This window comes from Coptis chinensis, chromosome 2, assembly GCF_015680905.1.
Source record: "Coptis chinensis isolate HL-2020 chromosome 2, ASM1568090v1, whole genome shotgun sequence".
Lineage (NCBI taxonomy): Eukaryota > Viridiplantae > Streptophyta > Magnoliopsida > Ranunculales > Ranunculaceae > Coptis > Coptis chinensis.
Window position 1 is genome coordinate 84897889 of NC_141457.1, and position 72089 is coordinate 84969977.

The 72089-nt window shown below is 39.1% G+C and overlaps 6 protein-coding genes and 1 long non-coding RNA gene across 7 annotated transcripts in view; 6 read left to right on the forward strand and 1 right to left on the reverse strand.

The window, feature by feature from the left end:
* PNSB5 (NAD(P)H dehydrogenase 18) overlaps window positions 1-1234 on the forward strand; it is a 1799-nt gene extending 565 nt beyond the window's left edge. The window contains exons 3-5 of the mRNA XM_086590296.1: window positions 577-639; window positions 726-784; window positions 935-1234. Coding sequence (XP_086446422.1) covers window positions 577-639; window positions 726-784; window positions 935-1165 — 353 coding nt within the window. The 3' untranslated portion in view covers window positions 1166-1234. The remainder of the gene's footprint in view (window positions 1-576; window positions 640-725; window positions 785-934) is intronic.
* Window positions 1235-3002: 1768 nt separating this feature from the next.
* On the forward strand, window positions 3003-3824 carry LOC147518459 (uncharacterized). The gene has a single exon (XM_086593923.1). The coding sequence runs from the start codon at window positions 3003-3005 to the stop codon at window positions 3822-3824; it is 822 nt and encodes a 273-aa protein (XP_086450049.1).
* A 17620-nt stretch (window positions 3825-21444) lies between these two features.
* LOC147518460 (thymocyte nuclear-like protein) lies at window positions 21445-22261 on the forward strand. The gene is made up of 2 exons (XM_086594771.1): window positions 21445-21699; window positions 21796-22261. Exons 1-2 carry the CDS (start codon window positions 21522-21524, stop codon window positions 22005-22007), a joined length of 390 nt encoding a protein of 129 aa, XP_086450897.1. The 5' UTR covers window positions 21445-21521; the 3' UTR covers window positions 22008-22261.
* A 249-nt stretch (window positions 22262-22510) lies between these two features.
* LOC147518461 (uncharacterized) lies at window positions 22511-24332 on the reverse strand. The gene is made up of 2 exons (XM_086594772.1): window positions 24249-24332; window positions 22511-23659 (listed from the first exon to the last, which is right to left on the reverse strand). The coding sequence occupies exon 2, from the start codon at window positions 23657-23659 to the stop codon at window positions 22679-22681; it is 981 nt and encodes a 326-aa protein (XP_086450898.1). The 5' UTR covers window positions 24249-24332; the 3' UTR covers window positions 22511-22678.
* Window positions 24333-24940: 608 nt separating this feature from the next.
* UNE12 (basic helix-loop-helix (bHLH) DNA-binding superfamily protein) lies at window positions 24941-30684 on the forward strand. Its single transcript, XM_086590297.1, has 7 exons — window positions 24941-25528; window positions 25602-25685; window positions 26376-26495; window positions 27327-27392; window positions 27871-27936; window positions 29098-29175; window positions 29511-30684. The coding sequence occupies exons 1-7, from the start codon at window positions 25193-25195 to the stop codon at window positions 29739-29741; spliced, it is 981 nt and encodes a 326-aa protein (XP_086446423.1). The 5' UTR covers window positions 24941-25192; the 3' UTR covers window positions 29742-30684.
* A 980-nt stretch (window positions 30685-31664) lies between these two features.
* Window positions 31665-33244, forward strand: LOC147518463 (uncharacterized). The gene is made up of 3 exons (XR_015211803.1): window positions 31665-31931; window positions 32122-32284; window positions 32604-33244. It is a non-coding gene; the product is annotated as an uncharacterized LOC147518463 (long non-coding RNA).
* A 10515-nt stretch (window positions 33245-43759) lies between these two features.
* Window positions 43760-44263, forward strand: LOC147518464 (cytochrome P450 76A1-like). The gene has a single exon (XM_086593925.1). It carries the CDS (start codon window positions 43760-43762, stop codon window positions 44261-44263), a length of 504 nt encoding a protein of 167 aa, XP_086450051.1.
* The last annotated feature ends 27826 nt before the right edge of the window (window positions 44264-72089 follow it).

Consider the following 72089-nt stretch of genomic DNA (forward strand, 5'->3'; position numbering starts at 1 on the left):
TTAGGAGATTTCTTGGTTCTGCAATTAAATTTAGGAGATACTCTATCCTTTTATATGGCCATTGGTAAACAAATTGAATAAACAAAAGACCTTCTCCTGCAAGTTTAAGCGAACATAACTTGTCATACTCTACTTTCTGGCCTAACCCTGCATCGCCACTTCTTTTGGGTGAAGTGTGATTATGTACAAATTTAAAAAACAAAAGGAGATCTGTCATAATATTAAATTTTACTCTAGATTCTCATTTTTGTACATAACCACAATACTGGGAAATGTGATAGAATCAATAGGATCCATCTTTTAAGAAATGCTTGCAAAAACTTCGAGGATTTGTTTTTGATTTGTTTTTATTTTTATATACATTTTCAGCTATTTCTATAGCTCTTACTGTACTCATGTATCTCACCACAGAAATCGTAGTTCCATAGTTCCATTATCATTGTTATTTACAGTTCAGGTTCTTGTAATGCATGCGATACTTTTGTCTGTTGAATGCACTGAATCTTAGACAACTTGATCTGACGAAGTTCTTTTCGGAACCATTAGCTGATGACATGCTTTTCTTGTACATTATAGCTTCGTTTTGGGAATCAGTAGCAGAAGAATATAATGCTGCAGAACCCCCTACTGGATTCCAGGGTATTGATTGCTACAAGTAGCATAGGTAATTTCAAAGACTCAAAATTACAGCAGGACTAATGTGTTGTTTGCATTTTTTTGTGCAGGGATTATTTCATGGCTCTTCCTACCGGCAGTAGTTGCTGGATTAAAATACGATGTTCCGGTAATAATCATATCATCGTTATTGATAATGTTGATTAGTTATCTGGCCCTGTAACTTTCCACTGGAGAAGGGACAATGCGCGCTCTTCTTGATTACACAAAAATATTATATTTCATCCGAAACAACTTTTGACACTTAATTACTTTTCAGGGGGAGTACTTGTACATTGGAGCAGCTCTATTTGTTGTGGTATTCTGCATTATCGAGATGGGTAAACCAGATAAACCTCATAACTTTGAACCGCAAATATACAACATGGAGAGGGGAGCTCGGGACAAGTTGATAGCGGACTACAATTCCATGGACATATGGGACTTCAATGAGAAATATGGGGAACTTTGGGACTTCACTATAGAGAGGGAAGGCCTTGAGAAACTGTAACCATTCTCATCATCAGTGAGACGCTAATGTACATAGCTATATTGTGCAATGATTTTTCTCTAAAGCTGATCTCTCTGTTGTTTTTTCTTCTCTAAATAGGCGTAACTTTTCGAAAGTCTAGCTAGCTAGGTCTCAACCCAGGATACAAGTCCTCTAGTAGTGCTTAGACTTCAGAAATTTGTGTCGCTTGTGGACTACCACAAGAATGCTATATCATCCCCTAGTGAGAGAGTGTTTACTATGAAAAAATTCATTTGAAACACTGCTAAAAGCAGAAGCAGTAAGGTTGGAGTTGTGCCCAACAATGCCCGAAAGATATTACTGTAGCCCGAATGACCCAAATAAACACTGCTATTAGCAGTGATAATAGTATATAATTGACCAAAAAATAAAATAAAAAATAGTAGTGTATATTAGTAGTAGCAGCCCACCTTGAGTGCAATCCTGGATCCGCCCCTGCCAATGAGGGTATCTCGAAATGGGATGGAGTGAAAAACAAGTAAGCTCGAAAATACATGAAGTCAGTGAAACTAGGTGATCTCTGTTTCTTTTACCACTCTGGTTCAAAATCACGTCGCATTGTCAGTGTTACAAAATAATGGACGAATGGTATTTTGACGTCTGGGTTTGATGACGATGATTTGTAAGAGGACGAGGAGTAATGGTGTTGGTTGATGACTGGATTGAGACCGTGATAATCTGTGCCATGGACCATGGTGATGAGGTATTTAACTATTTAAGATTATACAAGATTTGGTCTTATTTTGTGGAGTATATATTTTTGAGTGTTTATGGTTTTTGAATAAATTCCATGGTTAGCTAAAGAAGGTCAAAAATTATACTCACACTCCAAGTGTTAGGTACGTAACGATGTTATAACTTGAATAGTTGAAAGTGATGTATGGTGACTTCTCATATGCAAGGCTAAGATTATTGAGTATAAGTATTAACTCAACAGTAAACATTCGACCATTATTCTACAGTATCAGTATTTTATGTACTCGAAAATCGGTATCTATTTTGATTACCAAGAGCATTTTCAATATTCTAAACCATGATTGGAAGGCCTTCTGCCCTTCAGTAGACGCTTCTGAGGATGATCGCCGAACAAAATTGTTGTTGTGTGTGCTTTTTTGTTGAGTAAGTGTAATATTCTGTATGGTTGTTAAGCTGTATGTTTCTATCTGTTAAGAACTGTATGTCATAATTTTATATGAATGTGAATCCCTCTTCTTGTTTTACAGAGCATATTTTGTTAAAACTCTGAAAGGTCCTGTTCGACAGAAAATAGAGTGACTCCTCCAGTGAGGAATATCTACGCTTGATTGTGGGTCAACCCAAGTCTTTTTGATATTATCTTGCAAGTCTTCAAGTGTTTGAAACGGCAATGGATCAGACTTTGTAAGTCTACTAAACCAAGTAAGTAAGTAACCAACAAAATACGTTAATGGAGCCCTTTCATTGAATAATGGCCATATTTTGCTACTGTACCGCAAGTATGTTAATACAGAAGAGTACCTATACCAAGTAGCGTACTGGTGCTTTGGTTTATTAATATATCTGTACACTCCAACAAATCAGGAAAATACTTGATAAGAGTTGGACTCTGTACTCTTTCATTCAGTTCTAGTTAGATAAGTAGAGATAGTTAGATAAGTAGAGAGAATCTCTCAAGTCAGTTGTAATCTCCTATTCCTATTTAAATACCTCGAAATCAATAAAGTAAAGATATCTTTTAGGAACTTAACCTACGTGTTTTCACATGGTATCGGAGCAACAATTTTATTCAAGTTAAAACACTTTTTTTTTTTAGCTTCCTCCCTATTTACTTTGTTCAATGGATGCACCACCAACTCCTGGAACACCAGAGTCTAATGCAACTCAGGTTTCCTCAAATGGTCCTTTTTTTGTGCATCACTCAGACAATCCATCCACTGTGTTGGTTGCTCCTTCTTTATCAGGTGACAATTACAACACATGGATTCGTGCCATAACTATGGCCTTACGAGCGAAGAACAAATTTGGTTTTGTTAATGGTACGATTGACAAACCAACTGATGCTGCTGAAATTCTTCAATGGCAAAGATGTAATGATCTTGTTTCCTGCTGGATACTCAATTCTGTGAATCCTGAAATTCGTGGAAGCATTGCATACTCTGAATCTGCAAGAGAAATCTGGAAGGACCTTGCGGAACGTTACTCTCAATCAAATGCTCCATTAGTCTTTCAACTCAAGGAACATATTAAAGACACAAAGCAAGATGACCTGTCTATCTCTGCTTATTTTACCAAGCTCAAGTCCTTGTGGAATGAACTTGATTCTCTCGCTATAATTCAGCCATGTACTTGTGGTTATGACAAGCTTCTTGCAGTTCAAATCCTTGACGATCGAGCAATGAAATTTCTTCAAGGTCTCCATGATAGGTACAAACCACTTCGCAGCCAAATACTTCTCATGGAGCCCTTTCCTGCCATTACTAAGATTTACTCTCTTGTTCGTCAAGAAGAAAAACAGCAAGAGATACATTCTTTTTCATCTCCTATTCCGTATAAATGTGACTTGCGCAAAGCCCGCCAGATCGTGGAAACCATTTCAATCGTGGCAATCAAAAACCACGTTTTCATTGCGATCATTGTGGAAGAGATAACCACACTATAGATCGTTGTTTCAAGCTCCATGGCTATCCTCCAAAGAAATCTGATGTACACCAGAACACAACAAAGAACAAAGAACAAGAAATGGTCACAACTCCTAGCGTCACTAAGGAACAGTATAACAAATTACTTGCCATGCTTTCTTCAGGTAGTGCAGATTTCAATGCAAATCTAGCAGGTATTGCCCTTACCGTTCCCACCAATTCAGTGTGGATTATTGATACAGGAGCCTCTAATCACATGTGTTATAGTTTATCACTTTTTTCCTCTTACAAACCATGTCCACATCCTTTTTCCGTTGGTCTTCCTGATGGCTCAAATGCATTTGTAACTCATGTTGGTACTGTACAGTTGTCCCAATTCATTAAACTTGAAAATGTTTTCTTTATTTCATCTTTCAAGTTTAATCTTTTTATCGATCGACCAACTTACCAAATCAAATGATTGTGTATTAACATTTTTCCTCACGAATGTGTTTTCAGGACCAATCAACGAAGAAGAGGACGATTGGGAAGGGTAACATTCATGAAGGGTTGTATTATTTTCAAAGGCTTCAAAGAATGGCCGTCATCAAACCACCTACCATTGATTTATGGCATTGGCGCCTTGGCCATGTTTCTTATCCCACTCTCCATCGTCTAGTTAACAAGGTTCCATTTATTTCTTGTTCTGAAAATAAACCTTGTAATATTTGCTCTCAAGCAAAACAAGCTCGTTTATCTTTTCCTTTGAGTTCAATTAATACTACTAGACCTTTTGCTTTGATTCATTGCGATATATGGGGCCTCTTTTCTCAACCTTCATTAAATGGTTCTCGTTATTTTTTAACCATTGTAGATGATTTTAGCCGTTGCACTTGGCTCTATCTCATGCATTTTAAATCTGACACAAAACAAGTTTTGCAATATTTTTTTTCCATGGTTCACACTCAATTTCAGCATCACATACATCGTATTTTTTCTAACAACGGTGCTGAAATTTTTCCAACAATACAAGGTGTACGTTCCGATAATGGAACTGAATTTTTATCTAAAGATATGCAAAATTTTTTTTTAGACAATGGTGTCATTCACCAACGAAGTTGCGTTGGAACTCCCCAACAAAACGGGGTTGTAGAACGGAAACACCGTCATCTTCTTGAAGTAGCTAGAGCTCTTCGATTTCAGGCACATTTACCTTTAAAATTCTGGGGTGAATGTGTTCTCACAGCCACATACATAATTAACAAACTGCCAACTCCTCTTTTATCACACAAATCCCCACAAGAAATTTTGTTTGGTTCAAAACCTGATTATTCTCGCTTACGAGTTTTTGGCAGCTTATGTTTTATGCACAATAATAACATTCAACATAAATTTGATCAGAGGGCTAAACCTGGGGTGTTTCTTGGCTATCCACATGCACAAAAAGGTTATCGCATTTTTGATATTACAACTAATGCTATATCTACTTCTCGCCATGTTACTTTTCCTGAAGGTATTTTTCCCTTTCGTGACATACCCATATCACCAATACAATCCTCTCCTGTTTTACCATTATCCTTAGATGACAATCCTTCATATGATGATAGTCCAACAGATATTCCACGTTCCCTCCCAAGTAATTATGGAATCACAATTCCTTTACTCAATGAATCCCTGCCCCACACCTCCTTCACAAAATACACCACTTTGAAACTTCCAATACCAGTCCATCCTTGGTTACTCCACCAACAACTATACCATCTAATTCCACACAAACTTCTCCATCTACCAAGATACACCACCTCGATAAGACGAGAAAAAATTCGCCCTCCTCCTTATTTGGTTAAGCACTACATATGCTCTACAGCTAGTCATGAATGTTCCCCTTCTTCATCTAACTCCAGGTTGAAAGGTACACCATATCCTCTTAACCAATATACTTCTAATGTTAATTTTTCCACTGCACACAAGTCGTTTCTTTCCACTATTTGTTCTACAGATGAACCAAAATCATATTCCCAAGCTGTTAAAATACCTCAATGGAAGGATGCTATGACAAAGGAAATTGAAGCCCTGGAAAAGAACAACACATGGACACTTATATCTCTCCCTCCCAACAAACAGGCAATCCCTTGCAAATGGGTTTTCAGAAACAAGTATCGATCTGACGGTACTCTTGAGCGTCCTAAAGCACGATTAGTTGCTAAGGGCTTTACTCAGATTCATGGGCTAGATTACCATGATACTTTCGCACCAGTTGCCAAATTGGTCACCGTTCGTGTTTTACTATCTATTGCAGCTGTTAAACGTTGGTCTCTACACCAACTTGATGTTAACAATGCTTTTCTACAAGGTGATCTACATGAAGAGGTTTATATGACACTTCCACCGTTTTGCTTTCGAAGGGGACACTTTCGTGTTTGTAAGCTCAACAAATCAATTTATGGTTTGAAACAAGCTTCTCGCCAATGGTTTGCCAAGTTCTCTTCTACACTACTTGCTGCAAGCTTTTCTCAATCCAAGTCTGATTATTCTCTTTTCATTTATCATAAAGGCAGTTCTTCAATTTTTCTTCTCGTCTATGTGGACGATATTATTATCACTGGCAATGATGAATATGCTATTAAACAATTCAAACAATTTCTCGAAGCAAAGTTTTACATCAAAGACTTGGGGAAATTGAAATATTTCCTTGGCATTGAGGTAGCTCACTCACATAAGGGCCTTTTCATCTCTCAAAGGAAATATATTTTAGACATTCTCAAAGATACCGGTTTTCTTGGTGGACGGGTTGCTGATTTTCCTATGGAGCAGAAACTCAGATTATCTAAAGAGAGTGGTACATTGCTTCCTGACCCGACTACATATCGCCGCTTAGTGGGCGCCTTTATTTATCTAACGGTGACCCGGATATTAATTATTGAGGTTAACATTCTAAGCCGTTTATGCAATCCCCTCGACTACGATCTTGATGCGCCACCGAAAGTGATTCGCTATTTGAAAGGCTCTCTTGATAAAGGGATATTTTTATCCTCTTCTAGCAAACTTCAATTACGTGGTTACTGTGACTCTGATTGGGCAGGATGCCCAGATACTAGACGATCAACCACTGGTTATTGTACTTTTTTGGGATCTAATATTGTTTCGTGGAAAACTAAGAAACAAGTCACCATATCCCGTTCTTCTGCCGAAGCTGAGTATAGGGCTATGGCAACTCTCACTTGTGAATTACAGTGGTTACAATACTTGTTACGTGATTTTGGAATTTCTCATCCTTCTCCCATCAGTATGTTCTGTGATAACAAAGCTGCACTGCATATTGCCAACAACCCTGTTTTTCACGAGCGCACTAAACACATAGAACTTGATTGTCACTTCATTAGAGAGAAGATTCAGTCCAAGCTTTTAGCTCCTCAATTTATATCTTCCAGTGCTCAGCTCGCGGACGTTTTTACAAAACCATTGGGCAGAGATCAATTTGACAATTTGATTGGCAAGCTGTGCGTTCAGTCCTTGAACGCTCCACCTTGAGGGGGACTATTAATATATCTGTACACTCCAACAAATCAGGAAAATACTTGATAAGAGTTGGACTCTGTACTCTTTCATTCAGTTCTAGTTAGATAAGTAGAGATAGTTAGATAAGTAGAGAGAATCTCTCAAGTCAGTTGTAATCTCCTATTCCTATTTAAATACCTCGAAATCAATAAAGTAAAGATATCTTTTAGGAACTTAACCTACGTGTTTTCACATGGTTCTTCCCTGTTAAGACTTCATCAGTGCACTTGTACAAACAGACTTGTAAAAGTCTACTAACTGACCTGGCACTTTCCAGCAGCATAAATAGTGCATAAGCTTCTCGCCTATCACATAGCCAAGACAGTGAAACTGCAACCGAATTCACAAGTTCATGGCTTCATATCACTTGAAATTGCTGCTCCCTATTCTTGTCGTAATAGCTTTAGTGTTGATTTCCTCTTTCCATGTTAACGCTTCTTCCAGTTGTCCTAGTGAAGAAGCCAATGCACTTCTCAAATGGAAACACAGCCTCCAAGGTTCTGTACTATCTTCATGGATACTCCATCCCGGTCATGGTCAAGCTAATTCTTCCTTCCACTGCCGCAACTGGTTCGGCATTTCTTGCAACAAAGTGGGAAAGATTGTGGAGATTGACCTATGGAACATGAGTTTGGCAGGTACGCTCTATAGCTTCCCCTTCTCAAACCTTCCAAATATTTCCCATCTGAACCTTAGTTCCAATTCACTCTCTGGAACCATCCCAGTCCATATTGCTAATCTTTCCCAACTCATTTCCTTGATTTTTCATCCAATCACTTCTCAGGAGAAATACCGCAAGAAATGGGCCAATTAACAAATCTCCAAACCATATCTCTCTACCAAAACAGACTTTCTGGCTCCATTCCATCTAGTTTATGTGATTTAAAACACCTTGAACTACTAGAGATCTCTGAAAATCAAATTCATGGTTCTATTCCACTGGAAATAGGAAATTTGAGGTCTCTTATGGTCCTTGATCTTTCAGATAATTATCTCAATGGTTCAATCCCTTCTTCTATAGGTAATTTACAAAACTTAACCCATCTCGATTTCGGGTATAATAACCTTTCCGGTTCAATACCTCAAGAAGTAGCGAAAATGAAGCTGCCTACCCTTCTCCTATCTTCAAACAATTTATCTGGCTATTTACCAAAACAACTATGTGCTGGTGGATTACTTCAAATTTTCATTGCTCATTCCAATAATTTCATTGGTCCCATCCCAAAGAGCTTGAAAAACTGCAATGACTTGATAATCGTTCAACTCCAGGGAAACAAGCTCAGTGGAAACATCTCTGACTCGTTTGGCATATATCCAAAGCTTGCGTACATTGATTTCAGTGGCGAGCTTTTTTTTTTTTTTTGCTGGGTAAGTTAAATTGTATTAAAAAGAAAACAAAAAAAAGACAAAAAGTGTTTAGGGAGGCAACAGACTGCCTCTCTAAGGTCAGACTCAATCAAGCATCCATTACTTCCATTTATAACTATGGAGTAAGGTACATTTCACTGGAATCTATAGAAAGTTTGGAAAGACCCTTCCCATTTGTGAATCCACTCTGATCTGCCTTCACAAACAATTCTCTCATTCTCTGTAAGGGTTGTAGCAGTCTTTGCCAAGGTGTCAGCAGTGAGATTACCTTCCCTAAAGATAGTGGTTATCTTAAGTTGATGCGTGGCAGCTGTGCAGTTCGTCCATCTTGCTTGGAGTTGCCATGGCACGTTACCACCTGTAAAAGCTTTCGAGGCAGACTTTTCTCGTCCGTTTCTACCCAAAGCCCGAGCCATCCTCTAGATATGGCGGTTTCCACCCCTTCAAGGATAGCTAAACACTCGCCCGAAACTTGTTGCGGTCCCAATACTTTTCCACATTGTCACTTTGAAGTCTCCCATATTTCCCTCAGAAGAAACACCAATACCGCGAGAACTGGATTGCCCGCCGCACCATCTCGTATTCGGTTTGATTACATCGGGTTAGGGGGATCCAAATACATGTTTTGATCTTTGGTGCACCCTTTGCTCTAGGTTTGACATCCCAAAACTGCAGAATTGAGCATTCAAAACGAGAGTTGTAGCTATAGCTTCGGGCCAGATTTCGCGTGATCTTTACTTGAGTTCTAACATAGTACTTGCAATCTACTATATTAGGTCCCTTTTCTTCAAACAAAATCTTATTCCTTTGTTTCCATATGCTAGCCAGCACAGCCACTATACATGCATTCCACATTTGCTTCAGTCGAGGACTCCATTCTCTGTTCGTACTCATAGCATCTTCAAGGCTCATAACTAGATTCTTCTTGAAAATTGCAGAGATCCACTGCCACAACATTTGGGAGAAGGAACAGTGCCAGAAAAGATGGTCATTTGTCTCAGTTTCATTTGTACACAAGCTACAACGAGATGCCAAATGCACACCGACTTTTCGAACTCTTTCATCAGTAGCCACCCCTTTTTGCAAAATTTTCCATACCAAAGTAGCAGGTCTCGGGTGTATATGGCAATTCCAAATAAATTTTCTCCATGTAACCGAGGGTTTTTTCGTTCTGATCTCATCATATGCCGACTTTGTAGAAAAATTACCTTTCATGTCAGGGCACCAAACTACATAGTCATCAAAACTTGGATCGCATACGCGCAGTCAGATTCACTCCCCACATGAACACTATCCATCAGCTCTTGTAGAATATTAGGAATACTCTATCTGTTTTCTTCTAAAAGATCACACACTTTTGCTCGACATCCTTTCAGTTCTTGAGAGCTAATATTCAGTAATTGCTTGAGAGATTTGTTTCCTAGCTAATTGTTTCTCCACAAATCTGTGTTCTTTCCATCCGCAATCACCCATTGAGATCTTGGAACCACTTCTTCCAATGCCTCCTTGATGCCAGTCCAGATAGAGGTATGCTTGTGATATGTACTCAATTCACCGTCCTTGTTAAAGTATTTAGCTCTTATAAAAATACTCAAATCACTCTCACCATCAAGAACTTCCCATGCCATTTTCATGAGCATAGCTTTGTTCATGTCTTTAAGCCTTCTTATTCCAAGCCCGCCTTCAGCAAGTGGTTTACACACTTTGTCCCAACTCACAGTTACACCTTTTCTAGTATTAGGATCACCTGACCAAAGAAAATTTCTCATAGCTGTTTCGGCTTCCTTGATTACAGACCTAGGCCATTTGTATATGGCTATGTTGTAAATAGGAATGCTGCAAAGAACGGATTTAATTAAGATAACCCTTCCTTGGAAAGAAAGCATTTTACCCTTCCAACTGGTGAGTTTTCTCTTCATTCTATCCAGAACTGGAGTTACACATGACCTAGTTACCTTCCCCTGATGTAAAGGTATGCCAAGGTACCTCTCAGGTAAAACTCCTTCCACCATGTTCAACTCCTGTAAAACATTCTCTTTTCTCTCATCTGTGAAGCTACCAAAGAAGACCTTACTCTTTGTTTTGTTTATGTCAACCGAGGCCAACCGGGATATCTTTCTAGAACGAGTTAAGCTTTTCGATTCCTCTAATCCCACCATTTGCAAAAATGATGATGTCATCTGCAAAGAAAAGATGGCTAGGAGCTTCAACCTTTTGTATACAGGTCAGAGGCCTCAGATGCTTCATATTCCTCAAGTAATGTAAAGCCCTACTCAGTGTGTCTTCTGCAATTGCAAAGAGAAGTGGAGACAAAGGATCGCCCTGCTTTAATCCTCTTTTCATAGCAAAATATCCAACTGGGCCTCCATTCAGAAGAATTGAGATGTATGCAGAATTCACAATTGTTTTCATCCACTTGATCCAAGTTTCAGCAAAGCCGAGTTTTTCCATTACTTGAAAAAGGAAGCTCCAATTCATGGTGTCATAAGCCTGAGTGATATCAAGCTTAAGTGCAACAGACCCTCCATATTTTTTCCTTTTCATCTCATTCATTAATTCTGAGGCTAGACAAATGCTTGCTTGTGAGTTTCTCCCTGGTACAAACCCTGTCTGTTCTCTTGTGATGATCTTCTCAGCCATAACATTAAGTCTCAACTGAAGAAGTTGTGATTATTTTGAAAAGGAAGTTGCCCATACAGATAGGCCTGTACTGGCTAAGCTTCTTGGCTTCCTTATCCTTAGGTATCAAAGCAAGGAAGTTTGAGTTTAAACCTTTCGGTAAACTTCCTTGGATAAAGAAAGATTGTACAGCAGCACACACATCTTGTTTGATGATACCCCAACAGCTGAAATAAAAGTGTCCCTGGAATCCATCGGGTCCGGGAGAGCTATCTGCCTTCATGGAGAAGACGGTTGTCTGTATTTCATCATAACTGGGAGTCTTTGTGAGAAAATAATTATCTTCTTCATCAAGCAATTTAGGGACAATACTCAATAGCTCAGGGTCCTCAGTAATTTGTGTTTCCTGAAATTTTTCTTCGTAATAGCTAATGACATGCTCCTTAATCTGCTCTTGTTTTGTTATTATGGTCCCATCCTCTTTCATAATCTCTGTAATCATGGCGGCACCTTGTCGGATCTTACAAATATTATGGAAATAAGATGTATTTCTGTCACCTAATTCATCAAAATGAGTTCTACTTTTTTGTTTAAGTAGAGAAGCTCGATTTTCTCTAGCTGCGTCCAACTCCACCTCTTTCTGAACCATAGCTGTCAATGCATTCTCATCAGTACTGAAGGTCTGCCATATCCTGCATTCTTAGTAACTCAGCTTGTGCCTTTCTTATACTCAAATCCACATGCCCAAAAATCTCAGAGTTCCACTTCTTGAGCTCCACCTTAAGTCTTTGCAGCTTTCTCATTACTTTGATGATAGGTGGAAGAAGCCCATCAAAATCTTGATTCCAATTCTGCCTTACAAGATCAGAAAAGGTGGGGTGGGATACCCACATTTTATTAAACCTAAAAGGAATATTTTTAGGCTTAGGGACATTTGGATGCATCCCAATAAGAGGAGAGTGGTCAGATGCATATCTAGCCCCCACTATATATTTCCATCCAGCAAACTTCAGGTTCCAAGCTTCATTATAGAATACTCTATCCAATCTGCTAAGTACCCTTCTATTTCCCAATCGGTTGTTGCACCAAGTAAACTTCATGCCTTCCCAGTTGCTTTCAAAGAGCTCGACTTCATTGGCAAACACATTGAACTATTGCATGCCTACTAGGTGGTCTGATGCCTTTCTTCTCTTCATTTCTCAAAACAACATTGAAATCACCAATGATAGCTCATGGTAAAACAGTGTTTATTCCTTTAAGATCTCTCCAAAGCTCCCTTCTGAGAATAAGAGAGCAGTTTGCATGTACAAAAGACAAGATGCAATTATTGACCAAAAGGGTAATATGTTGTTCTGCCACCAACAACACATTCATGGAGATACCAACTCTACTAAACACCCAAAGGTTTCCCAATCTGCCTTGAGAGTCGTTGTGGATGATACAGTTCTCAAAATAATTCAAGCTAAAAGCATTAAGAAGGTTAGTTTGAGGCTTTACTAAGGGTTCCGCCAAACAAACTATATCTGGACTATGATAGTTGATCATATCTCTCAAACTATCTCGAGCATTCTCTTTCATTACCCCTCGAATATTCCAAAAGATGATCTTCATTATTGATTTGAGGAGGTAGTACCATGCGACTTTGTTAGAACTGATGCATTAGAAGCCTGACTTTGGGTTGGCCCCTTGTTATTCTTCTTTTGCATTTGCTGTTTCTGACCTTCTATTGCTTTTTAAGAGGCTTGGGAACCCGCCTCGACACCCTTTGTAATAGTCTGTGGGTCGATGCTCATTCTCATCCTCCTCCCCTACACTGTCAAGCAATGCGAAATTATTACTCACCTATAGGGGATTGTTAACCAGTTCAACAGTGTCGTTGTCCTTGATGCAACATACAACCTGTTCAACCAATGCTTCTACAACCTCCCTAATAGAGTCAACATCAGTAACAGTTCCTTGATTCACATTTTGCTTTTCATGATGCACATCTTCTTGAGTTTTCTTAGGCATCACCCCATCATCTTGTACCATTCCTTGTGCCACAACCTCGTGTGATTCCTCTTGCATCTCAACTTGTGTTTCATCTTGCATTTCAGCATTAGCATCTTGTTTTTGTCTCTCAGATGAGTGTCCCTCTTCACAACCTTCAATCGAGACCTCAGATGTCTCATTTTCCTTCCCAATCTCTTTTCCCATATTTCCTGCAGTGTTTTGCACTTGACCTGGTTCTGAGTTCGGTCCTGCCTCTATAATTCCCACTACGTGTTTATCTTTCCTCCTGTTTCTCCTTTTCTGGTTCCTAGATAGAACTTCAGTGTCCCCCTCCTTTCTCCCATTGGTTTCCTTCTCATTATTTTTCCTAAGTTCTTCTTTTAAAATTCTGCAGTCAGTAACCAAGTGACCCACCCTTTTACAATGGTTGCAAAATTTTGGCAGATGGCCTGTGTCAACTTTTTGCCAGAACTTAATACTTCTTCCTTCCACTTCAACCCAAATCTTTTCTGGTATTTGTTGCGTCAGGTCAACATCCACTAACACACTTGCATAATATCCGAGCTTTCTCTTAGCAGTGTTTTCGTCAGTGTGTATAGGGCGTCCAACAGCTCTCCCAAGGGAAAATAAAGTTTTCATTTCCCAATACTCTAAGCTCAGACCTGGAAACCTAATCCACACAAGAGCATTTGAGTGATTCTCTTTGCTTGTGGAGAAATTCGGGGTCCATTTGCTCAATCTCAACACTTGGTCATCAAAAACCCAAGTTCCTTGTGTCCAAACCCTTTGATAGTCAGTTTCATCAGTGAAATGAAACATGATGTATCCTCTGCCTAATGGAGTTGCCTACCATTCACACGTAGGCTTCCACAATTCTTTTATCTTAGCATTAATGTCATTCATAGTGAACTTAGACATATCTAATCTCCCTACCAAACTCAGTTTGCAGAATTCCAACTCTTTATCCACTTCATCAGCTTGAATGGAAATGGTGGGATACTCACCTTGACGTCCAGGAGTTGGAAGAGTTGCAGTATCGACATCTCTTCCATACGTCGTTTTGGTGGTGTTTGCATACGACTTCTTACCCATGTTTCGATTGTTCTGTGTAGAATCTACATCAATCACTTCAATGGAGTTCACTTCTTCATTTCCTCTATCCTCTGGTGGTGTAATGGTTGCGTCCAAAAAACCCCAGGGACAAAAGATTTGACCTTTAGGTTGTGAAGGGGTCACAAAATCTCCCCCCTCGTTTGCCATGTTAGTTGTCTTTTTTTCCGATCAAGTGGAGTGGGTTTCCCGCCGGTCAAGGTCGGTCAACCCATTTGAAAGGGAAGTTTTCCCTCCTTGTCGCCAATCTTATCCCCAAAATTTCTAAAAGAGGAATAAAATTAGCTAAAAGAGGTAAAAAAAAGTTTCAGGACAGAAATACCCTCAGTCTCACTAAATCGCTCTCACACTGACCTGGTCAAAAATAGTGGCGAGCTTTCAGATAATTGGGGCAAATGCAAAAGTCTAAGAAGTTTTAGGATCATTAACAACAAACCCACTAGTACCATATCCCGGGACATTGGAAGCTTGACTGAACTGAGAAATCTTGATCTCTCATCAAACCATCTAACTGGCGAGATTCCAATAAAGCTAGGGAACTTGCCTTCGTTGTCGAATCTTAACTTAAGTTATAACCACCTTCATGGCAATTTGCCTAGGGAAATTGGGAGCTCGAGTGATAAAGACCGTCATGGCGGCGACCCTTATTGGTATCGGAGCCAAGGTTCTACCTAGGGCTTCTTTTGTTGGTTTATTAATTGTTTTGTGGTATATGAAAGTTTGAGAAAGTATAGCAACGGATCCTCCATCGGGTACTATTTCTATGACGTCTAAGGAGAAATCACCTCCTACGACTTTGAATATTAACCATGCAAGGATTGATGTGGAGAAATTCGATGGATCTAACAATTTTAGTATGTGGCGTTGTGAAGTTATAGATGCACTATGCCAACAAGACTTGGATGATGTGTTAGACGAAAAACCATCTGATATAGAGGAGAGTGTTTAGGTTAAGAAAAATAGGCGAGCTTGTGGTATCATAAGATCGTGTTTGGCTAGGGATGTGAAGTACCTTGTTCTCAATGAGACTTCAGCCAAGGAAATCTGGAGAATCCTTGAAGAGAAGTACTTAGATAAGACAATAGAAGGTCGTGTCTTTATGAAATCAAAGTTGTTTGATATGAGAAAGAAAGAAGGTATTTCATTGTCCTAGCATATGAACGAGTTTAACAAGTTACTTACCGACTTGTTGAACATTGAAGAAGAAACGAAGGATGAAGACGAAGCTTTCCATTTGTTGAGATCTCTTCCCAAGGAGGAGTATGGGCATATAAAAACCACCATTATATTCGGGAAGAAAGCTTTGAACTATTCTGAGGTGCAGTCTGCGTTGACAAGTTGGGATATGATGAACAACAATGAAAAGGAGTCAAGAGAGTTAAATTTAACACCGCTTTTTGTGGTAAGAGGGAGGTCTAATGACCGCCCAAACTCTGGTGGTGGAAGAAGTAAATCTCGTTCCAAGTCGAGAGGGCGAAATCTAGCCCGTGATGAGTGTGTTTTTTGTCATGAGGTTGGACATTGGAAGAAGGACTGCAAGAAGTTAAAACACAAGCAGAAAAATACTGAGCAGAAACAGTCTAATGTCAACATTGCTTAAGGAGGTAATGATTATGATAGTTCAAATTTCTCTTTTCCTGTTACATCGAGTATTTGTTTCATTGATTCCAGTCATTGGATTTTGGATACGGGTGCTACCTATTATGTTTGTCCCATAAGGGAGTGGTTTACAAGTTTCAAGGAGCTTGAAAGTGGTGATGTGTTGATGGGGAATGATCAACCCTGTCGCATTATGGGGATGGGTAATATTCGTCTCAAGATGTATGATAAAACATTTAAGGAAATAAAAGATGTTCGATATGTTCCCGCTTTGAAGAAGAATCTTATCTCTGTTGGTACTTTAGAAGCTAAGGGCTACAAGGTAGTCATTGACAGTGGTGTTCTAAAGATAGTTTATGGAGCAATGGTTATCATGAAAGGCATACATCATAATAATTTGTACTATTTGAAGGGTGGTACAGTTAGTGGAGAAGTAGGCAAGCATCGAGTATTCGTGAGGCGGTTGCTAAGGAGGCCACCGCCAGATTATGGCATATCGTCTTGCACATGCGGTGAGAAGTCCATGCAAACGCGTTAATAAAGCAAGGATTGTTGAAAGGTGCTAAGACCTATAAGTTGGATTTTTGTGAGCATTGTGTTCTGGGCAAGCAGACAAGGGTAAAGTTTGGCACCGCTATCCACCGTACGCGTGGATTATGTTCATTCAAATGTTTGGGGTCCTTCTAGGAATGCATCTCTTGGAGGGAACAAATATTATTATGTGACCTTTGTTGATGATTACTCTAGGCGTTTGTGGGTATATACCATGAGAAACAAGGATGAAGTCCTAGATATCTTTGTGAAGTGGAAGAAGTTGATTGAAACTCAGACTGGCAGAAAGATCAAAAGACTCCGAACTGATAATGGTGGTGAATATACGAGTGATCCGTTCTTGCAAGTATGTCAGAATGAGGGAATAGAGAGGCACTTCACAGTGAAAGGTACGCCGCAACAGAATGGGGTAGCTGAGCGTATGAACCGTACTCTAATGGAGAAAGTGCGGTGTATGTTGTCCAATGCTGGATTGGGCAAAGCGTTTTGGGCTGAGGCTGTGAGTTATGCATGCTACCTTGTTAACAGGTTGCCTTCGGCTGCAATTGGTGATAAAACTCCTATGGAGGTTTGGTCTGGTAAACCTGCTCAGGATTATGATTCCCTTCGTGTGTTTGGGTGTCCTACTTACTTTCATGTCAAAGATGATAAGTTGGATCCTAGAGCAAAGAAAGCTATCTTTGTGGGTTTGAAAAGTGGAGTTAAAGGTTATAAGCTATGGGATCCGAAAGATAAGAAATTCATTTTGAGCAGAGATGTGACATTTGATGAGGCTTCTATGTTGAAGTCTGCTGACTCTCAGCAGGTGGAGAGTATGGCCAAAGAGGTATTGCAGCAGGTGGAGATTGATGCGTCTTTACCTAGTCCAGATGGTTCTGTATCTAGTAGATTGGCAACCATGGATAGGTAGTCAGTTAATGTTCCAGTTGAAGACACAGAAATAGTGATTACAGGTGATGGAACAAATGATGATGCAGAGGATATGGCTCCATTAGAGGAGCAGATGAATGTTGGTCCTTTGGCTCCGGTTCATGAGCCTATTGCAACTGGTAAATCTAAGAGAAATGTTCTCCCATTGTATTGGCTAAACGATTACGTTACCTATGCACTTCCTGTTATTGAAAGTCTTGATGAAGATGTTTCTTCCTCATATTATGGAGCAATCCAGGTGCTCCAAGTCGAAAAGGTGGAAGACGACTATGGATGAGGAGATGCAATCTCTTCATAAGAATGATACACGGGTGCTTGTAAAGTTACCCTAGGGTAAGAAGGTGATTGGCGGAAATGGGTGTTTGCATTGAAAGAAGGGTCTCTAAGTAAAAGTTACGTTACAAGGCAAGATGGGTAGCTAAAGGCTACGCTCAGAGGGAGGGGATTGACTATAATGAGGTGTTTTCTCCGGTTGTGAAGCACTCCTCCATATGCATCCTTTTGGCCTTCGTAGCTCAGTATGATTTGGAGCTAGCCCAGCTCGATGTAAAAACTGCTTTTTTACATGGTGATTTAGAAGAGGAGATCTATATGACTCAGCCAAGTGGGTTTAAAGTTGCAAGCAAAGAGGATTTGGTGTGTAAACTGAAAAAATCGCTATATGGTTTGAAACAGTCTCCCAGGCAGTGGTACAAGCGGTTTGATCGGTTTATGCTAGGGCTCAAGTACACAAGAAGTCACTACGATCATTGTGTCTATTTTCGCAAACTACATGATGGTTCTTTCATCTACTTGCTCTTGTATGTTGATGATATGCTTATAGCCTCAAGAAGCAAGACTGAGATTGATAACCTTAAACAGCTTTTGTCCTCAGAATTTGAGATGAAGGACTTAGGTGAAGCTAAGAAGATTCTTGGCATGGAGATTAAGAGAGATAGAGCAAAAGGCTTAGTTTGTTTGTCTCAAAAGACATTTGAAGAAGGTACTACAAAAGTTTGGTATTTATGGGAACACTAAGTCTGTGAGTACACCTCTTTCCCCTCATTTTAAACTTAGTGTTACTATGTCTCCTAGTTCCAATGAGGAGCGTGAGTACATGACTCATGTTCCATATGCAAGTGTTGTTGGTAGTTTGATGTATGCGATAGTGTGTACTAGGCCAGACATTTCACAAGTTGTTAGTGTTGTTAGTAGATATATGCATAACCCTGGGAAGAAACACTGGCAAGCTGTGAAATGGATTCTACAATACATTCTTAGTGCTGTAGATGTTGGTTTGATGTTTGAGAGGGATACTAGTAAGCTTTGTGTGGGTTATGTGGACTCTGACTATGCAGGTGATTTGGATAAGCGCCGGTCCACTACTGGGTATGTATTTACTTTAGCTGGTGCTCCGGTAAGTTGGAGGTCTATTTTGCAGTCATGATTGCATTGTTCTACGACAAAGGCGAATATATGGCGGTGACTGAGGCTATGAAAGAGGCTATTTGGTTGCAGGGTTTGTTAGATGACTTGGGTATTGTGCAGGGTCAGCTCGAGATTCACTGTGATAGCATGAGTGCTATATATTTGGCCAAGACTAAGTTCATCATCCCCGTACGAAGCACATTGATGTGCGTTTTCACTTTGTCAGAGAAATTTTAGAGGAGGGTGATATCTTACTCACTAAGATAGACACCAAGGAGAACCCAGCTGATATGTTAACCAAAGTGGTTTCTGGAATCAAGTTTCAACATTGTTTGAATTTGATTCATATCCTTCATTTGAGATGATTTGGCTCTTAAGGGCATTGGTGAACTACGATTCGGCTTGATCTTTTAATAAGGGTACGTAGGCAGACACTATGTGGTACAGTCGTGTTTGGTCCTTCGGGACATTTTGTTATTTGTTTGGTCCTTCGGACATTTGTGCTTTGAAGAGGGGATTTGCTATTCGGTTGATCGGCTCAGATTTGGATAAATCTTCACCGAGGTGGAGAATTGTTGGTATACGACTCAGATTTGGATAAACCACACAGTTAAGGTTTTGGTTTCTTATTCTAAATAAGATTATAATTTGATACCCACCTCTATAAATACGAGACCAGTTGGTTGGATTTGTAAGGTTCAATTTGTGAGAGAGAGTTTGTGAATTCTTTGGGATTCGTTTGTGAGTGATTGTACTCTATTTGTTTATATCTTGATTAGTAAAAATTTCCTCTTTTGCTTGGTGGATTAGGCTAACGCCAAACCACGTAAATCTCGTCTCCACTTCTATTGGTTATTCGCTTTGCATTGGTAAGTGTTTTAATTGATTTGTTTTTTGTCGATCTCTATCACCATATTCAATCTTTTTTGTCCAATTGTCACGCTTCCGCATTCGTTTACGTAACACAATAACACAATATGCATGTTTAGTTTTTGAAAAGCCTATTTACTATAATAAAATTGTATTTTTTTAAATGAAGCAAGCACTATATAGATTTTCTTTTACCTTAATCCTTTTAGGACTTTTATCTATATAGATCATGAGTTAACAGATTAGAATGTGCTGATTTTAGCAATGAGCGATAGCTTAGATTTTTTATGTGTGCTTGTCCTTGAAATTCATGCATACTTTTCATTGTTGAACGCATTTAATCTTTTATAACTGTCTCTGATTAGTTCTTGTTGGAACTCTTGACTGATGACAAGTTTTTCCTGTACATTATAGCGTCATTGTGGGCATCAGTAGCAGAAGAATATAACTGTGCAGGACCCCCTATTGAGTGCTACAAGTAATATTTGTATTATCAGATGCTCAGAATCACAGGCAGGGTCTATGTGTTGTTTTCACCCTGGTTAGTACTTCGTAGTGCTTAAACTTCAGGAACTTGTGTTACTCGTGGACAATACCACAAGAGGAGTTGAGGTAGTAACTAATAAGGGTGGAGTTCGTAATAGTGCTAGCAAGCCCCAAAATGCTAAGGGTTCTGTATTGGGCACTCATGAAATTGCATTGGGCAGCCTCCAGCTCAAGCCCAACAACTAAGTCCAACTAATAGTGATAGCAAGCTCCAATACCTTTTAACGCATACAAGAAGTTTTGTTTTGTAACCGCTTGTACCGGTATTATTTCTCTCGTGAGTTCGAGTTTCGCATCCAAGAAATTTGAGTTTGCATCTAAAGAAATTTCGGGTTTGGCTGCCCAATCTAACCACTTTAATACAAAATTTGAGTTCGAGTTTGGGGGGAAGATTGAGTTGATTAAATTTGATGATTTCAAACTCAATACAAAGTGTTTTTTGGATGACTTCAGCCCAAATATTACAAACATGATGACTTCATATCAAACTCAATACAAACTTGATGAGTTCGAGTTTGGGTGAAAGATTGGATTGATTAAACTTGAGTTCGAGTTTGCCCAAGTTTGATGAAGTCGTTTTGAGTTTGTGTTCGAGTTTGGGTTGATTAAGTGGAAGTTGATTTTTAAAATGAACTCGTGACAAACAAATCGAATTTTTTAAGTCCAAACGACCCAGTCATGTCGCCCAAAAGAGTCTCCAAATGACTCTACCATGTCGTCCTGGAGACTGCCCAAATCACTCCGCCATATCGTCTAGCTAAAATCCCAAGAGTTTTGTCTCAAACAATATGGCGAGACCGTTTTAGTGTTCATTAAAACGACATGGCGAGATCGTTTGAGTGTATACTCAAAGGACCCAGGGGTTTCAACATGGCGAGACAGGTTGAATTGGTTGTTGAGCATGGACTTTCATGGCAAACTTATAATTTTTTTTGTGGGGGTTGCCCAATACAATTTGACGAGTGCCCAATTAAACTACCAATGCTAATAATTTCACTAATGGAAAAATTGTTATATATCGGAACTATCAATATCGGATGCCTAATTTTCCATTATATCATTTATATGCCGATATTTTCTGATGCACCTGGAACGTTAGTGGTTAATTGGCGCCAAATCATCAAGTTTCCCGCCAAGATGTCCACTAATAATAGCACACACATAAACATAAACAAACACACAGAGAAATGAAGAAGGGAAAGAAAGAAGCAAAAAAAGTGGATAAGGAAGATGTTCAATACTGGTTACTTAAAACAGAACCAGGAGAATGGTCATGGGAAGATCAAGAAGCCAATGAGGGTATCTCAAATTGGGATGGAGTGAAAAACAAGCAAGCTCAAAAATACATGAAGTCAATGAAACTAGGTGACCTCTGTTTCTTTTACCACTCTGGTTCAAAATCACGTCGCATTGTTGGTGTTGTTTCTGTTACTAAAGAATGGTATTCTGATAAACATGAAGGTGCAGTTGATGTGAAAGCTGTTGGGGTTATGAGAAGACCAGTGGACTTGAAAGAAATGAAAGGGGAAGAGGAGTTGAAAGGGTTTGTTATGTTTAAGAAGCCTAGATTGTCTGTTGTTCCTGTTTCCAACAAGGTTTGGGACCGGCTTTGCGAGATTGGTGGTGGGTATAGGTTTGATGATGAAGATTTGAATGGAAACGAGGAGGCGTAGTATGCATAGGTAAATTAGGCAAGATTTTTGTTTAATTTTTGGAGTATGTTTTTGAGGTGTGAAGGTGTTTGAAGAAATTCGATAGTTGAGATGGGATAAAACTTGTACTCACACTTGGGTAGCGACTAGCGAAGTTAGAACTAAATGGGCATGAAACTGTAATCATGCATTTTTGCTAAAATCCATTTTGTATTGGTAAATTGATGGTTGCATCACTTATATATATATTTACTTAATTAGATTTTAAGGGACAATCATTAAGTGTACAATATAATTTGTAAGCAGCATGCTAGATAAACTTTAAAAAAAAAACGCACTTGGTTATAGATTTTCACCTTCCAGGAGCAATAAATATAGGGTTAACTAGTATTACCCCCACTAGATGAGCCAATTAGGATTTCCCTCCCTAGATGGGAAATTAGGGTTTCTCCCCTAAATACACAAAAAAAAAGTCAAATTCGGCAGGAGACCCTAATTTCTCATCTAGTGGGGGGGAAATCCTAATTGGCTCATCGAGTGGAAGGGGGGGTAATACTAGTTCACCCTTAAATATATAGCATAACAGAATGGCAACAAAAAATCTGAATCTGAATGAATCTAAAGCTAAAGCCTAACTTAATCCAAAACTATACAAATGCTGATAGAACTGAAATTAAAACTAAAACGATTGCCTAAAACCTACTCTTTTGATGATCTGAAAAATCCATATTCAGATGTTTGAATGGATGCATCTGATGTGAAGACCCTGGCATTAAACAAGGAACGTACTGCTGCGATGGCCCCATGGATTGGATGGGAGGCGGCATGTAGTATGAGGATTGTCCTTGATTTATCATTCCCATATCTTCATATGACCTTTGATCAGGAAAATAAGGATGCTTCATAGCATGAGGATAGTTTACCATCGGGCCTATACTGAAATTGTCAGAAGTATAGCTGTTCGTGGGTATCATTGGACTCATCTTTGAGCTCCCATCAAACATGAATGATGAATTGTTTGGGAAATTCATGGGCATCATAGGGTGATCGAGTTGTTTAACGTAAGAAATAGGTTGTGTATGCATGGCCGGCATGGTGTCCTTCCACATGCTCCCATGAAACGTGTTTGGAAGACAACACGGGCTCTGATTGGGCGGTGCATGCCCGTATTGAATCATGCCAAGTCCTTCCAGTGTCATCTGATCCGCACTCATCATCTCCATTTTAAAATCAATCTTCTGTATCTTAGAATCCAATGTTACAAGAAGTTGCTTCAATTGATCTTCACCCATCTCGTTGATCCGATCATCCCATGTGCTATGATTAGTCTCATTGTTCTTTTTGCGTAATTTGGTCAATTCATCTTCCATCTTCTTCTTTTGAACCTCAAAGAAATCAGTGAGGCCAAGACTACGCTTCCTCCTATCATCCTTGCCATGGTGTCGAAATTGGTTGATGATTCGATGCATCTCATCTTGATTTTCAGGCCATGTCTCTGGTTCAACTGGACGGTCACTTTGCTTTGGTCCATAGATGATCATGCATGCATCAACACCACATAATGTGGAGAATTCAAATATTTTCTTCTTCAAACCTTTCTTTCTCTTGATAAAGGTGGTATGCCTAGATTTCTCTTTGCTTATAAGTTGCATATTGAGTTTTGCTCGACCCATCTGCATGTTGTAAACTCCAAAAATTTAGCTACAGAACAAGTATTGTAAAACCATTCGCATAGTGATAAAATTACATGACTACTGAAGCAATTAGATGTGCAAAACCTTATTAGTTCTGCACTAATCAAACCGATCTAAGAAACCAGATGACTTACTTCAGTTACTTGGCTAGTTTTTATTATTTTAATCAATTTCCTTGGGCTTTAAAGTAAATCTCAAAACACGAACAGGACTACAGGTTAATTAGATAGAACATTATTAATGTTCATTGTCACACTATAAGCCTCCAAGAGAAATTGTACGTGTTTCGCTTCGAAAAATAAATTAAACGCTAGCTAATAGTTCCACCAGGCCAGAATATCGAGATCAGGACAGCAATACTAAAAATAAAATTAAAGAACGAGTCTGTTGATCGAGACATCTAACAAGGAAGAAAAAGATTAAGAAAACTAACCATGCATTATGCTAGATAGAAACACAAAAGTTTGTCAACTAATTAAGAAAACTCCACTCCAAAGAAAGAAACCCCGTTTGTTAAGTGCCATAATAAAAGCTTAGATAAAATAAGTTATCTGAATTAAGTATTTACCTTGTTTCAATGGAGTTTCTTGTCTCTTCTTCTTGAAGCAAAGCACAGGAAAGTAAGTGAGAATGCGTTTATGTAAATTTTCAGTAGAATCATTTATATATTACTTTTTTAAGACATGAGTATAATTAACAACTTCTAAAACCAATTATCGAAAATAAAGTCATATATGGAATGGTGTTGAAAGTTTCTAATTAATTTTCTAATCACTTAGATATTGAGTATCTTAATATATGATTATCATCTTACGTGGAAAGTTTCTCAAATCATAGCTAGCTAGCAAACCCATATCAGAACCCAAATCTATCTTACGATCCAATATTTAGAATCAATTGATTGGGGAACAAACTGGAATCACTTATTAAGTTTCTAAATTAGAATTGTGATCAAACTTAACGACATTGTGGCCAAAATGTGACTCCATGGTGTATGTATGACGATAATTGTTGTTGATTGATCTGCAAAATGTCACACTACTCAACTGGGGCAACGGGGCTGAAGGAGGGCATAGTTCCTCTCTTCATTTTTTGGTAAACGAAGAGGACCAGTGAACATTTGACAGGACAAACAAAAACACTAATAATTGCTCATCGATCTTATATTGAATTTTAAAGTACCTCCTATTATTTTTCTAAAAGACCTAAAGTCAACTAGTCAAGTTTGATAGAGGTGGTATGATGCAACTCAGTTTGAGAGTTGGCTGGTTGCAAATAAATAGAGACCACAACGAAAACCCAAAAAACCAAACCATCTTTTTCGTTCTTCTTTATCAACACTAGAAACCAAGCTCCTCTTTCAAAGCCTTTCTATCTCGAAACCCGATATTTCTCCGGTTTATCGGGCGTCGGATCTGTTACCAGTTTACCCGACAACCTCGCTTTTCTCTCTATTATGTAGAAACTAGCTCTTCACTCAAAACACTCTTTCTTCAATCTTCGCTAACAAAGATGGCAAGTAACCCTTCAGAAGGAGGATTAACAGATGATTTCCTTGATCAGATCTTATCTATTCCTTCTTATTCAGTTAACGATGCTAATTTGGCGGGAAATGATGGAACAACAAGTGCTTCTATGGTGTTACAGTTGAGTTCTTCTACTGCTGGTGGTGATGGTTCATATCACCATCACCATCACCATCATCATCATGGAGGAGGTAGTGTTTTTCCTTTGGGATTAAGTTTAGAACAAGGGAGTAGTGTTGGTGGTTTTATGAAATCAGATGAAGGTTCTGGAAGTGGTAAGCGGTTTTATGATGATGACTTAAGTAAAGCTTCTGTTAACAACGTAAGCCAACTAACTCATTTGTAGACACTTTTGCCCCTTTAGCTTTGAAGTGAAATTTTGGGTTTTTTTGCAGGAGAGAGACTCGGCGGTGCATTTAACGAGTTTGTTTCCAGCTTTTGGTCAATCGCTTCGACCCGCAGCGCCTCAGGCTCACCAGGTTCACTCTTTTTTTGTGTGTTTATGCTAGTGGACAAAAATGCTAATGTACAAAGGTTTGTCAGTGAAGGGTATATTCGTAAATAGATAGTTTAGTCAATAAAAATCATAGAGGGGGGAGTTGGTACTGTTACGCGGAAGATGGTGAGTAACAATCACATCTAACACAGTCAATTAGTCAGGTGTGTTCATGCGTAGGGCTGAACCTTTATACTTCGGATAAGTTAATAATATCAGAATTACAATGTCTTAAAATGGTTCAACTCTCTACTTCATTTTATCAGAATGTTGCTTCAAGAGCTGTGAATTGAAAACCTTATATGCAAAGGGACTGCAATAGTCATATTAACTATACAATGTTGACATGTTGTTGTTTTTTGGAATTTTCAATCATTGCATTGTTCCATATTGAGACTTGCGTTATTTATCAAGTTCAATAGCTCTGGTATGAGTTTTATTTGAAATCAAGACACCTAGTTCAGTGCAGCTCCTTTGTTTGGAATATAAAGGCTAGCAATGTTCTTGCTATTCAGAAACCAGAACATAGACCTAGAATTTCCGGCTTGAGTAAGTAAGCTCAGCCTTCTATCGTAATATGATATTGGTAGCTTGTGTTTCTTAGTTTTGTAATATTTAATGTTCTGTGTATGTTAATAATATGGCGATTGTTCTGTTCTTGTTGTCTTTGCAGCCTTTTCATGGGAACCCAACGCCTGGGGCTGTTGCGGTTGTACCACATCCACCTACCATTCGGCCCAGAGTTCGGGCCAGAAGAGGGCAAGCGACTGATCCCCACAGTATTGCTGAGCGGGTAAGCTAGAAATATTATCCACAATATATGATCCACCTGCCATCATTTTGTATTACGTGTACAATTAATTTATAGCTATCTGATCCAAGAGGTAGCCCTAGAAGGAAAAACACGTACTCATCTTGATTGAATTCATTAAGGCCTTGTTTGGTGGGATTGACTACTTATGTCCTGTTTCTCTCTATATATGATGTGTTCCACATTAATATGGTATGGACACTGCATAACATCTCAAACTGTTTTTCTGTTGCGATTCACACCTAGAAATGCTTTGCTTTTGCATGGGATGCTGTTGTACACTTGTACATGTTCTCTGCCCATTATGTGATTGCTATTTAAGCTGTGGGACCTGCTATATACGAAAACATGGACCAAACATGTGACGTGCTGTCTAAACAGGATAGGATGCCCTGCACGCTAAACAGGAAATAATGGATTTACTTAGCAAAATGCATTTCAGATTCCGCGACACAGCCCTGCCCCCTATGGTTTTTTCAGAAGTCTAATATATCTATGGGCACTGCTAATGCTCTGGTGTTTGAACAACAAAGGCTGCGGATGATGTAATGCATGCCTCATCTATAGCATTTAGTTGCCTGTGAGCTCACACTGTCGCATACGAACAAGCGTTGTCTCTGTTCTGTGATCTGCTGGTAGTATAATCTAAATTGATAAGCAGGACCTATTCATATACTAAAATTCAGATGAGTGAAAACATGCTTGTCAAAAGCTATCTGTGGCTACATCTAAGCCTGATACCTTGTTAGCCCCTTTCTTATTTTTTAGAAGTTCATTTCCATTAAAGTAGTTACATTTTTCATTTGGTTGCAGTTACGTAGAGAAAGAATAGCTGAAAGAATGAAGGCATTACAGGAACTGGTTCCTAGCTCCAACAAGGTCATTCCCTTCTCTCTGGATACTTGCTCGCTTCATGCTTTGTTCTACTGGTAACATCACTTTAATTATATGGAATCCGCCAATATCTATTGTTGGACTCGATCGTTTGAAACAGCATGGAAAAAATCTTACATTTTCGGATTAAGTTCTTCAGTTTACATTGAGTAGCTATTATTTTGTAAAATATTAATTCCAAAGTTACCACCTATATCCTGTGAGCTAAAAACTTGAAAGATTGCATGCTCCCTACACATTGCTCATGACAAGTAATGGGGAGTTAAGAGTGTTCAAATAGCCACACGTGACAGCGTTAGAAATTCTTAATCTGAAAGCCGTTTTTGTTGGATCTAATCTGTAGTTCTGGCAAATTTTATTTGAAGACAATTTCACTGTAAGAACTAAGGAGTGCTAGTATTGAGAAGTTAACGATTATATGTACATTATCTTATAGGTTCTCTCTTATATTTCTCATTCGCAGACTGATAGAGCTGCCATGCTTGATGAAATAGTTGATTATGTTAAATTCCTGAGGCTTCAAGTTAAGGTAAAAGATATATCTTTTATGCTTCAATTGTTATTGTTAGATAAATGGACTCATGAGCGTTCTCCGTATCCTTCTAAACTGGTGTATATAGAGGCATAGTTCCCACATAGCTGCTGTCACATTCCTTGTTTATTAATAAACTTAAAATAATAAAATTTCATCCATTAACATCACTTGAAAGTTGAAACCAGTATATTTTTTGTGTTAGGTTATAATAATGTTAATAGGTAACCCATAAAATTCTAGCTTCCATACCTTTGTTTCGTGCATAACATTGCTTTCGACAAGTTAGATCATCTTATTTCTTAATGCCAGACCAAAGTCCCATCAGAGCTTTCATATACTCAATTCATTCCTGGATATTTTATGTTGAAATCCTTTCTAGACGGGATAAAAACGATTTTTCCCTGTCTGACTTCCTTGGTATGTAATATATATACAAGTTATCTTTTGCTTCATTGCTTTATTGTACTGTTCAGCTTAGATTCCTGCTAAGGGGCATACTGGCATCACATTTTACTCTTGCTTTCTCATTAATGATTTCAGTTTTATTGATTTTCTTTTATTATTTTTTTCTAAAGGCAAAATTGTTTGAACCATTCAACTGTTTTGTTTTCTTCTGTAATCGTCAAATTGATGGTGGGTTTCTACTAATTATTCATCAACCAAGGAAGTGGTCTTGATAATTTGGAAACCTCTTACTGTAAGAACTATAGATACCATTTAATAATCCCTCATTCAAACTTTTACCACTTTGTTACTTGGTGGTATACATTTGATGTCTTATCTGAAATCTTTCTCTAAATAAGGTCCTACTTGAGTCAAATAAGCATTGTCATCATCATTATTATCATCATCATCATCCTTGCCTTTGTTCTTAATGGATGGTGTACATTTGATGTCTTGTTGGAATTCTTAAGTCAGATGGTCTTTCATCATTGAAGGTACTTGAACATTATCTCCATGTAAAATGTTGCTAGGTCATAGTATGACAGAGTCGACTCAAAAGCTTACATCTTAAGACATTTTTTTTTTTGGAAATATATAAGGTTCTGCTTGAATAGGAAAACATGGAAACTGAGATTATCAACAAAGTTTTCCGCTATTGAATATTGTCTCTTTACTGTTTACGTATTTGCTATTGATTTACGAACATCACAGGTTTTGAGCATGAGTAGACTGGGTGGAGCTGGTGCAGTAGCACAGCTTGTCGCTGACATTCCACTTTCGTCCGCTGAGGTAATGAAAAGGAAAAGGCCCTTTTTAAGTTGGACTCTCTTGTTTCATCACATACATTTTTGTAAATATATGATAGATTCATAGCATTCATGTGCATCTCTACTTCCACATTCATTTAGTTTGCAGATTTGTGTCATGTTGTTACATTTCCGTCTTGCATAGTACTCTTGTAAGAATTGCAGAGTGTATAGTTCTAAGTGCATATGATGTCTATTGCTTGATGATGCCTTTAAGTAGACATGCAAGCTATTATACGCATCACATATGTTTGTCTCCTACTTGTGTGCTCAGCAAGCTCTCTTATAATTAACCTTTTTCTTGCATATATTTTCAAGGGGGGAGCTAGTGAAGGTGGAAGCAACCATTTAGCATGGGAGAAGTGGTCTACAGACGGCACAGAACATGAAGTAGCAAAGCTCATGGAAGAAGATGTAGGAGCTGCCATGCAGTTCCTCCAATCCAAGGCACTCTGCATAATGCCCATATCACTTGCCTCTGCCATATACCACAACCACCAACCTGATGCCTCTACAATGATCAAACCCGAACCTAATGGCCCTTCTTAAACTCCAAAAGGTTCATAGTTTGTACGTGCCCGTCAAATGCTCCCACTTCCCACCTATGTCCCGTATTCCCCATTTGTTCCCCACACGTTAGTTTTTGGCCCTTATTCAGGATTGCTTCTAACTTTTAACCCCGCTTCAGCATTGCAATCAAAGTCAGATACCATAATATCCATTTTTGTTTTTTGTCAAACAGGGTCCATTGTGATGCCTATAACAAAAATATTACAGGTAATCCTGCGTGGCATCCCGAGTTTGAGTGTCTGGATAATAGTAGAGCCTCCTTTTGTCTGCTCAGTACCTTTTTTTCAGCTGTGGTGGGGGATAGTGCTGGATAGCCAAAACGCTTTGTGGTGGGACTCTCCTTTTCTTGGATAGTGGGTGGTGGGGCGTGTCAAAAGTGAGGGATGGGTACATCGGCATGATATATGGAAAAGGTAGTTTAAATGGATAGTAGTTGGTCGTTTTAAAAAAGTAGTATTAGAAGGTTGTAAGTCAATAGAAATTAGTTGTACTAGTCGGTTTTGTGCGTTTTGAGTGGGTTGTGTTTCTAAAAGTAACTTGATTTGCTCAAATATCTAAAGAGTCATTATTGGAAGATGAATCATTGCGGAGAGAGCGTGTGTATATGTGTCCGCTGTCTCCCTCAAGTCAACTTGCTGCTCAATTGGTAGTTGTCAACGTTCTGATTTCTAATGTTTTATCGGTGTAATGGCCAGTGGGTGTGTGGAAGTTCGTTGCCCATGTGGTATGTGCAAATCTGCCTAGCGCTGCTAGCACGTATGGGAAGTTGGGAGCAGGACCAGAATCCTCTTGAACAGCTTACTTTTGCCCTCCTGTTGTGTATTGAAAATAACAACACGGCGGTTTTAAAGTTTGTGTTCTAGATAGAATACCTACATTGCTATTAAATCTAATTCCGGACTGTTCTCAGTTCTTTACATAAGTTTGTTAGCATGATTCTGGCTTTTCAGCAGCAGCAACAATAATTTGTTAGATGGGAGATTGGTGCACGGTCTCGTTTAAAAATCTTAGTTGACCTTAGCCACCAAGGCACAAACCACGCCACCCTGTGATAGTTCTACACCTACTTGTATACTGCAAAATGCCAAAACAATGACCTAATACTGTAAACTTGCAAAGCCTAATGCCTGTTCTTGGAGACTCCTATTCCTATAGTTTTGTAAGTGTTTAAACCTCTGTTGTGGTACTACGGAGCCAATGAATTAACACTCTTCGCTCCCCATGCCTAACACTAAAATATTAGACAAAATTGTGCCAATCGATTGGTTGATGGTGTGTCTGTGACCTCTATACAATTCATTAGCCTGCTCTATATCTCCATTTTTTACATTAACAAAAACCAACCAAAAGAAGAGTGGATTAATTAATTTCGTTTTCTGCCCTTAGTGTTCTGCTAATTACCTACTGAGCTCAAATGAATTGTTTAGGATTTACAATGGCATTGATAATTTGAATGCCAAAGAATATAATGCACCGTTGATATAGGCCGTAGTGTACATCGACTCCATTAAACTTGTATATACTGACCATATTCGTGTGTACAAGCACTACGAATAAACCTTGAAACTAATTAGATTCATATATCTTCCATCGTTAATTTAATCTATAAAAGGACAAATTTCAAATATATAAATGTATTATGTAACATATCATATGATGCATTATGTACGTATAAATGTATAATAAGACCTGAGTTAGTTACAGGTAATGATGTATAGGAGAAGCAGAGATTTATTTGTTAATATTTACAAGTCAGTGGGTATAAAATTATGCCAACACCAAAGAATCAATCAGAAAGTGTTTACCAGCAAGGACACTCGAAGTGTGGCTTACTGTTCTAACTAGTGTGTTACCGTAGTATCCTTCTGTTAATTATTCTTTACCTTAACTCCTTAACCGCATATGGGAAGACCACCATATAGCTCATAAATGTTGGTTTCTTTACTCAGAAACTTAATAAATAGTAGCATTCTAAAGTTTTTTTGGGGCAGGGATGCGATGCATCGTTACTACTAAATTCGACCTCGACAAATGCAGCAGAGAAAGAAGCCAGACCAAACTTATCTTTCTGGTTATGATGTAAAAACAAGATTTGAGCAAGAATGTCCGGACACTGTCTCATGTGCTGATATTGTTGCTCTGGCAGCCCGAGACGCAGTTTCATATCAAGTAAGTTTTAGTTCGAAAACCTTGATTACATAGAAATTGCCTAATTAGGCCGTGGAGAATTCAAAGCTAACTGTAGAGTGTAGAAGGGTTATCTTTCTTTAAAAGTGTACATAAACATGCATGTACTATACCTGTTCGACTGTTCACTCACGTACTCAAACATGTGAATATGTGACATGCCATTTTGTAGTTCCAGAGACCAATATGGAGAGTCTTGAAAGGGAGGAGATGGAATAATATCAAGTGCATCTGAGGCCAACATCAATTTACCTTCACCATTTTCAAATTTCACCACCCTCAAACAACTCTTTTCGGGTAAAGGACTCAATGTCAAGACCTCGTAACTTTGTCAGGTAACAAGAAGATTAACCATAATATATATGCCCATTATATATGCATGATGAATTGCTATGAATTAATGATTGAACTTATTTAAGAGCTTCGCCTACTTGGCAACTTCTCATTTATCTGAGGAATGCACTACTCGATCCTTCGTGTATGAACGCAAAGACATATTTCAAGCATATAATTAAATGTACTGCCGTGCATGCCTGCTTGATTTAATTTCCATATATGCCCCCTATCATGAACAAATATATGAATGAATGAAGAGGTGCACATACCATTGGAGTGTCCACTGTGGCGTTATTGGACGCACGCTCAATTTTACAGGAAAAGGCGATGTAGATCCCTCTCTGGATCCAACTTACGCAGAATTCCTTAGGACTAAATGTTCCAGGACAACGCCAACGACTATACTAGAGATGGACCCTCAAAGCTCAACTCTTGCTTTTAATAGCCATTACTACAGGAATCTCAATGAAAACAGAGGTTTATTCCAATCCGATGCAGCTCTTCTTAATGATCCAACTTCAGCCGTGATCAGCAAACTGCTAGAAAATCCTCACATTTTCTTTGCTCAATTCGTACGGTCAATGCAAAATATGGGAGCAATGCAAGTACTAACTGGTGATGACGGCGAGATTAGAAAGCAACGCGGCGTGATAAATTCTAAGTTACAGTAATATTCTTGTTGGTTTTTACATTTACATGTTGAATAACTAAGCACTTGCTACGAAAGCTAGCAGTCCTTTACCTGCCAATGTTAACTGATGTACATCGCTCAGTAACTAAATTACATACCACCATTACACAAATGTTACAATTTCAGTTGAAAACTTGAAACACATTCATTTTCTGTCCAGCCCTGTTGATGATGTGCACGAATTATTGTAATATTGGAGAAATAGCTGGTAACCTTTTTTTGCACGCAAATAAGGAATTGTATTACGAATAAAAGAATGTGTTACTAAGGGGTCGTTTGTTTTTTGAGCCTCTGAATGCTGAATGCTAAATGACCCATCCTCTGAATGCTGAATGCTGATTGCTGAACTCTGGATTCTGAAAAACATGTTTGTTTTCTATCATAATGACCTGGCTCTGAATGCTGAATATAAATTATTTAGACAATTTTACCCCTGTTATCAATTTTGAATACAAACTTATAGTTTATAAAAACAAAATATCTGGATTTTTTTTGACAGAGTTTCCTTTGTTTATTCAACATTTTAAGCACCTGTTTGTATCTGATTTATTATTATTATTTTAACATATTCACTTTTAATTTAAAAGTAAACCGTAAATATAAAATATATAGTTTTTAGTAATTGTATACCAAATATTAATAGTGTCTATTTAAAAGTAAACCGTAAATATAAAATATATAGTTTTTAGTAATTGTATACCAAATATTAATAGTGCAAGTTCAATGCATTTTGTACGCTATAATATTGCAAAATGCAAACAAATCTAATCTCCCTTTTGATTTTGATTATATTGAATAGAAACCACATCCATTCTTTTGGAATAAAAGAAAATCACAATAAAAATATATTAATTAATTAACATTTTTTTAATATATATATATATATATATATATATATATATATATATATATATATATATATATATATATATATATATATATATATATATAAATAAGGCACCCTATATGTCCCTATGTAATATAATTAAAATTGGGGAAATTAGAGTAAAATATAAATGGGGGAGATTAGATTTTATGGTATTAATAGGTGGCCGATTATTGTACTTGGTATAGCTTGTAACCATGTTACTGCTTCACACCATAGTATTTCCTTTTGGAAAAAGAATAACTATCACATCGTCTTCAACCTCAGCTATAGAGATTTCACGGTTTTGCACAGAACAACCAACTCTCTTCCTATTCTCTCTCCTCTCTCTCTCCTCTTTCTTTATTTTCTCTTCTCTTTAATCTCTCTTCTTTATTTTTCTTGTTCCCACCAAAACCACGTAGTTATTTGTGCAACAAGAAAAAGTACAACTTGAATTTCCACAGGAGGAGATGGAAGGACAATAGTTGGAATTGGGTTTGAAGAATTCATTTTTCAGCATTCAGCGAGAGTTTGAGCGCGGAACGCTGAAGAGGATTGGAGCCTTTGAATGCTTAATTGAAAAAAAGAAAACAAACAAGAAAATGTCTCTGAATGCTGAAAACTTAAGTTTTCAGCGGCTCTGAATGCTGAAAACAAGAAAAACAAACAACTCCTAAGAGTTCATAAGATTACATTGCATCTGACTTAACATAATCTAAAATAGGATCGAAAGGGGCACTCCACTCTCGGAACAAAACATGGTCGAATGTCACTCCAAACAGCTTGTCCATTATCAAGAGTTGAGGCATGCCTTAAGCTTGTTGCAGCGTCAGCTCCAAAGTTAGCTTCGCGAAAGGTATGAGTTATTCTCCAGGAGCTAAGTTTTGAAGTGGCTATATTCCATCTTGCTCTGATCTTCCATGGCGTATTAAGTTCTCTCCCATAAGACTCTGAGCCACTACCGATGAATCACATTTTATCCATAATTTCGACCATCTGCTACGCACAACACGTTCTGCTGCCAAGATGATTGCTCAATACTTTGCTTCAAAGTTTGTTACTACTCCAAGCCCTTGTGTGAGAACACCTAGTATCTGATTTTTTTTATCCCTAAAGAGAACACTAGCACCTCCATTGCCTAGGTTGCCAATAGAGGAGCCGTCGGTGCTGGCTTTTATCTCCTTGTCTTCTGGCAAGATCCACTTGACCTCTTTGATTATAGGAGCTGCTGCAGACTTGCAAGTGACCCCCAATCTGTGAAGCAATGCTAGTTCATGTACAACCACGATGCTATTGTCACTTCCTTAAGAATATCTCTTCTCTATTGAAAGATCTCTCTTCAAAAAAACAAATTGTTTCTATTTTTCCACACCCGCACCGCACCGTGCAGTGATATATGCACCACACCGGCATTCCATAGTGTTTTAACAACCGGGCTTCTATTGTTAACTGCTAAATAGCTGGTAACTTGGTAACCTTTAAGAGTCGGGCTTCTATTTTTTACCGAAGCTCTACTACCACACCCCTAGTTCAATGATTGGGTTGCATATACATATACTCTTGCACCCTCAGACATTGAATCATAAATTATATATATGTCTTAATATTTGCTACCTTAGAGGTAGCTCTAAAAGAGCAATCATCAAAATGACAAAAATTAACAAGTACATTGTCCACTAAAGGTCTTAGCCTCCACTCCACTACAGTAGCGGACCCTTTCAAAGACTTGATCAATCATGTTGTAGTTCCTTCAACTATAACGCTACTTCTACCATGCTGCGTAGCCACCTGTAGTGCAAGTTCTGCTGCTAGGAGATGAGCTCCCATAGAAGTATGAGCCTTGACCATCTCTGTCACTGTTGCTATCCTCATGCTATTTTGGCCGTGTTAAAAGTGTTAGGAATATACAACTTAATTGTACTCACTCAGTTACTCTTTACCAATTACCAAACTATACAAACTTTTTGTCTTGTAAGTACCTTGTACTTCTTAATTAAATTTGAGCATAGTGTAGATACACTATGTCCTTAAAACAGATTTTTCCCTTCACGGTGCTTGAAGGTTGATGGGAAACTGTCTCCCAAGATAGAGCGGATTTCCTTCTATAGAAAGCTAGCACTTCAATTCTATAGAATCAACGAACACAACATAGTATTTGACTAAGAACAAAGGGAGAAGAGAAAGATCAGAACTTTGTGTGATCTGGTGTGTCTTTCTCTCCAAATTCATCCACTATTTATAGGTGAGTGGTGCCTCTTCGAAACAACACAGTGACTCTTGGGAAAAAGTAAGCAACTCTTTGAAAAATCACATGTTCGAAAAGACACCTCATTTCAGCATAAAATACTGTTTCGAACCAGTGCCTATTTCGAAAGGTCACACCTTTTCGGCATGATGTACTGTTTCGAACCAGTGCACATTTCGAAAGGTCGCATCTTTTCGGCATAATGCACTGTTTCGAACTAGTGCATCCTTTTTGAAAAAGTTTTTCTCACTTTACATACTGTTTCAAGAGAAACCCATTTCATCTTAAGTAGGGTAACTTAGGAGACAAATTACTCATTCATATCTCAATGCATTTGTGCAAAGCAAATCCATTTTTCTAACAAAAAGACAGTTGTAATTTTACTTAAAAAGTTAAAACAACCCAACCTAAATAATAATCAATCTTTTAAGGCCACTTTGTTCATCTGATGAAAAACAGCGCATCTACTTCCCAATGAAGCGATTGTGATACATTAATTTGTTTAGTTTCTTATCCGGGTTTTATTGATTTAGTTATGATGTTGAGGATTCTTTAGTGTCCAGGAATTTATTGATTGTATTGATCGTATTAGACATTCTTCATCATCATATTAATTAGATTTATTTTAACTTATTATACGTATAGTCATCACACCCCTATCTGATTGACTGTGCAAATCCTAGCTAGGAGTCAATTTTGCCTACGTCTCTGCCTGAGTTTAGCAAGTAGCAAGTACCCACATCTGATTGTTTGATGAAATTATTAAATAATCAACAGATCGGGAGAAAAAGTAACTCGTGAGAACACTTTTTTTTTTTAATCACTCACAAGGACCGGGTAGATGAAAAGTCAAGTATACTCTTGACGCGAAATTAAAAACGGTTCGGGTAGATGAAATGTCAAATATACCTCTAATGCGAAATAATAAATGGGCCGGCCTAACTGAAATGACCCAATGTATATAGTATGAACAATCATTGTTTATACCTATTTAATGTATGCACAATCATTATGCATATCTCATCATGACCTATGAACAATCACTATTCATATGAATTGAACAATATACCTATTTGGGTCATTGTTCATATCTCAAGATAATATATGATCAATAAGAACACCTATTAGAGTATAATTGATTGTTCATACTTTAACATGAGCTATGAACACTCATTGTTCATATGAACAATCTCAATATAATTTATGATCAGTAAGAACACCTATTGGAGTATGAACAATCACTGTTCATACCTCAATATAAGCTATGAACACTCATTGTTCATATGAACAATCATTGTTCATATCTATTTGATTGGGGTATGAACAATCAATGTTCATACCTCAACATATATTAGCTATGAACACTCATTGTTCATATGGACAATCATTGTTCTTACTGATCAGACATTATGTGATATATGAACTTTTATTGGAGTATGAACAATATGAACAATTATTGTTCATACAACAATTATTATTCATACCTATTTGGGGTATGAACAATCATTGTTCATATCTTAACATGAGCTATGAACACTCATTGTTCATATGAACAATCATTGCTCATACCTCAATATAATATATGATCAGTATGGTAAGAACACCTATATTATTGGAGTATGAACAATTATTGTTCATAGGTGATTGTTCATACCTCAATAATATGAGCTATAAACACTCATTGCTCATATTGTTCATACATATACCCCCATCCACCCATTTTTTTTTTTTTTATTTTTTAAGTGGAAATTTTATTGATGGTGATAATTTTATTTATTTTTTTTTTTGGTGGGGGTGTGGAGGTGTGGAGGTGGGGTTGAGACCCGAATTTCCCATCTAGTAGAGAGGGAATCCTAATTGGCTCATCTAGTAGTGAGGATAATACTAATGAACCCTAAATAATAGTATTGTTCTTTTATTCAGGAATCTTTAGATATATATTATAGCTATACCCTCTTGGCTCTATTTTTCAAGGCTTCATAGAGTTTCCAACTTTTTGTAAACACTAATACTAATTACGAAAAAAATAGAAATTCCAAATCCTTAGATATATATTATAGTTTTACCCTCACCAATCTATTTTTTGGAGCACTCAGATATATATTATAGCTATACCCTCTTGGCTATATTTTTCAAGGCTTCAAAGAGTCTCCAACTTTTTGTAAACACTAATACTAATTACGAAAAAATAGAAATTCCAAATCCTTAGATATATATTATAGTTATACCCTCACCAATTTATTTTTTGGAGCACTCGCACAGACTTTAGTTTTTTCTAAATCCCATCTAGAGTTTCACAGAGTCTCCAACTTTTTCTAAACAATATAGTTAATTACGGAAAAAAATAATAAAAATAAAAATAAAAATACTAAATTGCAAAAAACAATATTTTCAACCAAAAACGATTTTCTTAAAACCCTTACGCCACAAAGAATAGCTTCCACACTAATCTCAGATGAAGTTTAACATAACAAAGTTTCTTTCTAGAAAATGATAATGAAACTATGAAAGAACAAAAGAAAAAATGAATTGAGTTGCTTGAACATTTACTTTATGCATTTGTTAACCACACATGTGACTGGAAAAAAAGGAAAAAAAGTAAACTAATCATAAAATAAAATAGTGTACACCCAAAACAAATAAAATTGTATTGTATGCACTATATATATGGGCCTAACAAATAAAGTTGGATCAATTTGAGGTGTCATCCACTGTGGGATTTAGACATTTAGTCATAGTTAAGGATTTCAAAAACCACATGTCACAATAATTACAACATATTCTAATTAAATTTATGAATTTTATAATTCTCAATTTTAGCAGAGTAACGAGATTCAGTTAAAACGGACGTTGGCTTAAATAGATTATATAACTATTGATTTAGTTAAAATGGACGTTGGGCTTAAATAAATTATATACCAAACCAAACCAAAACAAATTACATGTGGAAAATTAAATTATACAAAAAATAACATCACAAAATATATAATAGCAAATTAAAAAAAAACAATAATAACAAATATTTTAAAATATATATAATACTGCATGAAACTAACGTCAAAGAACAATTAATGAGAAACATAAAACTAGATACAAATGCATCGAACTAATCTCAAATAATATTTAACTGAATATCAGAAATTGGATGCACATGCAAGCATTAAACTAATCTTAAAAATTAATTAATGGACAATCAGATTATTGATACAATTGCATTACACTAACCTCAAAGAATAATTAACGAGAAATCAAAACTTGAATGCAAATACATTGAACTAACACCAAAAAAAAATTATCGGAAAATCGGGAACTGGATGTAAATACATTGAACTAACCCTCAAAGATTAAATTAACGGAAAATCGGAAACTGGATGCAACTGTATTGAACTAACCTAAAAGAAATAACTATAAATTGGAAACATAATGCAAATGCGTGAAACTAATATTTAAAAATAATTAACGGGAAATCAGAAACTGGATTCAACTACATTAAACTAATTTCAAAAAATAAATTGGATGCAAATGCATTGAACTAACCTCAAGAAATAATTAATGGAAAATCGAAAACTAGATGCAAATTTATTGAACTAATCTCAAACAATAATTAACGGGAAATCAGAAACTAGATGCAAATGCAACCTCATCGAATAATAAACAAGAAATCAGAAACTGGATGCAAATGTATTAAACTAATCTCAAAAAATGATTAACTAGAAATCGAAAACTGGATGCAAATGCATTGAACTGTGCTTGAAGAATAATTAACAGGAAATTAGAAATTAGATGCAAATGCATTAAACTAACTGCAAAGAATAATTAACAATAAATCGAAAATTAGATGCAACTGCATTGAACTAACCTAAAAAAATAAATAACAGAAAATCAGAAATTGGATGCAAATGCATTGAACTAACCTCAAAATATAGTTGTGTTATATGTTATGAGAATGTCTCGATAAGTATAGTTTTGCATTTAAAATGATGTTTATCTTATCTTTCTTCGTATAATTGGGAACACCTTGCTATTCAAGTAGCTTCAATATGAACTTCGTCTTATTAGACAATCTCACAAAACATCAATCAATCTTCTATTATTAAACAACAAATGAAGTTGAAGGGTTTTATCAATGGTGAGTTATTTTTTTTTAATAGAGAGTACGTAGGGTTTTCATGTTATAAGAAATTTGGATGAGTGAGCAATACAATATTTGTATATAATAGTTATGCATATATAGTTACATATATTTTTTAGAATAATTAATATGACAGGACCCGTTCGTAGATAATTTTTGAAGATCTCACATAGTGAGTCAGGTATATAATTTAAAGAATAATTAATGGGAAATCAGGAACTGGATAATCTTTGATGATCTCATATAGTAAATCAAACATAATTTATTTTTATGTCATGTTTGCAAGGACACTATAGATGGATAAGTAGAAAGTTGGTATTACACACCACATTGGATAATTAAAAGAAAATTGAAAAGTGTATTCAAATACATTGAACTGAGCTCAAAGAGTAATAAACGGGAAATCGGAAACTTTATGTAAATGCAATAAACTAAACTCAAAAAGTAATTAACTAGAAATCGGAAACTGGATGCAACTGCATTAAACTAACGTCAGAAAATAATTAATGGGAAATTAGAAATTGGATGCAAATCCTTAAAAAATATTTAACGGAAAATCGGAAACGGTATGCAAAAATGCTACAAATAAACCTCAAATAATAATTAACGGTGAATCAAAAACTGGATGCAAATAATGCATTGAACTAACCTCAAAATATAATTAACATGAAATCAAAAACCAAATGCAAGTACATTGAACTAACCTCATAGAATAATTGACGGGAAATCAGAAACTGGATGCAAATGCATTGAAATATAAATAACCTCAAAGAATAGTTAACAGGAAATCAGAAACCGGGATAAAATTGCATCGAACTAACATCAAAGCATAAATAATCAGAAATCATAAACTAGATACAGATGTATTGAACTAACCTCAAAGAGTTATTAATGAGAAATCAGAAATTGGATACAAATGTAATAAACTAATCTAAAGACTAATTAACGAATATAGAAATATCAAAAAATGGATGCAAATGCACTGAACTAATCTCAATGAATAATTAACGGAAAATCATAAATTTGATACAACTGCATTGAACAAACCTCAAAAAATAATTAACAGGAAATCGAAAACTTGCTGCAAATGCATTAAACTAACCTCAAAAAACAATTAACGGAAAATTGAAAACTGGATGCAACTATATTGAACTAGCCTCAAAGAATAATTAACAGAAAATCAAAAACTGGATGCAATTGCATTAAACTAAAATCATATATTAAATAACAGGTTGGGAAATAAAAAATTGGATGCAATATCCTTGATGAATATTTAACGGAAAATCAGAAACTGGATGCAAATGCATTGAAATAACCTCAAAGAATAGTTTAATTGGAAATGGGAAACCGGATGTAACTACATCGAACTACTCTCAAAGCATAAATAACCGGAAATTGGAAGCTAGATGCGAACTAACTTCGAAAAATAATTAACGGGAAATCAGAAACTGGATGCAGATGTATTAAACTAACCTCAAAAAGTAATTAACGGGAAATTAGAACATTGATGCAAATGCAATTAACTAATCTCAAAGAGTAATTAATGAAACATTGAAAACTATATGGAACTGCATTGAATTAACCTTAATGAATAACTAACGGGAAATCGTAAACTTGGTGCAACTGCACTGAACTAACCTCAAAGAATAATTAACGGGAAATCAGAAACTTGATACAACTACATTGAATTAACCTCAAAGAATAATTAATGAGAAATTGGAAACTAGATCCAACTACATTGAACTAGCCTCAAAGAATAATTAACGTAAAATCGGAAACTTGATGCAAATGCATTAAAAACATAGTTGTATTATATATAGAGAGAATATAATATCTCGACAAGTATAGTTTTGCATTTTAAGTAGTGTTTATTATAATTATTTTATTATGATTGTGAATGGCTTGCTATTTAAGTAGCTTCAATATCATCTTCGCCACATTGGACATTCTCACAAAATTTCAATCAAACTTCTATTATTAAACATAACAAAAAAAATAAAATAAAATAAAAATCGATGGGTTTTACCAAGGTTTGGTGTTTTCTTTTGATAGAGAGTGGTGCAAAAAATTTGAACAAGTGATTAATATAATTTACATATCTCATAGCTATGAATAGTTGCTAATATTTTTTAAAATAATTTAATATAACGACACCAGTTCGTAGGACGGGTTCGAAAGCTAGTTCATGATTATAAGCCCAAACCTGATAATATACTAGCTGCCTCAAACTCAACTAAATACTAATAAGTCCATAGAAGAAAATATCTGAATTTCGCAAAATATTTGGTATTTTAGATATAAGGTACGAGATATACGAAAGATTTACGACGCTGATATATATATGTCCCAAAACTTTGGTAGTATTTAGGGCTAAATTTATGTCTGTTTTTCACCACTTCCAAATATTAGCCAGTTTTAGATTTTTGAAATATGAATGAGACAATATTTACCTTAGATTATGAAGTCAAAAATCTGGCTTGCTGGTTCTATGCATTGAGGGATTAACAATTGCGACCAAACTCCCAATAACAGGATAGTTTTCAGTTGAATGGCTACCTCTTCATGTAGAGAAATTAAGCCTTGGATAAGATAAAACAACGAAAAATGACTAAAAAGGGTATCAAATTTTACACCTTTTGACAGTTTGAGGACCAAACTTTTTTTTTTGACAGTTTGGAGACCAAACTGTTTGTTTTTTGCAATTTAGAAACTTCTGTCAAATTTCTCTAACACGGTTTCTAATTTTATATATATATATATATATATATATATATATATATATATATATATATATATATATATATATATATATATATATTTTTTTTTTTTTTTTGAAAAAATAAAAACATCTTGGCGATGTACCACTATAACTCACACGCACACACTTCTCACGTGATAGCAATAGGTCTTCTCCAAACTTTTGTTTCAGTGATTGAAAAAAAAAACTCAAAAACCAAATGTACACCTTCTTCCTCGCTAAAAACAGAGTATAGGTGTAGGGGAGTGATATTCTCTATCCAGCACGCGCTTAGCATGGTGGAACTAATGCACCGACCTATGATATCAGGTCGCATCCACGAGCCAACATCGCGCCACAAGACAGATCGCAACATCACGCGAACTACACCAGGCAAAGTGACCACGGACTCCTATCCATAAGCAATCATGATGAAGGAGTACTTGCACTAATCCCGACCGACGATCATCGATCCGCGACCGCATAAGCTACTTGCTTGCGATCGCCGCCACTCCTCATCATCACAGCGGACTTCTATGTAGATATTTCTCACGTGCTCCCATGATCCACACCCCACGTTGGTGACATCCTCTACACGTGGAGGTGAGGATACACTCGAATCTCTATAAATAAACCACTCCTATGAACTACGCCGGACTGATTCTACTCGACCCCGAACCGAGTAAGATCGTAGGCGATTTAAGCTCCAAAAGCCGAACTCGGTCTCACCCATCCATCCATATCAGTCCCCCAGAGACTGTGTGTAAGGGAATATCACATCACACCTTTACAATAGGTACAATGGAGTGGACATTGGCTTTCAATACATTCTTGTCAGGCATTTGCTTAGCAATTGTTTTCCTTCTTCTTGCTGGAATCATGAAAAAGTATAGTGTTTATTCTAGGCAACTGCCCCCAGGGCTCTTCGTTAACAGTCGAGTAAAAGGGACAACAAATATACGTGCAAAGTGTATGGACAACATGACAAAGTGGATATGGGATGAAGCTCAGGAGAAAGGTAGTGTAGAAATTGGCCAATTCGTCTCCCTTATGAGTTTCGATGCCATAGCCGATGTCATCCTTTCCAAAGACGTTGTAGTGGACCCAAAAACCGAAGTTGGATCAGAATTTGTTTCTTCCGTTACTCGACTTATACAATGGATTAGTAAGCCTAATGTGGCTGATTTCTTTCCCTTCTTTCAATGGTTCGATCCACAGCGTATAAAGAAGAATATTAAACTGATAATCGAGCATACAGTTGGCTTTGCTTATAGTTTTGTTGAAGAACGAATTCTAGACCAATAGACGGGTAAAATTAATGCCAAAAAAGATTTTTTGGATGCGATGCTGGACTTTCAAGGCAATCAAAAAAATGGAACCCACAATGTTGTCGGAAATATCACCCACGATTCCAACTGAAAAAGTGTTTTTGGGGGTTTTTTTTTTCGATCGCCGAAACAAAAGTTTGGAGAAGACATATTGCTATTACGTGAGAAGTGTGTGCGTGTGAGTTATAGTTGTACACGTCAGTATGTTTTTTATTTTGTTTTTTATTTTTGAAAAAAAAAATACAAATTAGAAACAGTGTTAAAGAAATTTGATAGAAGTTTCTAAATTACAAAAACCCAAACAGTCAAGAAAAAAAGTTTGGTCCCCAAACTGTCAAAAGGTGTAAAGTTTGATACGTCGTTTTTCGTAAAACAATATAGTGGTTATAACTTATAAGACCCACAAAGTATGGCCAAGATCAAGTTGACAAGCACATAAAAGTTCTTAGCTTATTTATGAGCACTGCTATTAATCCTTGATAGTTGATTCTACTACTACTGCTACTACCATACACTACTACTTTTTAATTTGGTCTCTCCATAGTCTTTGAACAGTATGAATAATGCATGCATGTTACTCTTTGTTCTTATTGTGGTTGGAGTGCTAGGACTTGCAATGGACGAGGACTAGTTATTAAGAACTTTTCTAAGAAGACTTGCCCGCTAGCTGAGAAAACTGTTAGGGACTGTTGGAGTTATCCCTCACATGAGGAGAGAAAACAGAGTTGGACAGAAACGGGCGAATTCGGCGTTGGAAATGCGAGGCCGCCGCTCGGATCAAGGCGCAGATGACTTCAGCTTCGGGGGTTCCAATAGAATAGAGGCGACCAGCGCCATAGAGGCGACCAGCGCTTCAAAACTTCCAGTGTCTTAAGCGCGACTTCAGGCTCACGTAGGGCTAAGGCCAGCGGCAGTCTATTTTTCGTGGGCTTGCTACAAGATTCGCGAAAGTTGGTTTTGGAGATAAAACCAAAAATCAAGGTTTTGGAAAACCTAACCAAACAGTCGGAAGGATTGGAATCCGGACTAAAACAAAAGAGAGTACCTTTACGAGAGATACAACCCAGAAAGAGATAAGAGTGATCTAGTAAGGTGAGAGACCTGTGGGAGAGATTGTAATCTTCCTTCCCATTTTATTAAGAACCGGCTCTTGTGGAAGTAGGCATCATTGGCGAACCACGGTAAATCTTTGTGTTGTGGTTTGCTTTTACCGCTTTACATTATTATCATTGTTAATAGTTGTTTAGCGAGCGAAGGCATGCATGTTATAGGTAGTTTGTGATATTTGAGATTTATCCGAGTTGAAGTGTGTTCATACAAGTTATCGTGTAGTGGGGAACCGATTGGTATTGGTGTAATCCCCAACAAGTGGTATCAAAGCCTTGGTTAGAATAGCCTGGGGTGTTATCCGAATCTTGGTCGGAAGGTGTTTGTTAAATTCCCGAGAGAAGATTTGAGGTTAAATAACTTGTAGAGATGGACCATTCCGTGAAACTTTCGTATGATGAGTCCGAATAGGAAGAACTACACCATCCGAAAGCCAAGATGGAAGACTTGCTATACCGCAAGGACTTGGCACTTCCCATTGAGAATGAGGGAGTAAAACCGAAAAAGAAAATGAGGCCGAAAGTGGAAAAAGCTTGACGAAAAGCGATTGGATACATTCGATAGTGGATTGACGACGATTGTCTTTCACCATGTGGCCTAAGAGACTACACCTTCGGGCCTATGGAAGAAACTCGAAGACCTTTATGAGAGGAAGTCGGGTGGAAACAAAGTGCTAGTCGTTAAGAAGTTTGCGCATTAACGAAGTACCAAGAAGGTTCTTCAATGTCCGAAAGCATCTTAATGAAGTACGAATATCATCAATCGATGCATTTGATGAAGATCAATTTGGGAGACGAAGTTGAGGCTTTGTTTCTATTAGGCTCTCTACCCGAAAGTTGGGAGACATTAGCGGTTTCTACATGGAGCAGCCAAGGATGGAATTGTTACCATGGAGATGGCTACCACGCCTTTGTTGAATGAGGAGACTAGAAGGAGTGCAAGAAGCAGCTCTTCTCACTCGCAGATCCTTTTTCACGAGAAACGGGGAGAGGTCAAAACAGAAAACCATCTCGTTCTAGAGGTGATGATGAAGTAAATCTAGGGGTGAAGCTAGAACTCCTAAGGCGGAGAGGCAATGTTACTATTGTGCCACAAAAGGCCACTTCAGATATGAGTGCGTAACAATCAAGAGGGATGAGAAGAATAACCGCGGTGCATGAAGACATGGGTGCAGGAACGGAAACACAAAGCAGAGATACTACCGCACTAGTCGGCGACCTAGTGGGAATTGTGTCGATTGTGGTGTGGCCGTCTTAGTACCTCATGTCGATACGAGTGGGTGATAGATCTGGGGAGCATCCTATCACGCCACACAAGATTGTGGGGATTCTTCACTACCTACAAACCTGTAGTGAATATGGTGAAGTGAGGATGGGTAACGAGTGCATGCCTCAAGATTATAGGCATTGGAGATGTTCATATAGAAACCAATGTCGGCTACACCTTGACACTCAAGGATGTAAGACATGTCCCCGACATACGGGTTAAGCCTAATTTCGGCGGGAAATTAGATGACGATGGCTTTGTAAACTCGTTTTGGTAACGGGTATGGAAACCGAAAGCAGAGGTTCCATTCAGCAGCCAGAGGAAAGAAAACTTGCTCTCTTTACAAAACACGCTAGTTTTTGTGTAAAGCGGTTTAACGCGCGTAAGAAGAAGCTTCATCTGAACTGTGGCACAAGAGACCGCGGTCACATGGGCATAAAAGGGATGGAAGTTCTTGCTAAGCAAAAGGCCATGCCGGACATTAGAGGTACACATTTAAATACATGTACTCATCGTTTGGTAGGAAAGCAAACAGTGGTGTCTTTCCAAAGATTCCCGCTCTCACGAAAGGACAATCGCCCCGAGCTAGTGCACACGCACTTATGTGGTCCTATGAGAGTGAAGTCCCACCGTGGAGTTTCAGACTTTTGACATTCATTGATGATCGCCAAGAAAGATATGGGCCTATAGTCCGAAGACCAAGGATGAAGTACTTGGCGTGTTTGAGAAATTCCACAAAGATGGTGGAAAGAGAGACGGGAAGTTGTTGAAATGTATTCGCCGGATAATGGGGGTGAGTACATTGGGCCATTTGAAGAGTATTGCCGAGTCATGGGATTCGTCATGAGCGCACCGTTCCCAAGACACCGCAACGAGAATGGAATAGAGAGAATGAACCGCACCATTGTAGAGAGGATGAGATGCATGCTATCTCACTCTAAGCTACCTAGAAGCTACCGGGTAGAAGCAATGCGCATACCGCCGTGCATGTGATCAACCCGTCGCCGCAAAGCCTCGAATAGTGATTATCCCAGAGAGTATGGTCGCAGAGATGTTGATTATGGATACTTGAGGGTATTTGGGTGTAGGGCATTTGTGCATATTCCGGCGATGAGAGATCCAAGCTTGATGACAAAGCCAAGCGGTGCATTTTTCGGGTTATGGAGATGAAAAGTTTGGTTACAAACTCTATGATCCGATTAACAAGAAGGTAATCCAAGTCGAGAGATGTGTGTTCTTAGAAGACCAAACCATAGCAGACTTTGAGGAGGGTGAGAAGTTACGTGCTTTCACCAATGATCTTGTTGATTCGAACCGTAAGTTCCTACCGTGGAACGTCGTATAAGGCATTGAGAATGCAGAGAACCATGAGTTTGAAGCTCATGATGAGAATCCTATTGCTCATGATGGGATAGAACCTATTGGTATAGAAGATGCAGATGATGATGATGAACCACCACCCAGAAAGCAAGAAGTGCAACCTCCCGAGGCACCGCCAGATGGGGCAAGGAGGTCCGACAGAGGGAGAATAGCTTCAACCAGTATCCACCACATAACGCACGCGCTATCATCGGATGGTGGAGAACCTATGTACTATCAAGAGGCACTTGAAGGTACAGACAAAGAAAAGTGGTTGAAGGCCATGCATGACGAGATGGATTCTTTGCATAAGAATCACACTTATGAAGTTAGTCGAGAAACCCACAGGGAGAAAAGTTCTCAAGAATAAGTGGATATACAAAGTCAAGCATGAGGAGAACAATCCTCACCCAAGGCATAAAGCTCGCCTTTGTTGTGAAGGGATTCGGTCAAAGAAAAGGGATTGACTTTGATGAGATTTTTCTCCGTAGTAAAGATGACTTCTATCCGGTGGTATTGGGTATGACCGCAAGTATGAACCTAGAGGTTGAGCAGACTAGATGTTAAGACGCCTTTTCTTCATGGAGACCTTTGAAGAAGATGTCTACATGGACCAACCGAGGGTTTGAGGTCAAAGGCAAGGAGCACCTAGTATGCAAGCTGATAAAGAGCTTGTATGGGTTGAAGCAAGCACCGAGACAGTGGTACATAAAGTTTGACTCCTTTATGGCGAAGCAAGGATACAAGAAGTCTGCTTCCGATCATTGTGTGTTTGTTCAGAGATTTCCAGATGGGGATTTCATTGTGCTATTGCTGTATGTGGATGATATGTTGATAGTTGGCCCAAACATCAACAAGATATCCAAGCTGAAGAAAGACTTGAGTAAGTCCTTTGAGATGAAGGATTTGGGTCAAGCAAAGCAGATACTTGGGATGCGGATCACCGTGATGAAAAGAGTGGGAAGTTGTGGCTTTCTCAAGAAAGCTACATCGAGAAAGTGTTGAAGAGATTCAACATGGATCGCCGGCCAATCGGTTGTCCCTTTGGTGGCCCGCATGACCAAAGAGATGTGTCCTAAGGGTGAGCATGAGCAGAGTCAGATGGAAAAGATTCCTTATGCATCCGCAGTGGGCAGTTTGATGTATGCCATGGTGTGTACTAGACCGGATATTGCTTTCGCCGTTGGGGTGGTAAGCAGATTGGCATCAACCGGGTAAAGAGCATTGGGAAGGTGTTAAGTGGATATTGAGATATCTCAAAGGCACTTCCAAATCATGTTTGTGCTTTGGTGGAAGTAAGCCCTTACTTGAAGGAAGGCTAATCGATGCGCATATGGCGTGATGTTGACTCGATGAAGTCCACCTCCGGTTATCCGGGTTACTTTTTGGGGAGCGGTTTCTTGGCAATCTAAGTTGCAAAAAGTGTGTTGCCCTCTCCACTACGAAGCCGAGTACATTGCAGCCATCGAAAGTGTTGCAAAGAGTTGCTATGGATGAAGAGGTTCTTCGACTAACTAGGGCTAAAGCGTAAAACAGTTTGTAGTTCTATGTGACGGTCGAGAGCGCCATCCACTTGAGCAAGAATCCGAAGTTTTCATTCTAGATCCAAGCACATACACGCGCGTTATCATTGGATTAGAGAAGTACTTCGAAGACAAGCATTTGTGTATCGAGAAGATCCATACCGACAAGAACGGGTCGGATATGATGACCAAAGTCTTACCGAAAAGGTAAGTTTGATGTTTTGTTGCGGCTATTGCCGGAATGGCGACACACTCCCGTTGATTTGGCAATTGCATGGAGGTATCCCCCCCTCACTATTCGAGGGGAGATTGTTGGAGTTATCCCTCACATGAGGAGGAGAGAAAACGAGTCGACGTAAACGGGCTTAATTCGGGTTGGAAATGCTAAATAGCGGCGCCTACATTTCGGCCAGAGAGCGACTTCACTCGCCGGGGTTCCATAGAGAATAGGGGTGACCCGCCATAGAGGGGCAATTCGGCTTCCGGTGTCTCCAGCGTCTTTAGCGACTTCGCCCATACGGGGCCAGCCTTCAGTCTATTTTTCGTGGGGCTTGCTACAAGATTCCGAAAGTTGGTTTTGGAGATAAAACCAAAAATCAAGGTTTTGGAAAACCTAACCAAACAAGTCAGAAGGATTGGAATCCAGACTAAAACAAAGAGAGAGTACCTTTACAGAGATACAACCCTGTAAAGAGATAAGAGTGATCTAGTAAGGTGAGAGACTGTAAGGAGAGATTGTAATCTTCCTTCCCATTTTATTAAGAACTGGCTCTTGTGGAAGTAGGCATCATTGGCCGAACCACGGTAAATCTTTGTGTTGTGGTTTGCTTTTACCGCTTTACATTATTATCCATTTGTTAATAGTTGTTTAGCGAGTTGGGCATGTTAGTATAGGTAGTTTGTGATATTTGAGATTTATCTGGAGTTGAAGTGTGTTCATACAAGTTATCTGTGTAGTGGGGAACCGATTGGTATTGGTGTAATCCCCAACAGGGACATCACTAGGAGTAGTGTTACAACAAATTCTACCCTTGGTGCTAAACTGTTAAGAGTGCACTACCATGACTGCTTTGTTATGGTATTATGAGATTTCTGACTCTTAATCTATATTACATGCATATTGTAATGGAGTGATATCCCCCCTTAGGAATATCAGGCGCGTACTCAGCACGGTGGAACTATCACGCCGACCTGCGGAACCAGATCGCACCCATAAGCAAGAGAACGTTCCAGAACAGTTCGCACAAGTACGCGAGCCATGCTATAACGTGACTCAGCTTGCCTTCTAGAAGCAATCATGAGCATAGGAGCACAGGCACGGATCACTGCCACCAGCTACTGACCACTGCCGCAAGCTACTTGCCCAGACTACTAAACTCCATCATCACAGCAGACCTATAGAGACAGGTCTCACACGCCTCTTTGATCTAGACCCCACGTTGGTGGCACCCTTTACACGTGGTGAGTGAGGATTCATTCTAAACATCTATAAATACCCCTCCCATGAACTACGCCAGACCTGATTCTTGCCTCCCTGGAAAAACCCAAAGCAAGATACGTAGGCAGTTCGCTCCTAAGTCGAACTCGATCCCCCTCATATATCCCTTTATCAGTTCCCATCCGACTGTATATGTAAAGGAAAGCTGAATCACGCCTTTACATTGGCGCCGTCTGTGGTCTCGATTACTTGAGACACCTTCTTCACACAAACCAAAAGAATCAAACACCAAAAACCACATATCTCAAGCCCACGAAGCATGGCAAGCCTCGAAGCTCAAGTTCAAGGCCTTCAGACACCGTTAGCGTAATTAATGAGAGCATTTCCTTGCTCCGGCAAGAAAATGCTGCTCTTTGGGCACAAGTTGACGCTCAACAACAGCCAGCTGGTAACGTTGCTGAGAACGGCATCAACGAAGTTAATCAACAAATTAATGAGTTGTCGCAACGGATCGACGTGAGCTAGCGACGAAAAAGACGATCCGGATCGCCGAGAAAATGCTCAAAACGCATCAAGCCTTCCCGTTCACCACAGAGGTACTAAGTAAATCCTCTCCTCAAGAATTCGTCCAGCCACATTTCCCAATGTATGATGGCAGCACATGCCCCGGCCAGCATATAGCCCGCTACATTAAAAGCCTGGCCCTTTACAGCTCCCCGGAGTTTGACCATCTTCACTGTCGGCTCTTCCCCGCCAGCCTCAAGGATGGCCCACTTGATTGGTTCTTTTCACTCGAGTCAGATTCGATCAAGACTTTCGAAAGAAAATTTCACCGACCGTTTTGCCACCAAGACGCGTGTAACAACAACGTAAAAAAGCAGATCTAGATTCACTCTTCCAGCTATCATTTGGAAAGAATGAAACTATACGCTAGTTCCTAGGTAGGTTCAAAGCCGAACTGTTATGCATGGAAATTGGCCTCAAAGAGTCTTTTGCCACACTGGCATTCTCCAACGCTTGTCGGGTGCGCAACACCGACCTCTCCAGGTCATTGATGAGGTTGCGCCCAGAAACCCTATCAGAGCTGTACGCTCGGGTCGACAAGTACATCAAACAACAAGAGGGTTTGCGACATCATGGTCTATCAGACGACCAAGAAGTGGCGGCAATTTCTGACGACACTCCACCTGCAAAAAAACGTCCCAGGTCACAAGCACCCAAATCAGGCAATCACCTCGATAACAACAGAGAGTTCGCTGTCCTGACACGCTCTCCCAGCTACATACTGGAAAAGATCAAGCGAGCCTCTTACTTCCAGACCTGGCGGCGGGTACTGCAGAACCGACCGACATGCCCCATCGGCGTTCCACAAAGCAAAATGTCACGAAACCGACACTTGCTGGGGGCTCAAACATTATCTCCAAGATCTCATCGAAGCAGGACAAATCAAGCAGTACACCAACATTGCTGACGGCGACTTGCGCCACAAACTTATGGCCTGACTAGTGCGGAACAGATCTCCACCCCGTAGGGAACGACAAGACGTCCAAGCTCGCTCCCGCAGCAGAGGATGCCCCGTCGACCGTCCCCAGCATGATCGTCGCCCACACTCGTCAAATCATACCAACGGCAGAACCATCCATATGATCACTTTCCCAGATGACTCTGTTACTTCTTCCAGAGAAAAGCGGAGGCGTGTTGGTGCTCTCCAAGAAGTCTACCATTTTTCTTCACAAGCAGCACACGCCCCGCGACATTCGGGTCGCCACTCAGGGGATATCACCTTCACAGAGGCCGACCTCACTAAGGTCTGCCTCCCTCATAACGATGCGCTCGTCGTCCACGTCAGGATCAGCGACTGTACAGTTAAGCGCGTCCTGATAGACCCTGGCAGCTCATGCGACATTTTGTTCTACCACACAATCCAAGAGATGAACCTACCCAAGTAAGTATTCATAGATCCTATCGCTCCTCTTTATGGGTTCAATGGCTCCAGAGCCGACCCAATGGGTGACATTATACTCCTAGTATCAGTAGGATCAAGAGAGGATAAATTCAGCTTCAACACGCGATTCAGCGTCTTGAACATTAAGTCGTCCTACAACGCCATCCTAGGACGGCGTTGGATTCATCAAATGCAGGCCGTACCTTCTACACTACATCAAGTACTCCATTTTCCAGGCCCCAGGGGCACGATGGAGCTTCGTAGCAACCAGTTTGAAGTCTATCACTGTAATCAAATCCACTCAGCACACAAGACTGCGAAGGCCCCAATCAGCGTAAGAGATAAGCCCACCAGCTACACTATGGCCAAAGACCTGGTCGCTGAAGTCAAAAGCAACGCACCAACGCAGAGCGCTGGAGGCTCTAACAAGAAGACCTATCTATCTGAACAGACTCCGAAAAGTGCCAAGACAGCCACTCACTCACTCGTTGAGACACCAGGGCTCGCCCCTGTAACCAGCGTTCCACCTGTGCAGACCACAGAGGTCGCCTCGTCAACTCCATCACCACTGAAACAGCTTGGGCAGCATGATCCAGCTTCTATTGTCATAACCACAGACGTCATCCTAGACTTTGTGGTCGTAGCCACAGAAAACGCTCCAACTCCTGCAGCAAGTCCAATCACTCATCCGACCAATAGTGTAGCCACAGAGATCAAACCACCAGAGGACGCTCTCCCAACACAAGCTATGGCACCATCCGACGAGAGGCAGCTAGTGAATCTAGGAACAGAAGATGACCCTAAGTTCGTCTATATTGGGGCTAACCTCGACCCCATACTCAAAACCCAGCTTGTAAACTTTTTGTCCATGAATAAAGATGTTTTCGCTTTGTCGTACATTGATGTGCCAGGAATAGATCCCAACGTTGCCTGCCATAGGCTGAACGTCAACCCTAATGCCAAACCAATGCAACAGCGACCGAGGAGACTATCACTATGGTTCCAAAAAGCGATCAACGATGAGGTCGATAAACTCAAGCAAGTCGGGTTCATCCGGAAGGTCGACTACCCAGATTGGATCGCTAACATAGTGGCGGTTCCCAAAAAAAATGGCACAGTTCGCCTCTGCATTGACTTCACCAATGTCAACCAAGAAACACCTAAAGACAGCTTCCCGTTACCAAGGATCGATCGACTTGTGGACCAGACCTGTGGCCACGAACTCCTCTTCTTCATGGATGCTTATAGTGGCTACAACCAAATACCACTTGCCAAGGACGATCAAGAGAAAACATCCTTCATTACCGAACAGGGGGTTTACTGCTACAACGTTCTCCCATTCGGCCTCAAGAACGCAGGTGCAACGTATCAACGAATGGTAACTGATATGTTCCAAGACATGTTAGGAGACACCATGGAAGTATATATCGATGACATGGTTGTCAAAAGCAAGAAAGCAGGTGACCACCTCACCCACCTCGAGCAAGCGTTCTCCAGGTTACGCTGAACTCGTATGAAGCTGAACCCAGAAAAATGCCTTTTCGGAGCGTCCTCCGGCAAATTTCTAGACTACCAGGTCTCACAGCATGGAATCGAAGCTAACCCAGATCAAATTCGAGCATTCTTGGATATGCCTAACCCGCAGACAAAGAAGCAGATACAAAAACTATCAGGCATGGTTGCTGCACTTAACCGATTCATATCGAGGGCATTAGACAAGTGCCGACCATTCCTACAACTCCTCAAAAAAGGCGAGCAGTTCTCATGGAACGATCAGTGTCACCATGCCTTTTCCACTCTCAAAAAGTACCTCACAACACCTCCCGTCTTAGCCAAACCAATAGACGGAGAAACGCTGGGGCTGTATCTAGCAATATCATACTTCACTATCAGTTCGGTCCTGTTCAAGGACGACAACAACGCAGAAAAACCAATCTATTTCACGAGTAAGACATTAACTCAAATTCAGCCGAAAAGAACTACTCTTACATCGAAAGAGCAGTTTTAGCACTGTTATACTCTGCAAGGAAATTCAGACCATATTTCCAGGCACACCCAATCAAAATACTCACCGACCTCCCGTTGAAGAAGATTCTTCACAAGGAAAATAAGACAACTCGCATGGCAGTCTGGGCCGAAGAACTCGGCGAACACCACGTCGAGTTCGTCCCACGCACCTCGTAGAAGGGACAAGTCGTTGCTGACTTCCTTGCCGACTTCCCGGTGGACGATCTACATTGGGAGCCCGAGACAGACATCAAACCTCCCAAACACAGCGACAAGACTGTTTGGTCCCTCTTTGTAGATGGTTCCAACAACCCCGGCAGAAGTGGAATGGGCATCGTACTGGTATCGCCTGCCGGAGAAGTAATGGAGAAATCAATTCGCATCAATTTTGCGACCTCCAATAACGAAGCGGAGTACGAAGCAGTAATTATGGGGCTTAGAATGGCGCTACAGCTGGGTGTACAAGAGCTTCAAGTCTTTAGTGACTCGCAACTGGTCGTTCGCCAGATTGCTAAAGAGTACACTACCTACGAAGGTAACCTTTCTAAATACCTTAAAGTTGTTAATCAGTTACTCCTATCCTTCAAAAGGGCCACCATGCACCACTTTTTGCGCGACGAGAACCGCCACGCAGACAGTCTAGCCTACTTGGCTACTCAAACACCAGGCGGCGCTCCGAGACAACTCCTCATTGAAGTAGTTGACCGACCTGCCTACCAAGTAAAGCACGTCTTAGAAATCAGCGACCTCTGCCCACTCTCTGAAGATCAGATGAACCAAACATGGATGCAGCCCATCATAGAGTACATCCAAAAAGGCACACTTCCGGCAGAACAAAGCAAAGCCAGGCAGATTCCATACCAAGCGCGTCGCTACTGTGTTTTAAATAACAAGTTGTTTCGAAAGTCTACTGGAGGACCTCACTTGAGATGCTTAAGTCCAACTCAGGGTCAATTGATTTTTGCTGAGATTCATAAAGGAGAATGCGGAAATCATGCTGGAGGTCGTTCTTTGGCCCACAAAGCGATCTCTCAAGGATATTTTTGGCCTCGCATGCAGATCGACGCCAAGGTATATGTGCTCAAATGCCTCAAATGCCAAACATTTGGCCACAACATCATCCAACCCGCTCGGGAGTTGATCAACATTGCAAGTCCCTGGCCATTCCACATGTGGGGCATGGACATCATGGGACCATTCATCCTACAGAAAAGCACTGGGTTCCGCTTCGTTTTAGCGGCAACCGATTACTTCATCAAGTGGATCGAAGCAGTTCCTTTGACACATGTCAAGGAATCACACGTCAGAAATTTTATCTGGACTCACATTGTCACCAGATTTGGTTTGCCACACACCTTGGTGATGGATAATGGTTCCCAGTTCAAAGGTAAAACGGTCAAATTTTTTTTAGCCAAGTGGAAGATAGTTCACGCATTCTCCACTCCACAGTACGCTCAAAGCAATGGTCAAGCAGAAGCCAGCAATAAGGCCATTTTAGAAAACTTAAAGAAAAAGATCGAAAAAAAAAGAGCCAATGGCCAAACCAGCTAGAGAACATTCTGTGGGCTCATCGCACGACAGCTTGCTCCAGCACAGGCGAGTCACCATTCTCCTTGTGTTATGGCACTGAAGCTATTATTCCAACCGAACTAACAATCACAACAACTCGATCCGAGCTTGTCGAGTCAGGACATAATGACTCGGTCCTAGCCCGAGAGGTTGACTTGCTGGAGGAGCGCCGCGATCTGGCAGCTATCAAAGTGGCATCATATCAACAGATTCTAAAGAGGTCCTACAACAAACGAGTACATCCTAGATCTTTCCAGCCTGGTGATCTAGTTCTAAAAAAGACACAGGATGATTCTAAACTAGCAGCAACATGGGAAGGGTCGTACGTAGTAGACCGCGTTGTGGGCAATGGGGCCTACTGGATAAAGACACAAGAAGGGACATCACTTCCACGACCTTGGAACTAGGGGTGTTCATGGGTCGGTTCTGGGTCGGTTCTTACTAGTTTCGGTTCTGGGTCTATTTTTAGCGGTTCTTATCGGGTTCGGTTCTTTCGGGTTTTTTCCTATATTTTGAAAACCCGGACCCATACCCATTAAATAAGTCGGTTCCGATTCCGGTTTCGGTTCCTTATCGGGTTATACATTTTTATTGCTAAAATTATTTTTTTTAGTTATATAACCGATATAAAAGTTGGTTTACGGGGACTATAACACTTGTCATCGATTTTTTTGTCCTCTCATAAGAAGTAATGGTCCTAAATTCAATAATAATATTTGAAAGTTATCTAAAATTTTTAAATACATTCTCATATATTATATGTATGTGTATATTTTAAATCGAACATATGTATATTATACTATACGTAATGCGTCATATATAGAATAAATACCACATGTACCACAATTGTTAGTTAGCATTGCACGTATTCATTATCTAATATATATACATGTAATATATCAAGCATGTACACGTTCATGTATTAGTTAATATAGACAGTGCATAAGTTAATTCATAGTATACGACTATACGTATAGACATAGACACATATATATTATTATTAATATTTATAATACACATATTTAATGTAATATTATAAAAGATACATTTAATAACACACATTCACTATTATGCTAAATGTTATATATATTTAGTATAATTTTACACCTAATAAATATAGACTATATATAATACTATATATAATAATAATGTTTGGGTTTGTTTTTATTTAGTGTAATATAATACTAAATTCTATATATCAAAATCAAACTAATTGGTTCCGGTTTCGGTTTGGGTACCCATCGGTTTTTTACTATTCGGTTCTAATGGGTTCGGTTCTTTATCGGGTCGGTTCTTGAAGACCCACTTTAAATGGGTATAACATTTTAGGACCCAGACCCGCTATAAATGGTTTCGGTTCCGGTTCGGGTTCGGATAATTGGGTACCCATGCACACCCCTACTTGGAACACTTACTTGTTAAAGAGATTTTATCAATAAAAATTCAGTCTCATACACAGTCATGTTCTTAATCTTCTATAAATCAGATAGTTTCGTTACATTTGTATTGGCAACCACTCCAGTTAGATACCCCTGGGATTAACTTTGTGAGAACGCTCTCAGTGAGCAATACGCCCTCAGGGGCTACAAACGCTCTCAGCGAGCCATACGCCCCCAGCGGCTAAAAAAAAATGCTCTTCGCGAATAGAACGCTCTCCGGAGCTTACAGGCTCATAGCCTCTCCAAATCTCACCAAGTTAAGGACTCATACCCCTGGGATTAACTTTGTGAGAACGCTCTCAATGAGCAATACGCCCTCAGGGGCTACGAACGCTCTCAGTGAGCAATACGCCCTCAGGGGCTACAAAGGCTCGATGAGCCATCGCCCCGGCCCGGCTAAAAACGCTCTTAACGAGCGAGCGCTCGAGAGCTTACAGGCTCATAGCCTCTCCAAATCTCACCAAGTTAAGGACCCATACCCCTGGGATTAACTTCGTGAGAACGCTCTCAGTGAGCAATACGCCCTCAGGGGCTACAAACGCTCTCAGCGAGCCATACGCCCCCAGCGGCTAAAAACGCTCTTCACAAACAGAACGCTCTCCAGAGCTTACAGGCTCATAGCCTCTCCAAATCTCACCAAGTTAAGGACCCATACCCCTGGGATTAACTTCGTGAGAACGCTTTCAATGAGCAATACGCTCTCAGGGGCTACTTAACGAGCACATCGCTTTCTTAAACTAAGTCTTAAGCTTCATATCCACAATATGCTACAGTTATCATAAACGAAATAGTAGCCAAAAGAGATCTAGCATAAGCAAAAACACGAATTTCATGCATATTCGTTAAAAGTACAGCGGGCCTAAAGCCCAGACAGTGTTCACGCTTCCACCGACCTGCTGGGTTTACCTAGGAAATCCAGATCGGTAGCTGTTACACCCGTTAAAAGGCATCGAGCTGCCACCTTCGTGGAAACCAACTCGTCAAGTATTTAACAAACAAAAAAAAAAGGGCGAACTGCTCAGGCAAGCCTGAGAAACCTGCTCTATTGTTAACTCTCATATAGAGAGGCGGGATCACAACACAAACAAACAAATCGACTACGTTCAAAGTTTACAAAGAGAAGGTCGGCAAATAACGCCCCACATGCCCCGTCACAACATGCTTATCCCTGGGCACGGCACTGGTCGAGGGGAGATGGCTCGCATTACGGGCAACAACAAGCGCGGCGGCGTCTTCAGCTTCCTGGTCATGCTTATCCAGTAGCTCCACGTACAACTCCGCCAGTACAGAATGATCTTCACAAATTCGATCATATTTTTTCTGCGCCTTACGAGCCACCATTTGACACTGTTTGGCATACTCAGTCATAGACGCCAGCTACCTCTGCAGATCCGTCAATGAGTTTACCAGCATAGTCTTCTCCCTCAGCGTCTCATGATGCTTGTTCTATAGGGACGCCAACTTTTTCTTACCAGCCTCCCATGCAGAACGCATCATCGCCAGCTCGGCCACGCCACCATCACCGCTAGCAGGTCGCTAAAGAGTGCGTTTCAATCTATCATACTCTGCCAAGAACTGCATGTAGGACGTTAACGATCAGTCGTCCTCATTCAAGCCACAATAACATGTATCAACAGAAAGCTTACCAAACAACAAGCCGCGTCGGTGGTCTTCAGGGTCGTCTCCAAGCTTTCACCCTCCAGCTCGGCTTTGTCACCTTCGAGCACTATCCCTTCCAGGAGACAACTCGATATACCAACCGAGTGGAAGCTACAATCAGAACGCTTCACCATGCGCTTCTTCCCAGTACGACCAACGTAGAAGAAGTCGCTCCCCACATCACCACGACGCGGGGACGAGCTGCCAGACGCAGCATGGCGATCTTGCTCCCGATCGTCCCTCCCTCTGCGACTCGGAGACCTGAAGACGACCCCACCAGGTCGCCCACCTCCCCCTACCTTAGCACGCTTGCCCTTCCTAGCACCAGAATCTTCAACTTTACGCTTACCATGGTTCCCCAGCGGGTGAGGTCGGAATGCCATCTCCTCCATCATGAGGGGCGAAGTCTCCCTAACCCCCTCGCTACCACCAGCACTCCAGGTGATACATCTAGCCATTGTCAGTCCTACAGAACACATTCAAGCATCAGCGAGCTACCAAGCAAACAAGGTTTCCTAAGATAAACTACGAATCAAACAAAGCACAGACGTACCTGAGATGATCAGTAGAAGCTGGAACCTTGCACCGTCTAAGAGAGCAGATCACGTGTCAAACGTCTACGCTCACCAGCTCACGGGTACCACAGATTGTTTCCCCCAGCTAGGCAGATATCTCCACCTCTAGCACGATCCACACGCGCTACTATTTTTCTCTCGAAGAAACCGCTTCCTCCTCGACCGGTCGCCTTTACCCGAGGGGGCTGTGGTAAGGGAGTGATATCCCCCCTTAGGAATATCAGGCGCGTACTCAGATGGTGGAACTATCGCGCCGACCTGCGGAACCAGATCGCACCCATAAGCTAAGAGAACGTTCCAGAACAGTTCACACTAGTATGCGAGCCAGGCTATAACGTGACTCAGCTTGCCTTCTAGAAGCAATCATGAGCATAGGAGCACAGGCACGGATCACTGCCACCAGCTACTGACCACTGCCGCAAGCTACTTGCCCAGACTACTAAACTCCATCATCACAGCAGACCTATAGAGACAGGTCTCACACGCCTCTTTGATTTAGACCCCACGTTGGTGGCACCCTTTACACATGGTGGGCGAGGATTCATTCTAAACATCTATAAATACCCCTCCCATGAACTACGCCAGACCTGATTCTTGCCTCCCTGGAAAAACCCAAAGCAAGATACGTAGGCAGTTCGCTCCTAAGTCGAACTCGGTCCCCCTCATATATCCCTTTATCAGTTCCCATCTGACTGTATATGTAAAGGAAAGCTGAATCACGCCTTTACACATATATATGTACATTTAGACATTGTTTCATACTTTCATCTAACTTTTATTGCATGTTTTCTTGTATGCCAGGGATGTGATGCATCTTTACTATTGGACACCGTCGGAACCGTTCAATCTGAAAAAGAGGCCAGGCCTAATGCCCTAATCTTTTGTTGTCGGGATTTGATGTTAACGACGACATTAAGAATTTAAGACCCAGCTCGAAAAAGATTGTCCAGGGGTTGTATCATACTATCATGTACGTGCTGACATTATTGCATTGGCAGCAAGGGACTCGGTTTCTTTCGTAAGATTATAAAAAGAGGAATAAGGTTCATTCCTCTACAAAGAGGAAAACCTTATCTCTAGCAGTATATGAGATTGATTGAACAAGTCATTTTCCTCGTTCAAGTCTATACTAAAACATAATTGGTATATATTTTTTTTCTTTTTTGTAGCGTAAGAGCCCATTGACCATTGTGGGACGTATTAACTATTAGGAGAGACGAAAAAGTTTCACTTGCATTGAATATAAATGGAAATTTACCTTCACCCTTCTCTGATTTTGCCACTCTCCTGCAACTCTTTGCCAAGAAAAACCTCAATGTCAATGATCTTGTGGCACTATCTGTTAGAATAGTTGTATCAACACAGCAACTAAAGTAGAAAACGTATGAACATGAGAGAAGAAGGACGTATGACGTAACTAATGTAATAACCAAAGCGCTGGATTAGCCGTCCTTAAGGAAAGATTTAAGCCCCTTCCAATGGTGCAGAAAGGCAACAGTGGCGTCTTCCTCACAGGATTCAATGGTTAACAGCAGCCTGACTTTGCACTAGAACAGACTACCCTCTAGAACAACAATATAACTCACTCTGGCGGCTACAGGAAGAAGAGAAGAATAATAGGATAGGTTATAGTTTCTCTGAGATGAGTTTTTGATCTGTTAAAGTCTATCCCCTCTATGGACTCACAATCCTATTTATAAAGGTTAGGTCGCTCTCCTAAACAGATAAGGAAGAGAGACCAACTCCTAATAGAACACCAAAACTTGCTGCTCAAGAAAAAAACAAAACAAGTTTAGGCAATTGGTCAAACCACTACCCACAACAGTAAGCCCAAGCCCAAGCCTGAACCCGACCCGATGTGGTGGATAACCAATGTGGGACTATCTATTATGCACTAAAGTGGAGAGAACACTATTTGTTCATCTCCTCTACTTTGCACACACACACACACTAGTATTTAGAAATACACAAGAGATTCCAACAATCCCCTACTATTTCAAAATACTAATAGTCCCCCACTATTTTGGAATAGGATATTATAAAAGAAAAGGGTTAACTAAATGCCAGAGAGAATCGAAAAAACAATGCATAAGATACTGGTGCTTTACGGGCTTGAACCAGTTATAGGGTAACATGTCTTATAATACGTGAAAGTGGTGGATTAAAAAATCTTTGAACCAACATTCCCTTGTAGTAAAATAGATCACATGCACCCACATTGCTCTTTCATTATTTGTCTGTTCTGCGGTGTTGCGCTTTTTGGCCCTTGCGCTGCCTGTATTCCATGAATGCTCTAGAGTACTTGCCCGTATACTCATAAGAACCGACCCAGTTCTACATTCACGTAGGTGGATATCCATCAAGTGTACATTGCAGTTAAAATACACTATCTCATTATAAAATGGACTATGGATTCCAATAAGAGTAAAATAACTCATCCTTACTCATTGCAATTCTAGTTATACAAAGTATACTATAGTACCATCTCATCATAGGGTGGGACGTCTCATAAATAAATAAGACGAAAATACTGCAGGACGACGAAGTGACTTGTTTTTCCCTTTGAACCTACTTCATGGGATCGCCAATCACATAGGTAGGGTTGCCATCAGTGTCGCCCTATATATGGGCATAAGTCCCATCCCCCTCGACGTATAACCACTTGCCTCCAAATAAGTGGTACGGTCAGACATGTGGCCAAACTAAGTCCGACCTAACATAATCTCTAGCAGCTGCTTGATTAAGTTATATCTCAAACTTACGTATATACATTTCCCATTGCACATATTTCTTTATGTCTTAGCTATTGCAATGAGACAGTTGCAAAGCATAGACACATCATGAGGCTGTTCAGAGCCAATGGGAAGATTTGCCAAGAGGTTGCTAACCCACTCAACATCATCACATGCCTTTTATAAGGCGATTAGCTTGGATAATATCCAAGACACTTAATTTCCACCAAGGGTAAATAGATAAACATTACTTGATCCAGTTTATAACACATTACCCTTCCAACAATGATGGAAATCTACTAAATATAAGTCCATAATCAATGGCTCCGCTATAGTACTTGGATAAACTGACAATATACATCCAATGTTTCTTATAAGAACAATGGGTTATCAACTCAGTATGCCATTAATGTAGGCAATGTCATGTCTCACATATATAATTCATCAAGTACAATAGGCTACCAATGATATTGACATATTTAGTATGAGAAAACACAAGTAGATTATTTTTCATAAGATGGATATTTGCCACAAAAGGTGTTAACGCATGCTTACTATCATAATACCCATACTTTTCAATGAAAAATATTTCTACTACGTGTTAAAATAATATAATAAGACCAATATGAGTTATAATTCCTATATTCTCCAGTCATTCAATTCTGTAGTGCCCGAAATTCCCCTAAACCATCCGGTCGGTCTGGTTTAAGGTACGTTGTGGGCTTCAACCATATTCAAACGTCAACATTTGGACAACTGAATATAGCAGTTACAGAAATGAGTTTAACAACATAATGAACTATCATTTTCAATGACGGTCTATTATGTGTTTCAAATAGGAATTTCTCTGTCTCATACACATTCTCAATGCATGCTAGCACTCATGATATTAAATCATCTAAACAAAGAGAGATTAACACATATGTCTTGCTTTACTCTAAAGAAAGGACACATCTTTATCAACAACGGTACTTTGACATCCATACGTCACCAATATGTTGTTGAATTGCTCATGCCATTTATAGGCGCTTGAATCAACTCATACAAAGATTTAACTAAATTGTATACCTTAAGCTCATCACCTGGTACTACTTGGTATTGTAGTTTCTCACAACTACTCAACTAGAGTCTTTAGAATTTTGAAGAAGAAATTCTAGTTATATGAGCAAGGTTCTAAAGTAGTATAAATATTGTCTCTGAGTGAAACCCCTTGGCTATTATTATTAGCCTTGTATTTTGCAATACAACTATCATGTTTTAGTTTTCTCTTGAAGATCCAATTCAACCTATAGATCCCCCAATAAATCAAGAGTCCAGTTTATAGGAGTTGTATCCTTCAAAAAAGACACTTCTCATAGACAGACAATTTCCTTATAGGTTAATGAATCTTCCTCAAGAAACATATAAACATTATCATCGTGAATGGTGGATATACTCACTGATAGTCTTCCAAATTTCTTCTTCAGAAATTATAGGATCCTCTTATGTAGTTCATTATGAACATCCAACCACTCTATGCCAATTTCACAGAAAGCACATCCTCAAATAAAATTAGCATATAAGACATTCAATAATAGTGTGGTATCTACAAGATTGTTATCACGCATGACAACTAAAACAAATATCACTATTATGAGTTTTACCAATGAACATCTACTAGATAGTTCTAGGTCTCAAAAATATTTCTTTTAGATTCATTCACAATAGCCTTGGCAAGACACCCCCCACATTTTGAAACATTTTTGGATAGACCCAAGACCTTTCCATACTTTGTAGTTCAGTGTCTTTCCAATTATCTTGTGAGAAGAACTATGGTAAAACAGTGTCATGCATATGGGTCACCACCCCCCACAGTTCAATGGTTACTCAACCTAATCAAACTTACATGCAAAACACATTATACCGCTACAAACACTAAAAGAAACAACAACAATAATATGTACTTTTATGACAAGAATATACTTTACTCAAGTCTATGATTATGAATCATATTAAACATAATCATATTATGTTCATGCTATCTATATGAAAGGAAATCTACAAGTGATTCAAATGAATTTTAAAGAATAGAAGAATTAGATGAAAAAGGTTTTACCCAAGATAATATCATTATCATTCTTCTTTTCATTATTCAACATTCCAACTTACATAGAGAGACAATCCACACACTTGTACATCACCTTGGCTATTTATTCATAGTCATATGAGGATAATGCCTAATAAGACAATCCACAAGTGTTACATCTCCTTGTCTAAAATAGTCACTGGAGGATATTGTCTAAGAAGACAATCCATAACCTTACATCTCCTTGACTAAATTAGGTTTAGGAGGATATTAATTGATTGTTTCCCATATTGTTTCCTCTCGTAGACAACGATGCTCATTACTTAATAATATATGACATGGTTAAACTTCATGCCTATGTTAAATAATGCATTCATGCCAAACATGGTTAATATCATATCATAGGTTCGGGAAAAGTAAACTTTAACTGTACCCCTCACAACAAAAAGTATACGATATTTAAGCAAATCTAGCCACTGAATATGCAAAACAACTGAGGACCTCACCTCCTCTTTTTACATGAGCTCAAGCAAGATAGGATACCCTATTAACAAGACCTCAAGTACTACCACAACATCTAATGGCTCAACCCATTAATGTCTTCAACTAAAAAAAATTACCAATAAACTATCATCAAGTTCAAAGTAAATCCACAATGATTAATATCCAAAACTAGCATACTATATATACAACTTTAACATATGCTATATTGGATATAAGCTACAAGTTACTTCATCTAACATGTATTTTCACAATAGTACAATTATAACCATTGTCTAACAACATGTACACTCAATAGAGGTAAACAATTATGCATTGAATACATTATAATTACTATCCAAGATTTGAGTGTAATTGATATTAAATATCTTAAGGTCTCTCTTAGACCATCTACATACATCTATATATGTACAAAAAAATAATAATATCAAACTACTTCTAGTCAAACCAATTAATATTTTAGTGATAAACATGTATAATTTGTTGACTAGGTTATTAAAGAAATTTAAACTTAGGGATTTCCCTCCTAAGAAAACTAGCATGCAACTCAAGGCAAGAATATCATCATATAATCCAACAAAAAGAATTGCAAAGAGTGAAAGAATACGATACCTAACTGATTGAAAAATCGGATTACCATATTTTCCTCCTTCTAGAAAAATAGTTCAAAAGAACTGTAATTCTAAACCAGCTCGGGACGAATTGGGTATCAAGTCCTATAACACTGAAAAGCTCTTTGAATCAGCTATCCAACACAAGAAGCAGATTGCAAAACCGAGCTCTGAGCTGAAAGTTATCGCAGTTTTCGTAATGAGTGACACAGCTGTCAAAAAGACAAACTTTGACGTTTTTCTTGATATAAATCTCATATTTGACTCCCACAAACGTAGGAGAAAGGTCTACAACCATATAGGGTTTGATAAACCATAAAAGATCAATAAATATTCAATCTTTAATTGGTTTTCCTAACAAAAACAAAATTATTAGAAAATTTCTAAAGTCATAACCCAATAACACAAACAATAACTCAAAGTAAAAGACTTATCTTTTGATTGCCGTATTAAAGTACTCTCCTTTGTTCTACTACAAAATTCTTTCCTTAAGATTGTTAGAATAGTTGTATCAACACAGCAACTAAAAAGTGGAACGAAAGAGAACAACAGACACAAGGACGTATGACGTAATTAATAGGTAATAACCAAGGCGCGGATTAGGCTGTCCTTAAGGAAAGATTTCGCCCCTTCCAATGGTGCAAAAAGGCAACAGTGCGTCTTCCTCACAGGATTCAATGGTTAACAGCAGCCTGACTTTGCACTAGAACAGACTCCCCTCTAGAACAGCAATATAACTCTCTCTGGCAGCTACAGGAAGAAGAGAAGAAGAATAGAATAGGTTATAGTTTATGTTTCTCTGAGATGAGTTTTTGATCTGTTAAAGTCTATCCCCTCTATGGACTCACAGTCCTATTTATAAAGGTTAGGTCGCTCTCCTAAACAGATAAGGAAGAGAGACCAACTCCTAATAGAACACCAAAACTTGCTGCTCAAGAAAAAAACAAAACAAGTTTAGGCAATTGGTCAAACCACTACCCACAACAGTAAGCCCAAGCCCAAGCCCAAGCCTGAACCCGACCCGATGTGGTGGATAACCAATGTGGGACTATCTATTATGCACTAAAGTGGAGAGAACACTATTTGTTCATCTCCTCTACTTTGCACACACACACACTAGTATTTAGAAATACACAAGAGATTCCAACACTATCAGGTATATATGTGCACGCATTCGCTCTTTGTTCATGTATGCACAAGCATAAACTTCCAGGTTGGACTTTGAATGCATAATAGATGATTGTGTGTTTATAACAAAGAAATTCATTTTGGCTTGTTCAGGTGCTCATACAATCGGTAAAGCCCATTGTGGCGCTTTCTCGAAGAGGTTGTTAAACTTTACAAGCAATGGTGATGCCAATCCTTCAATTCCCTAGATACGAGATATGCCAATTTCTTGATAACAAAATGTCCAAATCCTTCGGACCCAGCAACTACAGTGGAAATGGATCCTAGAAGCTCTCTCTCCTTCGATAGCCACTACTATATCAAGCTCTTACAGAAAAACAGGGCCTCTTTCAGTCTGATGCAGCACTTCTTACCAACATTGGTTCAGCCAGGCTTGCTAGACAACTACAGAATGGTAATACGTTCATGGTACAGTATGCCCAATCCATGTTGAAGATGGGTGCAATAGAAGTACTCACTGGAAATGCAGGGGAAATAAGGAAGCAATGTCGCGTCGTAAACCCTTAAGTTATTGGAATAAAAATATCAGATAAACTGAATGTCTGTATTTCTTTATGAGCAACCAGAAGGTGTAGAATGCATTATGTCGTGCTAGACCTACACGTTGAATAATAATCCGGGATTATCTATTATTCCTTGGGTTAACTAGTATTACCCCCTACTAGAGGAGCCAATTAGGATTTCCCCCAACTAGATGGGGAAATTAGGGTCTCCCCTGAGTACACACAAAAAAAAAATAGGGGGTAATACTAAAAAAATCCTTATTCCTTATGTCTCCGAGTAATTAAGTGATGTTTACAAAACATTTGATAGAAAGTTCTACAAACCATGCAAGTGTTACACAAAAAAAAACAAAAAAAAAAACATGAGATACCCATAAGGAATAACGACTTGATTGAGAACAATTATTTTAATGTTGGCTAATTTAATAGTACATTTGTACATGTTTACCTCGTCATAAACATCATCCAACTATAGCCGAAAACAAGCTCCTCTCCTAGCCTTTCCTGCCATGAGTTTTAAGTCCAGTGTTAAATGCAAGTTTTTATTGCCACGAGAAACATCGTTTTGGATTGGCTGCTTCATCTCTAAAGATACTAATGTTTCTCAAGTTCGAAATCATCCACATAATGAGTGAGCTTGCATACCAGATTTTCATTTGTCTTTGGCTAAGCAGCAAAGAGCTCATGAAGCGACAGACATGATACGCGATACTCGGACCATCCGGGTAGTACATCCAAGTTCCTTGTGAATGCCTTCCAACCCTGCAAAAAGAAGACACACTTTGCAAACAAGTGTATCATAAATTCCTCCTCGTCTTTGCATCGAGCGCATCTATAGGGTACGTTCATCCATCACACGGTGATGAAATAACTAATTAAGGATGTTAGAATATGTCAGTATTAGAATATGTTCAATATGGAAAGTCCTACGTTTCTATAAGTGTGGACATCCATATCTAGTAGTTTCTATTATCATGTTTGAGGTTAGTATAAGTATGTAACTCTGGGAAGAGAACAACTCTCTCTTAGACCCAAGAACTCTCTAACCCTAATCAATCTCTAGTCTTCTCTATTGTTCTTCTTCTTGATTTCTCTAATATATCAATGTCACAACTCTCCTAGCATCACTACTAACATAGAATTTAACATGGTATTAGAGCGAGGTTCAGTGGTATGCTAGGAGAGGAATCCCTCACAAAAAAAAAAAAAAAAAAATCAAGTCTTTTAAAGTTTTTCAGTATAGTATTCAAGCTTTCTCACAAGAAAAAGTTCTTATATCTCAATTGAAGTTTCAATCTTTCTCTGTTCGCGGAGTTTACTGTTCACTACACTATTCACCGGCGGTGCTATTCATCGCACTATTCATAGGTACTATTCATCGCACTGTTCATCGTCATATTTAAGTATTATGAGTTTCGGAATCTCTCGTCTCATTATTCTCTATGGTTCGAAGTAAGTTTTCAAGATTCCGTTGGTGTTTAAAGTTTGTTTGAAGAATGCTAGGAGAGAGATCCGAAATTTCTCAGTATTGGTTTCTTAGTATTGTTTCGCTTTCGCAGTCTACGTCTTCCACAATCTCTAGCTCTGTATCTTGCAGTCTCTGAAGTTAGTATTGGGCCGAGATGCGACGACGCCGCGTTGAAGTCTAAATATACGCTACTGGCCGCCCATCTTTGTGAAAAAAGAAGTAAGTTTTCTATGTACTGATTCATTTCTTCTTGAAGAAGAGGAGCCAGACGCCAAGTATAGCCAGCTCAAAGGCGACGCCCATGTTTGAAAAAAAAAAAAAACTTTTGTGAAACAACAGTACTGAGGGTGCGCGCGCGCTCGAAATTAGCCTTGCCAACAGCGCGCCCGCGCCCATGCCTCCACACATCAGTTTTCGAGATTTTTGAAGTATCAAGCCTTTGGAAGGTAGTTTGCACTCTCATCCAGGATTGGAGGGGTAGTATAGTTTGTATGTCGTTAAGGATGTTTGGGTTTCTAGCTTCCGCACAGTTGATATTGATACTGTCTTCTGTCTCAGTTTCTAGAACATGATCAAGTTGTTTGTTTGAAGTATTATAGGGGCACATGACCTCTATCTCACGAGGAATTATTCTTTCCATCTTCCACTGTTCTAGAAGTTCGCAGTCATAAAAAGGCGTAACCCACCCTCCACCCTCTATAGTGAGTATTGTTTTATGCATGTTCCGTTAGAATTTTTTTTGTGTATTAGAGTATAAAGTATTGTTTTTTGAAGTGGGCATTGGTTGGTTGTATAAGTTGGTATTTGGTTTTCTCTGTTTCAAGTTCAAGTCGAAATAGACAAGTCTTTGTATGTTTCTATTCAGCCTTGTATTTTCCAACTTGAGAGGGGGAATAGGGAGATATGAAGACATTCAGTAGTATATGAGGGAAGGAGAATATGGAGACGTATGAGAAAGAGTACTCGTGTCTCCATAATCCGGCATGCCTTGACGAACTCTTCATGACAAGGCATATCCACTATTCAGCCAAGATATTCGTGTAGCGATCAAGCCTAAAGCGTAAGTATGTTTCGTGTATCCGCGCCCTAAACTGCAAGTATGTTTCAGGTAGCAGTCACGCCTAAACTGCATGTATGTTTCAGGTAGCAGTCATGCCTAAACTGCAAATATGTTTCAGGTAGCAGTCACGCCTAAACTGCAAGTATGTTTCAGGTAGCAGTCACACCTAAACTGCACCAGTATTCAGTATTCAGGAGTACTATAAAAGTATTTTGTTGACATTAACAGTGATATTGATAGTAACAGCCAAGAAGCGCACATCAAATCAGTGTTATTGTTTTCAATTTATATTATGACAGCTATAACAGCGAATGGAATGAGTAGTAGCCAAGCAGCGCGCCACTAAACCGGTGTTATGGTTTCAATTTGTGACTGTCGTACACCTTCAGTATTCAGGTTAGGTCATTGCCTACACCGACAGTTTCACCTCTAGAACGTCTCAACAATTGTCACACCCCGAATTTCGACAGAATTCGGAAAAACATTATTTGTTCCCGACTCTTCGATCTCCGAGGTGTGACGCACTCTCAACTCTCAAAAAAACCATAAACAGTTTAAATATGCGGATAATTAAAAACCAATAAAAATTTTAACTTAAACAAAAGTCTTCTTCATTATAAAAATTAACAAATGAAAATGCAAATAACTTTATCTCAACTGAAAATCTATATCACCTCAAAGGAAAACAAAACCTATCTTGAAATGCGACGCTAACGCAAACCACGAGCAGCAACCAATCTTCTTCAACACTAAACCTGTCAAGACTTATCAACTATGTTCATTTAATAAACACACCCGATAAGCAAACATGCAAATCGAGATTGAGATTATAAAATCTTTGGTGTGAGTAGCTCTAAAATAAAACATATACTTATACATATATATACACAATCTATAAGGCAATTAGTTCCTCCACCGAGGCGCCTTAACTTTCCACGACTAATACATCATCCTTAAGTTCAATAACTAAGGCAGGTAGTTCCTCCATTGAGGCGCCTTAACTTTCCACTAACCACATAACAAACTATACGCATAATAAATAAGGCATGTAGTTCCTCCATCGAGGCACCTTAGGTTCTAACTAAACCATAACCAGCTAAGCATATACAATTATCTATCTAAAGATATATCATTAACCAACATATTACCATAATTATATTACTTAAGGCTTTCTTTGTGTGTCCCTAAAATTCACGTCGTATCTATGTCTTACCTAGTTTCCCTGGCTACCACAATCGCTACCCAACGCCGAACATGTACATCCACATGCCTCCCCTTACATAATGTACCCTGCGTAACTACCACTGGCGGGATGCGCGCACAGGTAACCCTCACACGAAAGCCATTATGTAAAGCATCGCCACTATTCGACATAAAATATCGCGCGTCTCGTTCCAATATTTGCGAACGGAATAATCAAGCCACTATTCGGCTACGATTGCCCAACACATGGGTCAATCAACATCTTATATATGCACCCTACACAAAGGCCAATCATATCACATACCACGCGGGGGCAAATCACATGAGTTGTGGTAGTCGGGGTTCTAGGATTTTCGATTACGTAATTTATTCGGCGTCATACATTTATGACTCATAATCATTCCACTATATCACGTGCAGGTCAATTACCTTATTGCACTAAGCCACAATATTTAGAAATATCTCAATTATATCTCATAACCACTTTCATTCTTTCACGTGCCAATATATTATTGCACTACGCCACAATCCCGTGGGAAATATCCACAAATACTCTACTAGCATCTCACAGATAAAATAATAGAG

Coding starts and splice junctions, on each gene's coding strand:
- LOC147518461 (XM_086594772.1), bottom strand. CDS start 23,659: ATGGGTCGAGCAAAACTCAATATGCAACTTATAAGCAAAGAGAAATCT.
- LOC147518464 (XM_086593925.1), top strand. CDS start 43,760: ATGGAGTGGACATTGGCTTTCAATACATTCTTGTCAGGCATTTGCTTA.
- LOC147518459 (XM_086593923.1), top strand. CDS start 3,003: ATGGATGCACCACCAACTCCTGGAACACCAGAGTCTAATGCAACTCAG.
- UNE12 (XM_086590297.1), top strand. CDS start 25,193: ATGGCAAGTAACCCTTCAGAAGGAGGATTAACAGATGATTTCCTTGAT. Junction 25,686..26,375: donor CAGCGCCTCAGGCTCACCAG/GTTCACTCTTTT, acceptor TTGTCTTTGCAG/CCTTTTCATGGGAACCCAAC. Junction 29,176..29,510: donor TTCCACTTTCGTCCGCTGAG/GTAATGAAAAGG, acceptor TATATTTTCAAG/GGGGGAGCTAGTGAAGGTGG.
- LOC147518460 (XM_086594771.1), top strand. CDS start 21,522: ATGAAGAAGGGAAAGAAAGAAGCAAAAAAAGTGGATAAGGAAGATGTT. Junction 21,700..21,795: donor CATGAAGTCAATGAAACTAG/GTGACCTCTGTT, acceptor ATAAACATGAAG/GTGCAGTTGATGTGAAAGCT.